At 45.4% G+C, this 61,898-nt stretch overlaps 1 protein-coding gene and 2 long non-coding RNA genes across 9 annotated transcripts; 1 reads left to right on the top strand and 2 right to left on the bottom strand.

The window, feature by feature from the left end:
- Nucleotides 1-1,659: 1,659 nt before the first annotated feature.
- SERPINE2 (serpin family E member 2) lies at nucleotides 1,660-25,409 on the bottom strand. Of its 7 annotated transcripts, none has more exons than XM_083848570.1 (11): nucleotides 25,254-25,409; nucleotides 11,837-12,112; nucleotides 11,100-11,120; nucleotides 10,518-10,634; nucleotides 9,110-9,337; nucleotides 7,816-8,010; nucleotides 5,148-5,346; nucleotides 4,902-5,002; nucleotides 3,842-3,928; nucleotides 3,209-3,292; nucleotides 1,660-2,342 (listed from the first exon to the last, which is right to left on the bottom strand). In XM_083848570.1, exons 2-11 carry the CDS (start codon nucleotides 12,090-12,092, stop codon nucleotides 2,305-2,307), a joined length of 1,326 nt encoding a protein of 441 aa, XP_083704696.1. In that variant the 5' UTR covers nucleotides 12,093-12,112; nucleotides 25,254-25,409; the 3' UTR covers nucleotides 1,660-2,304. The 7 variants fall into 7 exon arrangements, with proteins under 7 accessions (XP_083704696.1, XP_083704695.1, XP_083704697.1 ...); XM_083848569.1 differs by lacking the exon at nucleotides 11,100-11,120 and adding an exon at nucleotides 24,092-24,189 and having other exon boundaries at nucleotides 25,254-25,319; XM_083848571.1 differs by lacking the exon at nucleotides 25,254-25,409 and adding an exon at nucleotides 24,803-24,975.
- On the top strand, nucleotides 24,196-26,613 carry LOC310904198. The gene is made up of 2 exons (XR_014588116.1): nucleotides 24,196-24,471; nucleotides 26,176-26,613. It is a non-coding gene; the product is annotated as an uncharacterized lncRNA (long non-coding RNA).
- Nucleotides 26,614-44,375: 17,762 nt separating this feature from the next.
- LOC310904197 lies at nucleotides 44,376-60,697 on the bottom strand. Its single transcript, XR_014588115.1, has 8 exons — nucleotides 60,338-60,697; nucleotides 59,786-60,081; nucleotides 57,582-58,483; nucleotides 56,215-56,346; nucleotides 54,638-55,230; nucleotides 48,485-50,980; nucleotides 46,471-48,321; nucleotides 44,376-46,366 (listed from the first exon to the last, which is right to left on the bottom strand). It is a non-coding gene; the product is annotated as an uncharacterized lncRNA (long non-coding RNA).
- Nucleotides 60,698-61,898: the final 1,201 nt, after the last annotated feature.

Below are 61,898 nucleotides of genomic sequence, written 5' to 3'. Positions count from 1 at the left end.
AGTTGCTTACAGGCAACCTGTGTTAAGGCAAGTCTGAAAACTTAAGTCATTGTATTTTCTTCTTGCCCAAATCTATATCCCAAGCCTGCTTGCTGCACGGAACACACACACACTGCTTATGTGTGTAAGCACTATGGGAGTTCAGTTTGAGTGCCAACCCCTTAGTAGTTGAATTCTTACCAGAAATATCAAATAGAAGTGACTGGAAAATTCTCTCAGAATTTTACTTCAATACCAGAACAACAGTTCTGCTATTCTGAAGTACAATCCCACTGCTCCACAATGCTAAAAAGGAGCATTGCACACCAGTTGCCTTTTCTCACTCTGGGAAGACATACATCATGTGTTTTGAATCCCAGGTCTTAGCTATGTAGTTCAAGGCAATTTTTCTCAATTTTTGCAGGAGAAACCACACCTGAGCTAGGCATAAAACAAACCAATGAGAATGCCACTATTATGCAGTACTAGTTTTGTTATTACTTCTGCTCCTTACCTCTATGGGACTATAAGGAATTGAAAGCAAGCTAGTTGGGAGAATTTTCCTACTCAGCATCACAATCTTCAGCATGGTTCACTTTCTCTTCAACAAGATGGGAAGACAACTGGATCATACTAGCTTTTCCTTTCACCTCTTTGGAGCTGAATGCAGGAGACAGTTGTGGGCATGCATTGCCACCACAAGAAAGCATGCAACAGGAACACTTTTCTCCTATCTTATGGGGATTGTCTGATAGTCACCTAATACATCCCATAAAAAAACAGCTAGCAAGTAAGATTTTTTATATTTGCCATAATCAAGTAAAAGAAGTTTAGAAGCAGATACTCTCCTTATAGAGCTGCTTTTTCACTCCTTTCTCCCTTGTTCTTAAGTAGGTACCCATGCTTTTCCTATGGCAGTACATTATGAGAATTCATCCTTGCTTTTTGTGTCAGGTTATCCCTGGCCACCAGAACATAGTCAGGTATCTTCTGCTAGAAGATTGTTCATTTAACCTTGTATGTCCTTACCTGTCAAGGTCAATCAACTCATTGGATATCCAGCTTGTGGCAAAATATAGAAGTCATCTACTTAAACCAGTGCTGAGCCTGTGAAACACTGCAGGAATTTCTCCCCACAGACCACCATCAGCCAGCCTCTTTTTACTATGAAAGAGCCCTTAAGAGAAACTGCTATCATCAATAATTTGCCTTCCCATCCAAATCCCTAGGTTGCCACAGCAGCAGTACAACATGCTTTCAAACAAAGAACCATCTGTGACAAGCCACAGTAATTTACTGCTTCTTTTGAAGAGTTTTGCACTCGTGCAAATCTTGCACAGCACTGAAGGCATGCAAGTGTACATAAAACCTACCTCATAGTAAGCAGGAGAAAAGGCCCCAAAAAAGCAGTGAGGTGTCCTCATGTGGCAGTTTTAGTAGTAACTTGGACTTGGTAAATACAAGGAGTTTGCTCTTCAGACACTGAACCCATGGATAATTCAACCACAGAACAATGACTTAGTCAGAAAGAGTAATCAATAGCAGGCCATAAAAAAAATGATACCAAAAAAAAACAAACCCAAAGACGTTATTTCTTTCAGTTCAGAAGGAAGTTTCAAATAAGCGCTTCAGAGGAATCTGGACCCGAATGCCTTTCAGTTCATCCACAATCCACAACACTGACTGTTCATAATGCATTTTTATTTTTTTCCTTTGTACAAAAACAAATATAAAATTTAAATCCAATAGAAAGTGTATACTAGCAATGACAAGTTTACATTACAATAAGACAGGACAATGCGATGTGTATCTAACACCACATTAGTTTTAAAACTCTCAGTGATACATGCACTATATAAAATAAAAACTGCTAGAACTTTTAATCTATTTCTACCAAGAATACCCAGGTATCAAGATAGTCAACAACCAAAAGTAATCTTGATAGGGGTATCTACAAAATTAGACCTTTTCCACACACAAGAAGAAACCAACATTAATAGAAACGCTTATCATTCTTTGTTAAAATCCTCTCACAAAAGCCATACATAAAATTCTTAGTAGATACAGAAAAAGCTCAAAAGTTTATTAGCATAGGTAACCATTCAGTAGTTTAGAGAATCTTTTAGACATTTTGAAGAAATACTGTAGTTTTCAATCTGTATTTTTCCCCACAAAGCCAGAACTACATCGACTCCTGTTTCAAAACCTAGTCAGTGGTTAAAACTAGTTCTTGAGTGAAGTCAAAGAGTAGTGTACAAAATATTTAACAGAACATGGGTGTGTCATATGAGTCTGTTTACTTCTCGAAGAAAGTCTTTTCCACATTCAAGGTTTGTTTATTTGTCCCATAAACAAGATTGTACCTGAGGGAATGAAACAAAAACTAGGATTTACCACAGTCTGCAAACATAGTTAAACTTCTCCATGAAAGCATAACAGTCCACAGAACATGGTCGAGCCTCATCACAGTCTTGTCTATCCTCCCCCAAGTTTGTTAGCTCTGAGTAGACAGCAGAGAAGCATATGTTTGGATAGGTGGCTGGCTCACATTTCTAGACACACGGTTCTTCTGATGCTCTGCGGAGCCTTGGGCTGGGGACTGCTGCCAGCGCTGGCAGTTGTATCTCGTTGCCCAGTAGCTAGCATATCTATCATCCACATGGCACTGCAAGAAGTTCACATGCTACTGAAAGTAACCAGGTCGGCTCTGCTCTAAGAGTCAACTCACGCTGCAAAAACACCACGACCACTTATATTTGGACATTCACATCTGTTGATGGCAGGCCAGGCCAACATCCCAGGTCCCTGAAGTCCCTGTTTCTGTCCTTGGTCCTTGCGCTAATTTTACAGTCCATCAGAAAACTGGGCCAATTCACTAATTCACTATCAGTAATAGAGCTATTTTCTCTCCACACCAGGGAACTAGGACCGTTAAAGATGGTGTTCTTTTGTACCCATGAACTTGCCATGTCAGTTTGTTCGCTTGGTAGCCAATACTTTTCCCTGTGCTGAGCTGTATTCTAAAGATAATCTATTGTTAAAGGCAAGAATATACTTGTAGTAGTTATACTTCCAATAGTTCTTTTTTTATTACCACTCAACCCCCACAACCCCACCCCCAAGCAACAGCTATTGAGTAGCTCCAGACTTTTCCCAGCTGGGAATTCTTTTGTCTGTTGCATAGCTCATATTTAACTTCCAAGGAAAAATACATACAAATACTGCTTACCTGTAGGATTGTGCCGGATGAAGAATACAAATGGCCTGTCTACTATGAACCAAGGGGGAGATGACCTGGCTATTAAAATTGCAGCTTGCAAAGAGAGATAAGATTTGAAGTTAGACAAAGCATGTAACATAAAACAGCATATATTTGATTAAAGTGCAGTTTCCTGATGTATACTAGGAGTTTATACAGGCAGAGATAAACAGCTAAAATCTACCAGCTTAGACAAGAAGCGTAAGTCACATTTTATTCCTATAGGAAGCATAGAAAAAAACAACACACACAAGGCCCACAAAAGGCTGGAAGGAAGTCTTGGGTTATCATACACAAAGGATATAGCAGCTTACTCTTTGCCACCTGGATAGCCAGGAACTTTATACCAGTGACCAAAGTGTTAGCTATTAGAAAGAAGTTTTCCAGAAAAAGGTAAACCTGTTTATACTTCCTAGAGGACACCAATGCTCTGATCAATATCAGCAAGTTGATATTCCAAAGAAATTACATAATACAAAATCAAATCAGTTGATATTTAAGTAAGTCTACTTGGAGACCATTGCAGGAAGTGCTCTCTTTGCTTAGTGGCATAGCCTTTTAAAGCAGTTTTCCAGTCTGCTAGATATCAGTAGAGATGCTTACTTGTTGCTGCAGAAGCTTTGGTTCCATCTTCACTAACTTCAATTTTTGTTTTCTGCAGAACATGAGATACATGAAGACCTTCTGTTCCTGAAAAAAACAAGAACAGTATTTCCAATAAAACTAGCAGTAAAATCCTGAAGTATCTTGTAGCTAGCAGCTACGCTAGCATAGCTAATAACAAGAGGTGCTATAATCCTGCTGAAATCTTGATGCTGTTAAGAACACTACTGAATACAGTCACTAAGTCTACAATTACAAAATAATAGAGAATAAGCTATCTTACTCCTCACTCCTCCCCATTTACTAGCCTTTATTGTTTTATGGTCTGTTAGAAAGTGTTTTTTTCCCCCTAGTCATTTCTTTATCTGAATTTAAGTTACATTCACACTTATCTCAGTGTTGAGAGGCAGAAAGGACTTCGCAAGACAGCTTGCTTTCGTTAAAACAGGAATTTGTTTTTCCAGTTAAGGTAAGCAAGCACAAGGCAAACTTTTGTTACATCTCTGTAGAAGCTTAGAAGTTTGATGGAAGCAGAAAACAGAGATAAGATGACATTTTAAAGCCATGAGCTTGAAAATGTCTACACACCGTTTTCAGATACTGGTATTTGGAGCTCTCATTTGGTCCAGTTGTTTAAGCTAGACATTTAGTCCATTCCTTTCCTACAGTTTATGAAAAATTAAGTTTTAAATTAATATTAAATACATACTTCAGGGAAATTTAAATACTAATGCAGTTGCATCTTCAATTATGGTCTAAAGTATTGTTGTCTTTCCATGATTTTAGGCAATGCTTAAGAGACTTGATTTGCAAGATCAAATCTTAACTTGAAAAGCTCACCAACATGATTTACTGCTGCGATGCAAGGCAAAAGAAAAGACATGCAGTATTCAATAGAAGCAAGAAGCCATGCTCGGCTGGGTACAAGACAGAACTTTGCTTCAGTGTCATGGTAACACTTACCCAAGACAAAACAGACAACTGCATTGGTAAGACAGCACTTCATTCAGTGCCAGAAACTATGAATAAAGACCACAATGGATTCAGAAAAATAACTTACTTGTTATTTTTGCAAAATTTGCCTTTGACTCGTCAAACATATCTGTAATACCAAGTGCTTTCAGAGGGTCCTTTAAGTCTGTTTCTGCTACTGCTGTAAATCTAATTGGAATAATCAAAAAAGAATATATCAGAATTATGCAGGAAAGTTACCGTAAGTACTATGTTTCTCCTGTATCGGAGGAGTAATACATATATTTCCTCCCAAACACTCCTTGAAGGAGAAATGTGTGATACGAGTACTTACTTGGGTAAAATAACTTGCACTCTTTTTGCTACCATGGTTGTCATCCAGCTTCCTATTGTCTTCGTGCTGATGTGGGGAATGATAGCAGAGAGTGGTGTTGTGCTTTCCGTAGGCAGAGCAATTAACATGCTTATCATTTCTCCATGGTATGGCAGTTCAATTATATTATACCACAGCTCATTTGGAGTACTTGTAGTGCCTAAAAAAGAGCACAGATAATGAGACAATTCCTACAGCCTTAAATCTTTATTTTATCTTCAGATACCTACTGCTATAAGAGTCTGCTAGGAAAGCTTTTCTCCACACCTTAAAACTGATTCTAGAGTCACAGACTGTCTAGCTCCGAGCTAGACATCTCTTCAAGGAAGTGGCATGGCATCTCTACAGATGCTAGCTTGACAAAAAGCACAATTGGGATGATACTGTGAAGCATATGATACCTATTCAGGCTTTATATTTTTTCCCCAGACAAGCCTCATCAGCCCAGACTGGAAAACCAGCTATGCTAGAAGTCACCAGGTCCATGAATCAGCTCAGATTTACTGCAACTGAGATCAAGCAGTTTTGACTGAGCACTGAGAAGCAAAAAGCAAAAAAAGCAGCACATTATCTTTCTAAACTGATGAGATCTTGTAGACAAGCTCTTTTTCCTCCGAGAATGATTAAAATAGCTCCTGTTTGAAATAGTCAGTTGCATTTACTCGATTTACTTGCTTAACAAGACTACTTCATAACGAGATCCTTCAAGGTAGTGGAGAACAGCCACTTTGGGGTAACAGAGAAGGCCAAGTGGATGAGAAGGAATGAGATAGCAACATCTCTGAGTTAGAGCAAGTGCTGGGAAGACTGTTTAAGCAATCCTCTTTTCCAAGTTCCCTTTGGTTGCTGTGAGATTTTTGGCATGTGGCTTTCCACAGGAGTTTCAAGTGAAAACTTGAACTACAGACAGGGTTTCTGGGAAAGTTTTTGGATAGCAATAGGATTTTATCTTTCCCCTTTCTTCATGTGAGTCTACACTTGTCAGCTCAAACTGAAAATTGAAGTCTTCATTAGAAATTGAATCTTGTTGCCAGGACCATGCTTTGGCTGAATTTGTATTGCTAGAAAACTAGTAGCATTGCACTTATTAGGCAAGAATTGTGTCAAGTTTTGTAGTTTATTTCCTTTTATTATGGTACTCAGACTGTGACCTCCAGATCAAAATAATGGTTGCAGAAGTCACTACAAGGAAGTTACAAATGGTAACCTCTCCAACAGTGAAATACCAGTTTCCTGGTCTGCTGTATACTGCAATCCTTACCACTGAGACATATGAAACAGGAGATTTTATCTTTGTAACCAAGTGATGGGATTTAACGATGCTTAAGTTGTTTATGAAATTTGAAAATGGATCTTTAAACTCTTAAAGATCAAAAGGATAGAAGCCCTTTGTTAGGATATCCAAAGATGGCCAACCTAAAACAAGTTTTAACTAAGGAGTACTTCTGCTCTTTTCTAACCTAGTGACATTTCTAATCTGAATTGATACCAATGTAATGAAGCTTTTTTTTTTAAACCAGCATCAAGAGAATAATGAAAAACTTTGAAGATAGGCTTGCTAAAGCCTGTCTTTAGTTATGAACTTCCTCCAAAGTCCACAGTTAGAGCATACACCACAGTAGGCTTCCCCATTTCCCCCAAATCACGCTTGAAGCAGCTATCTTAAGTTAGACATTCTCTAATACATGCGTTGTTTTAAGATGAAGTTACAGCTCTTTACTTTAACACAAATCAGCTAATATTAGCTGAACACTACTGACAGTAAAATTAGGTATTTAAAAGCATATCAGTGGGTCCTTTTTGTCTGCTCTTTTGGATTTATCGGCAGTTACATTTCCAGGCCTATTCCTCATACTATCAGTAGCACATAAGGAAGCAAGTTCCAGACAGCACTGCACTCTTCTGAGAAGGACACAATGGAAGATATTCTTTCATCACAGCCTTAATTTCTGACCAACAAAAATCCCCACACATTTAGAAAGCTGAAACTATGAAGTACACTGTTAGCTGTATCAAGCTGCATATGTCAGCTCTGAGCATCTCAGAAGTCAGGCCAAACCTGCTGGGCTACTTCTCTCTTGTGACTCAATTTGAATTTGAAAAGCAGCTTCACACCTTCAGCAATACAGTCAACACACTAATCCTGTACTCTGCTGGCTCCCCCAGAACCGTTGACTGTACAAGCCCCATTTCTTTATTACACAGTGAAATATAGACTAATTCTACCCTAATCTTTTACATACAGCTCATCACCAGATAAACCTCAAGTTTCTGTTGGCATGTCTCCTTCATTCTCATCCCTTAAAAAAAATTCTTCCTACTGCAAGGTTTAGACAATATGTAAAGTTCTCAACTTCAGTACTTCTCGTTTTTCTTTTTGAAGACAAGAGGATAAGACAAGTACTCTGTTAGAGTTTGACCTTAAGCAACTGTTAAATATCTTTAACAGCAACTTCCCTCTATACCTCACCAGTACAAGATGCTTTCATAACTCAAAGCCTCCAGTATCAGCCACAACAAACAATACTATTAAACACCACATATACAGCAAACTCTGGTTTGAAGGAAAGAAGCAAAGTTTTACAACCCTTCTTGGGTATTTCGTGGTAGTGAGGGTTACTGAGCTTACCACAGCGGAAGATAGATAATTGGGACAGCATGGGAACTTGGTAGGTCTTCCCATCAGCTCCATAAAATGGACGTTTCTTTGTATTTTCAGGTCGAAATCGTGATTTCCATAAGCCCTTGAAATACACGGCATTTACTAGAACCAGTCTGGTTAAACCATCAACATCATCTGGAGCTACAACTTGATCGATCATACCTAAAGAAATAAAGAAAGACTGAGTACTCGCTGTGTTAACACTAGCCAGTTGTTCACAAAGAAACTGAAGCACATATTCCTTTAAGCCTTTTGATCTGTGAACGCACCAACTATTCATTGTGTAATACATTTGAGATTCATGCAACCAATGGCTGCATTCTTTTCTTCGTCAAAAAGCAAGGGATATTTAGAAAGCAAACATATGTAGCTGGTCGATAGACTGATGTTATAACTAACAGGGCATTATGCTTTTCAGCATGTGATCAGATCTAAGATTTAAACTAAGCAGGTAAGCTTAGTAACAGTTTCAGCTAAAGCACTTCCCCCATTCACACACTGCTTGTAACACCGCTACACAAAGCTGACGGCATGGTAGAGAAAATTTGACAGCCTTGCTCCACAAATGTCACATCCAACATCATTAGCAACACTCCTCACATCCAGGAGGCAATGGATTTAACTCCGAGATACCAAACATGGTTCTAGTTCTGTAGTTCTAGACTATGTTGCAAAATATGACATCTAAGCATATCTAAGTTTGACAACTACATGGCAACAAGCTTGAACCATGCGTAGTTCTATCAAGGCAGTGTTAATTAAAAGCCTTCTGCTAAATATGACTCTACTAAACAACACTGACACATATCTTGCAAAGATTTAGGGTACTAACTGCAAAGGCTGAACTGCTCTAAAGCCTTTTAGAAGTCTGATTTACTGAGTCACCTGCTTCTGAGTTGCTTTGCAAGCACGTCTGACAACACCTAGCTCCAGAAGAACACTGTTTGGATCTCTTGCAGGTTGAATGAAGGCAGAGAGCAGTAGAAGCTCCCTGAATGCACAGACAGATGGGCTCACGTACACACATGCACACAGACACCCACCCCTGTTGAGGCCACCAGGCAGACACATCTGCTAGAGTAGTGGGACTGCAGATGACCAGCCCACAGGCTCAAAGCATTACACACGACAGCTTAAGGACAGTATTCAACTGCAAGGCAGAGCTTTCTCTCCCTCCCTTATCTTTCTCCAGTATTTCCAGCCACAACTGAGAGGTCTCAGACGCCATGCTCATGCACAGAAAACACTCGCTAATACTCACCCCTTGTTTCATTTTTCACCCACTGGTTGATGGAATCACACGCTGCATTTGGGTCCTCGAAGTCCACGCTCTTGACACTGCACTGAAACACCTCTTTGTTCCTTGTAACAAAAGGCACTTCCATTTTAAAGCCACTCTTTGCAAATACTGCATTAGCAATTGTAACAATGTCTTTATTCTTTTTTGAGACTATGAGCCTGTTTATCTTCTTTAACGCTTTACCAACTCCTAGTTGGAAAGAACAGCAAGTTTAATTTAGAATAAAATGACAAACAAAACAGTTACCTTATATGCAACTATTAATGACACGAAAGCTCAGACTAAGTGCTGGTGTAGAGAAAGACCAAAGCAGACATTCTGAGGGGGCTTCCAAGATACCCATATCTGATCTCTTATCTGGAAGAGACTACCATTTTCCAGCAAATACATTATTTTCACTGTGATGTCTGCTCCCCACCTAGTGGTCTGCACAGAACGCTATTGACAATGCTGAGGATAAATATCAGGATTCAAGTCTTAGCGTGGAATTACTAACCACTCTTCCACAGAAGAGACTATTCTAAAATGTAAGTCACAGTATATAAACCCATATAACCTGTCAGCTACGTGACAGTGACAGAAAAAGTTGACAACTCAGCCTGATCACTTAGAGCCAACATGATTACAGAATTATACAGGTAGTCTTAAACCTCAGAGCAAAAAGCATAAGTTATTTTCTCACCATTCACCCCCTCCATTTACTAGAGAATAAAGGAAGATGACAATTTCTATACAAGGTTCAAGTAAAGCCTTAAGTCAAGCCTTAGGCCAAGACATAGTCTTTAAGGAAACTAAATTTGCTACAAGCGTTAATCCCTCAACACATGAGCTTGCCTTTAAAGAAAAAAGAAAAGCAGTGTAGGTTCCAGTGTTTACAGCCAAGACCTTTAGGATCTTAAAGCAGCTCATACTGAGTGCTTGCTAGCTCCATCACTGCATGTGAGAGGATGCATATGGCAGCACGGAAGAACTGTCATGTTCATCATACCCAGTTCTCCCTGATGTTATAGCTTATGAGTAAGCGCTTGTCTACACAGGGAAGCTATTGCCAGTCAAGAAACATAACGATCAACCTTTATATTGGATAGGATGCTCGGGTGGCTGTTTTTATAGCAGTTATTAAAGGGCTCCTTGTGTTTCCCAATACAATTTAGGCAGGAACAATTCCAGACTACTTCCCTATGTAGACAAACTTAAGAGAAGAGCTATGAAGGGAACGAATTAGTCGGGTTATTCTCTTAGCTGCATATAAGAAAAAGCCTCAGATGGCTTTGCTGTTTATATCATGAATGCTTTAGCAGTACCGTTTGTATGAAGTTGTATATGTTCACTCTCCAATATTATGGGCAAATTCTTTTGGAGAACATACCATAACAGAGGTTCTCAAACTGTATTCTGTGGACCACTGGTGGTCCACGGAGCACTTGGTGGTGGTCCGGGGAGAGCTGGCTGGTCTCATGATGCTGGCTCTCCTCCTTGCTTCCAGCTGCTAAATTGCATTAAAAGACAGCTAAAGATAAATTAAATACTTTCCAACTATTACCTTTCCAAAGCAGTTGCCATATTTGCCAAAGGATTGTAAGACTGCAAGGCAATCTTGAACAAGAGCAGAGGAAGTCTGTGCAAAGAGACAGGTAGCATCCCACAACAAGTCTCTATAGCAAGGTACTGGCTACCTTCGGAGAAGTTTGAGAACCTCTGTCTCAGAGAGAATTAGGAGGTGTGCAAGCCAAATAAAACCAGTTGATATAATGCTTCAAAATTTTTGCAAGTACTCATGATTTGAGCATTCAAGTGTTCCTAAAGTTGGTTATCCCATGGTTGGAACTCTAAAACATTTAGATCTTAAGCTGACAAATCAATTTGCTGTACTTTAAACCAAAACAGCAAAGCAAATGAAGACAAGACATGTTATACAACAATGCTGCTCAAGATTTAAAAATGCACTTACCTTTTGGAGTACTTCCTATGCCTGGAAGGAAGGCAGAATGCCGGCACTAAGATGTTAAGTCTTGCTGGCAAATATTCACAAAAATACTCAGCATGCAAAGTAAAGCAGCAAGAACCTTCAGCCTACACCCCCTAGAGGGGCAGAGATTGGCAGAGGAATATAAACACACATGCATGCAGTGTCAGGAACAGGCAAGCAGAAACATCTGTTTCAAGAAGGCACTACAAGAACTACAGACTTAGGGATCCTGACAGCAGAAACATGAGTGAACAAAGCTGAAGAATAAAGTCAAAGTATCAATTGCATGGTTAGAATTTGCACTGGTTTTAACATGACAATGAGAAGTCATCTATTGCCCTGTTGTCTCAGAAGTCATACACTCAGGGTTGTTCAGTACAGCCTAAAAGGGGTAGTGCAGCCTTCCTGCACAGGGCTGGCACTGGACCTCCACTCACAGTGTTCTGGGAGACCACTTTGCAAAGATGAGGGCAGGTCTGGCCAGGGCCATGAAATCATGAACAAAGCTGCTAATAAGCCAGTTCAAGAATATGTAGATGCCCATACGTGAGTTGCCAATTAACTTCAAACATGTCCATTTCTTGCTTCAGTAACCAAGTTAATATGTTTATGATGCAATCTCCCAGACTTTTAAAATTATCTCAAAACAGCATGATTCTGACACACACAAGAAACACCACAACACAAACCACACCCGAAGAACCTTAGGAATCACTGACCATTTACACTGTATCTCATCATAGTTGTCAGCTGCTTCTTTGTCTTGCCATCAGCACCCAGCTGCAACACCCCCAGAACAGATGCAATCCCATGAGGAGAAACTACTACATTGTCCTGAGGCTTAGCTTTCACTATCTGATTGAAGACCTGGATTCCAACATCGGAGCTAAGTTCCTCCAGAGGATAAAAGCTGAACTGGGAACACACAGATGTTAAAGTCCCGAGAAGAAAGAGAAGTGGGAAATGCCAGTTCATGATTTCTGGTTTGAAATAACCTGTAAGAAAACAAGAGGGGAAAAGTTAAGTCATCTTTCATGAGTACATCATTTTTCATCATTTCAGCTTTTTATTTACCCTGCATGTGCTCCATGCACCACTCAGCCCTCTCACAGCAGGACTCACACCTGCGTTTTACTGCCAGCAGTACTTAGGTCTAGGGACTTCCAGAAGCAGAGACAACCACGAACAGCTAGCTATCAGTGACTAGGCAGCAGGACAAAACCCACCAGGCACCAGGTTGGGAGACACCCACTGCCGCCCCCCTACCAAGCTCTGTCAGTTTTATGTTGCAGATAAACTGAGCTGGAGGATAAGTTAGTGCTGAGAAGTGTGGTATGGTCCTCACCCGTCAAGATACAACAAACTAGAATATTTCATAGATCATTTTCTGCAGTTAACAGAAGCAGCACGTGTACATATGCAAACAGGCCTTCTGTTGTGGGAATTTACACCTGCCTAGAATAACAAAAGTTAGCTGCATAATTAGCATTTTTCATGATGGGTAACAGGAGGAAGATGCAGATTGTAAAACGCAAGGTTCAGTTTGGATTTTAGCCTTTACTTATCTGCGTAAGGAAATTAAGCAGCTCATGGGGGCAGAAGGAAGTTTGTATTCGAAGTGGGGCCATTCTTCACCTGCAGATCCCAAGGCTTTCCAGAAGTCAGCACTGTTACCCCCACGACACCATAGAAACTGGGGCACAAGCAGCAGCAACAATTTGTTCAGGACCTCTCAGCATCTGATTAGAGAACCAAGCCCAAATCCTGAACACTGTGTAATATTTACCTACTAGGCTCTATTTCCTCCTCATGGACGTGTATTCAATCCCCTTTTTGTTAGGGCAAACAAGTACTTAAAGGAATAGCCATGCAATAACCTTTTCCATGAAATCAGGCCCTCTCACTCATCCTTCAGAAGTTCAGCTACATTTCAAAGACTTTAAAGTTTCACCGTTCAAGAGTATGGGCTTCCATTTTCAGACCAAGAAGGGAGCCGGTTCCTCAGCTGAGCACTTTGGTGTTAGTCTTCCAGACACACCGATGAGTCAACAAGCAGCCCAGCTCACACAGGGCTAAACAGGCTGCAGAAAGCATACAGCTGATTAAAAAGCCATTTGCATACCACATGTAAAACCTAAAAATAGGCCTCTCCTCCACCTGAGCCTTCTGATCATCAGTACGCACTCACTCTTCTGGCTTAAACTACCCCGGAGCTGGAGGCCAGTGTAGACTCGTTATTCAGCAGAGAGCATCTCAGCTGACACCGTTTCAGCAGCCCGCCTCCCACTCGCAAGAAAGGGCACGAGGCACCGAGGAGCTGCCATCACACAGCCTACCTACGCTGCAAGTTCAGACCACGCTGGAGCACTTGGTTACCAGAAAGCCAGCTGGTGTTTCTATAGATTCGTTTAATCATCTTTTAATAGCATGTACTTTGACTGTGCTAAGACTTGAAAGCAAACGCAGCATTTCCATTTTCTTTGCCATTTCAGGAGGCGCAACGAGCCTCCTCCAGCTTGCTGTTGCAGCACAGAAGAACCAAATGCTGACCATGAAGGAGCAGAGACACAACATCTCTCCCCCAGCCCAGCTGCTGATAAATGGGATGTATCATCGTTAGCAAGGCACCTGTCAACTGATCCAGGTTATGTCAGAAGTGAAAAGGCTGTCCTATAAAGGCTAACAGCCTGCCTGCTATTAAACAGCCTTCCCTAGCAGACTTAATCCTCCTCTATCCCCCGAGCACTTTTGGAGGCCCTGAAGAGCAGTTCCTTCCAAAGGAACCCCATACCAGCACCACCTGGCAACACACAAACCTACTCCAAAAACTAAACTGGACTTGACCCTATTCCAACAACTAAACTGAACTTGACCGATCAGACGTGCAGGAAGAAAGCCCAGGTGCAGCCCGAGCCCACCAAAGCCACTTGCATGGGTCACCTCCCAGGTGTGTCCCGGGCCTCACTGCTGGCTACAGTAGGAACCCATCATGGGCAGCACTGGCAACTTGACAAGGAAAATGACTCTGTACTTTTCTTTTTAATGTTAAAAGACATTCTTCATAGAGTTCTTGGATACAAATATATACAAACCACGTGAAATCTCCAGTTTCGTTCTTAGAGAGAAGGCTGCCTCCCTCTCCCAGACAGCAGCTGCACAGGCAGAGCTGCCTCGCGGGAAGCATCATCTCTGAGCTTGCCACTCAGAGAAGATAGAAAAGAGATGGCCAGCAAGCCACCAAAACCTACCAGGAAGCCCAATTGATAATTACAAAAAATTCTTGATTCCAGTATAATCAGACTTTTACCTTTATGTAGGACCTTGGCAAAAGCAAACGAGACAAAAATACTAGAGCTTCTTAGTAGGTGTACTCATGATCAAGCAAACAGTTAATGCTGGTGCAATGCCGCCTGTCCCATGCAGTGATGGAGCCCCCGCATTGCCGCAGAGCACACGACCCTTGCAAGCTTTTGAGCTTGCCTTTGATAGCGGCAGCCCCACCTGATCCAGCTGGCAAACCAGGAGGGAGCTGGCCCTTTGGAGCATACCTACCCGTGACACCTGACATTGCCCAGAGCGTATTACGAGGGCAAAGACCAGGGTGACACGTCTATGAAACTAAGAAAGCTATGATTTATTGTCACTTATGTGCTGCATCTGCACAAGCCTAATTGAAGCCAGATATTTTTCCTTTCCCTTTAAGCTACCACAATGTATTGAGTCCCACATTTATTTTTTTATTTCTCTGGTGACAGCTCCCAGCAGCCGTGCATTTCCCCACGACACGTGGGAAGCCTTGTCAGAGTAACATGACTCTGCTCTCAAGGCCACTGCTGCAGATTTTTATTTTTATCTTTCCAAGTGAAAAAACGATGGCCTCCTGCGCCTGGTTTCCCCAGAAACCACCACGCTTGCCCAACCTCTCCCTCCTGCTATGCCATTAGGAAGGGCTGGTCGCTATTTCAGAGCACAATCTCTAGCAGATACCTACTAAATAAATGGAAACAAGGTCTGCAGTATTCTGAGCACAGGAAAAAACTAAAACCACTTTTCAGAGATAGTTACTGAGCAGTCAATGCTCGGCCCTGCCATGCCCACTGTGTAACCTAAAGAGCTAGCTGAGGAGCTAATTTCATCTTTGAGCAGAAGCAGCATTCATGTATTAATGCTCCTAGCATTTCAGTATACTCAACTTTTATGCAGTTCAGTAACACGAAGTGCATTTGCATATCCTGAAAGAAACAGCTTAATCACAGTGCAAGGAGGAAAAAAATAATCTAAAAAGGATGTAGGATGTGTAGGATGGAAAACAGTTGACCTGCTACACAGAATACCAACAAGCTTTCAACAAACTTTCATAACTGAAGCTAAAAACTTAGCAATAGTTAGATTTGAACCTAAGGCTTCAGAAAGACAAACAGAAATATAAGGTAGTCATTTCTTTGTCTGTGACCCTTATAAATGTATATTTTATTTTTAAACAAAACTAACAGGCTAAGAGTAAAGCATACAGACATTCATTGACTTGAATGTGAGCTTCTGAAGGATGCTGGACTACAAGAAAAATCCCTCTCCAAGGCAGTCCACCCAATTTTTAGATCGAGCACTTCGAGGAAGGAAAGCATCCCACTGGTTACACTTCTAAATGGAAGACCACAGAAATATTGACATTGACCCAACAAAATGTATCCTGGAGAATAATAAATTTCATTCCTCATTCAGACCCAGTTCTTAACCCTGATGCTCAGGTTTCTAAACAAAGCAGATGACTATGGCATGCACTGAGCTGTATGAGAGATCCTTCATCTGTGGCAAGCTCACCAAGAACTTCATCACGCCCTCTGCCTTAGCGAGCAGCACCATCCTGATTCCTACTCACCACGCTGAATTGGGAATTGCTGCCTCTATCTGACTGCAAAGCCTGGTTGAAGATGCTGCATAGTTTTAGCTGAATGGTCCAGTCAGGTAGACAGCTCTCAGGAAGGAAGAGGAACACCACGACGTGTCTCACCTGCACTGGTAGTTCCGTATTATTTCATGACAGATGAAATGTCTTCAGGCTACCAACCTCCGAATGACCTCAGCCTCTAGCCGGTGTTACAAACACTAACCCTCACACATACTAGGCAGCGCACTCAGCTCTCACTATGCTCAACTATTTAGATCACCCACATAATATATAGCTTATGCTTTTGGCTGAAGTTATTATGGAAGCATTTACGTCAAAGAGGACACCGTGCTTCCAGCCTGCACCTGCAGAACGCTTGGTACAAAAGCAGAGGCACATTAATACTGGCTGTTTGATCTGCGTACAGAAAAACATCTGATGGAGCTGGGAGGAGCTGTCGTCAGCCCCAGGCGTGAAAGGCTACTGAGCACAGAGATTCTCCCACAGGAAAGAAATTAGGTTATGAAGGACTTCACCTTCAGAGCTAGACTGGGCTGTTGCACTCTTTCCCAATAAGAACAGGAGAGGTTAGTTTGGTTCAAGGTTAGAGGGGAAAAAATAAGTTTTGAATCTGGAATTTTTTAGCTCAAGTCCTGAGCTGGAGAAGACCTGCCCCAAAGAGCCTGAAGAACACTTTAAGTGAATTAAGTAAGAAATAATGAACTTTTAGATTTCCACATATCTATACCTACTGCACTAAGTACAACAGCATGTTAGCATTCTGTGAGACATCTCAAAGCATTTATTTTGAACCATCTCTTCAGCAGCAATAAGGTACAACCCACAAGGATCCCTTTTCTAGCTACAAGATGGATTCTGCAGTTTCTTTAAAGACTCATCAGGCATAAGGAAGTTTAGACACTGGACTTCAGCAGCAAGTGCAGCTAAAGGTAAAGTAAACCCAAAAAGCAGAGTCTTGCAACATTGCAGGTCTCACTTATTAAGTCCCAAATAGCTCAGAGCGAGCCCCTAGGTGCCCAGAGAAATTCTGCCTGGGCCAAATATTTGGGGGCATCTCAGTCTGAGATGTTGTCTCTTTGTCAGTGCCATCTGTACTACTAATTTAAAAAGTCTTATTTCAGCTGACATGTAAGCTCAAAGAAAGTGCTTCACTTGAGGCATTTAACCAACTCTCTACAGCAGGACTGAATAAATACTTAACCAAACTTGTTAACAGCCTTTTAAAGAGCTGGCTGAGCACACAGCAATTGTTTCTCTAAAGCAATGAGACCTCTCTGGTTGCAGTGAGAAGGTCACATGCTGGATCTTGTTTTTTCAGAAGATGCACTCTTGGCAACATGTTAAGAAACTCAAGCCTGCTGGTGAGCTTTTCCTCTCCCCCTCACAGAGGTTTGCAACTCCTCCTCTGCCTAAGCCTCTTACATTCCAAAGCCTTCAGCTACTTCTCAACATGCTTTTGGACTCAGAGCAACAGGACCCACGTCCTGAATGTGGGCAAGTCCAGGTTCAGGAGCAGTGGTGTGTCTTCCACAGTGCACAATAGACAAGACAAGCCAGAGCTCTGAAATGTTGACTTTCTCCAGGTTTTCTGATATTCCTCAATGCTGGCTCTCTCCTTCTGTCTGAACTCTTTCCAGTGCTACCTAATATATGAAAACACACAGTGTATCAGCATGTCAGGTCACATGGAGGAGTAACACAACAAAACAGATTTCTGTTACTCAATACCCGAAAGGTTTAATACGTACAGAGCACTATACAGAAAGGATGATTAAGTTTTAAACATTTTTAAACAGTTCAGTACTTGCATTGCTCTGAAGAGGAGTAAATTAATGCCAAAACCATGATAAACATGCTTTGTACACCAAGATAAGCTGGAAGGACTTCTATTTCAGCAGACATTTTGCATGTTAAGATACTGGTCTGACTTCCGGCACTGCAGTCAGCTTTGCACAAAGGCATGGAGTACAGTACTGGATCTGAGGCTCTCTTCTTCCAAGCTTAATCCTTTCTCTGCAATTTCTAATTCTCCCAGTCCATTCATCTGCTTGTGTTTGTTTCAAGATGGACTGTCTCCATCTGGAATGGCTCCCTCCCAGCTTTATCCAACCAGCCTCCCCTGCCAAGGGGGAATTTCCCAGTGGAGCTCCAACTTGTAAAACTGGCTGGCCCCAGATAGGAACCATCTCTTTGGCCAAGCAGAGTTCCCACATGAACGGAAAGATTTTAACGGCTCTTTACGAAGAGCCCTGACCACCACTTGTTGGGAGTTTCAGTTCAGCACGAAGGACAGACAGTCAAGCTTTACTTCAGGCTTTCTGCAGCCTCACAGCTAATGTCTCCAGCAGTCCATAAGCCAGGCTCATTTTCTGACAGCATTTACATCACAGAGGCTTACAAAGCCCACGTTTCACGTGGCACAGTACAACTGAACAGAGATAGCTTTAGATTTCACCGTTCAGCTGGAACCAGCCTACAGCTACACTGCACGACTTCGAGAACATAAATAGGCATTTATGTAGCATTTGCTTTTACTTCCATCCCATGCACAATTGAAAAAGCCAACTTACACTCCGCTTCACGAAGCAAACACTTCGCTTGTGCCATCCGGCAGGCGGCTTACAGAGGTGATTTGGGGAACTTGCAGTGCTACCACCAGTGTCAGACTTCACCTGCACTCTCATTATGGGAGACTCAGCAACCCTTTTTAGGGTTTGTGTGTTACTCCTGTGCTTAAAGAAGAATCTCCATGACCTCTAAGGTCCATCGTCATGTCTTACAGTATCAGTAGAATTAAGGAGAATTATGTTTTTAATTTACTGGCATCCCTTTATTAAAGAAGTTATTTTGTTGATCTTCAGTTCTTTATGCAACACGGTTATTTTACCATAATGAAGAAACAGAATGGGACAGCCAGCCCATCATGACTAATGCTGCAGAACCCGTTTTCCAAAAAAGATGCAACACACTACTGTTTCACAACACGGCAGTGAGACTATACCATACTGCTCTGGATTTATCCCTGTAGAGGGCCTGATGGCTCAGTGATTAAGTATTTCCCTAAAACTTAGCAATGGGTTCAAAACCCAGGTTCCCATTTGAGTTTCTGTAGAAGAAAAAGCTTTGTGGAACCACAGCTCCTACTTTCACTGTGCATTAATAACGCTTGCTATGCGAGCACAGGCTCATTAAGAACCAAAGACAAGCCTACGGGAGTGTAAGTTCCCATTAATGAGGCACAGGATATTAACTCTTTGATAATGGACTATGTAAGTACAGATTTGTGAAATAACTCCTCAAGGTGTGGGATTAACAATGGCTGGTGTCTTACCAACCCTGTTTCCCCACCACCACCTTTATGTTAACGCCTGCCTCTGCTAGAGTATTTGACCTTCTTTTCCTCCTCGAAGAGCACGAAAAGGAAACAAGTACCCTTACTCTTTTCCACTTGCTACAGGGCTCCTCTGACATCAGGACTCTCACACCTCCACACACCTGCAGAGCAAAAGGAAAGTTGTTCCTTCTCCCCCAGGGAGAATTTTCTTCTGCTGGCCAGTGACAAGCACTCTGCTGCACTAAAATTTCACTAGAGCTTTGACATGGCTCGAGAGTTGTTATATACCAGAATAAACAAGAAGTTGCCTTCAGATTCTACATGTTTTAGGTTTAGTTTACAGAAGAAATATTTTTCCAATTAAAAAAGCATGCTACCAAGCCCAGTTCCTATCATTCTACAACCTACAGTTCAGTCTAGCTTTATAACACAACTTATTAAGAAAATAAATTAAAAATTAATAGATATGGCAGGATCTATCAGCCACGTGACATCTAGCTGAAGCATGTGCACAACAGAGATGCCCAAATGGTGAAAAGACAGGCTTTCAATCTTCCAAATGGTCTTTAAAAGAAAAAGAACACATTTATTAATATTAAAGTTTCTACCTATTTTTTTCCTCCTACAAGAGGTAGAAGAAAGGCAATAACTCTTAGCAGTTTTATGAACTTACACATTTGTATTTGATAGACTTATTTCACCATAAAAGTAAATTGGAACAACTCCAGTGTTCACTATTCATCATGAGAACTTTTAAAAGATCTTGTACTTATACAGGCCGATATCCAAGACCTTAAACATGAGGCATTTGTGTCTAGGGAATACTGCCATGAGACTTCCAACAAAATACTTTGAGAGACCAGGAACACTGTTCTAACCATTTACAGTGCTTGTTGTTGTAACACTGGAGTGATAGGAGACTAGCCGTTTATTTATTAATCATATTGTACAATGTTTGTGATCAAGAACTTCCTATTTGCAAGTTAATTTAGATACCCTGTTCCAAACTGAAATATTAGATAAGTACAATTCTAAAGATGTAATTTAACCAAGGATAAAAGCTCTTAAAATTCAAGATTAAAACCAGCTCGACTTCTTAAATCTAGGACAGCTTCGCTGACTCAGACTTAAGCTCATGGAAACATCAGATACTAGTTTCTATTTGCCATTTCTCAGACATTTCAAAGCTAGCTTAAAGTTATCATAGTCTTAGTTACATTAGGGATATTTACATTTTTTTTGCAGCACATAGGTTTACTCATATTCATCTTCCCCTTCAATCCCCCCCCCCCCCCCCCAGCTTTAGAAGCAGAACCAGCCAACTACAAATGCCAGAAACCACTGGTGCTGTAGGGCTGCAGGAGTCACATCTAGTAAGGAGGCAGGAATGAGCCATTGTGCTGGAGCCCCAGCTGTGCCCTCCGCAGTCATCTGCGAGAAGACTGACATTAACCAGTTAATAAGAGAATCAAAAGCTATTCAGAAGACTTATGTTTGAGAAAACATGCTCTTTTCATTAATCTGACCTCATTCCTGATTAATCCCACTGGCTTACCACAGGTTTCTGGAAAGGCAAGACCTGAATTTCCATAGGAAAAAAAAGAACTGAATATGAACTATGTACAAGAGTCTTGCAAGAAGAGATCATGACCTAGTGTATTAAACCATCTGATTCAGTTCAGATTGGAGTTCGTAGGCTGGGCTGTGAGCTGCGCTAGCTGAGAAGCCTCCACGCAGCCCATCGCTATTTCTGTAACGCAGATGACAAACCTCAGCAGAGGAAGTAGGCAATTAGCTAGGACAAGCAGCCTCTTAAGCTGAGCTGCCAGAGCAGCTGGAGGCCTCGAGCTTGCTTCACTGCTGAGAAAGCTATGCGAACTACTTCTCCAGCATGAAGGTCTATTGCGAGACTGAGACGTAGCTAAAAGACAAAGCCACCAACTTGTACATATGAAGTCTTAGATAGCTCCTTACTTCGCATCCTTAAGAAAACTGAATGGAAGATATAAAGCTAAAGTTAGTTCTACTCTTGGTTTTGTACCTTTAACATGTCAGAGCCCATAAAAAAACTCCCTCCTATTAAAAAAAAAAAAATACAAAAAATACAAAAACACAACCTTTGGCCAGCTGAAGCTTGCAGTTCATATCAGATGACACAGCTGTCTCAGGACCAGTGAGAACCATCAATAAATAGCACAATGTGCCATTCTGCAGGAATAGGTGTTAAAAGTTCAAGCTGTTAAATAAGAAAAGCATTTAAGAAGAAAAAGCTTGGTCAAAGCTACATAGCTGATGAACATAAATTCTTATTATCTGTACATCAGTCTACCTAAGAGGTTAAGATGTAGCAACAAATCCCAGTAATGCTTCTGGAGACTCCTGTATAACTCACAACTCCAGCTGACAGTCTGCCACTGACAGGTATCTCCCAGACAGACAGCTTGTACCTGCACGCTGCGGCCACTGCACACGCACAGCCTTGCGCTGGGGTCTTCAGTTCAGAACTTGCTGGTGATGAATCTTGATGGCCTCCATAGATGCTCTCACGATCACAAGATAGTAAAAAAGTTAAACCTTAGGCTGCTGTTTCTAAAGCCCAGGAAGAAGAGAACAGGAAGCCGCCTGCAGCACATGGTTTACATCACACTGTGGAGTACGGTCAGCGAGACTGAGATCTCCACCTTCAGGAAATCACCTCACAAGATGAGTATCTTTTTGTATTTAAACCACTATGTGGCATAGTTACCAGACACCAGCATGAGTTACCTCCCAGTTTCATTCTGAAACTATAAGCAAAAGCATCTTTCTGGCTATTAAAGGTGAACACTGGACCATGGACAATTACAGTAAAACAGGTACCAAGACTTGCGTTTCTGCAGACACTGCTCACAAAGAGGTGCTAAAGGATAAAGTATTTCACATAGCATCTAAGTATCTTAAGGCCATAGTAACTCAAGAAACTGTGGTTCAAACTAGAATTATCACTAGATTTGTCCCATCCTCTTCCTGTCCACGGTCACTGGCTCCTACTTCAGCAGCACCTCCCCTGTGTGCTGGCACAAGTACCCATGCAGTTGAGCTGTGAACCACATTGGTACTAAAACATGAAGGAACAGGGCACAGGACAGCTTCTTTCCATAGCACACCAGCCTAAACATCTGTGTAGCTGTAGGATGTGATCACCTTTATTTTTATCTTTGTCTCCTCCCACCCCATCGTTTTAGCCGTCACAGAGGGGACTCACCTGAACACATACCTGGTTGAACACATTCAGCTTTCTCCTGTTTTCATGCCTACCAGCCATTCACTTTAAGGTAACTTTGTATTTTCATAATTCTCTAAATTAGAGTGTTAACCTTAAAGTTCATTGAAGGAGACAGGCTATTCTATGCTACCTGTTCTCCAAAACTAAAAAGAAAGGGCAATTCTTAAATCACTCCACTTATTCACAAGCTGCTTATGGTTAATAGAGGTACTCTGAATGACACTGTACTTCCAGGCTGGCAAACCTTTGCTGTAAAACATGATTTGTAAGAATGCCACGGGTGACAGGGAGGATGCCCAGAGACACACAAGGATGACTGTATCCAGTAACAGTTTACAGATTAGTGATGATTAATCCGTCTTTTTCCTGTCTTCCCATGTATAAAATCTTTGGCACTAAAGAGTAACAGAATCTGGTTAACAGGCCAGCTAACTGGAAGTCTTTGTCGATTAGGCTGGATTTCCCCCTAACTAATGGTATAAAGGCATGCTGCTTGCGATTAAGCAATTCAAGCTGTCCAGGCAACCCTGACCTGAGGTTCCAGGGAAGAGCTTCCAGCAAGCCTCAGCTTCTTCAATCACGAGCACTGCAGTTGCCTAGCAAGGATCAAAAGCCGTGACCGGCTGCACAAGCTGAGCAGACACTGCACGCACCACCTCTGAAGCAACAGAAACACAGCTTCAGCTCCCTCCAGACTGTTCCCTTACTGCAGAGGTATGCAATTTACATACATCTCCATTTTAATTCCTGGCAATAAGGAGAGGCAGGTATTTTGATGCATCTATATGCATACACTCTAATACAGTCTAAAAGTGCCTAGTGCAACATACTGGCTTTGTTATTTGACATTTTTTCTGCCTAACAGCATACTTGCTGAGGAGCTTTAGGACTGGAACTGACAACGGAGCGACTCACACTGAAAGTCTCTGCATGCCTCAAAGACGTGCTAGTTTCCCTGTTGTCATTGACAACACCAAACAGAAGCTTCAGCACTTCTGTGTGCACCTTTAGATGAAATCCACCGCAGATTCCTGTTTTTTGGTACTGACAAGAGTTTATACCATCTCCTACACAAGGTACCTAGAGCTACACACAGACTGCTCTGTAATGATGGTCACATCACCACCCTCTGAAGGACAGTTTTTGTAACACCCAGACACAGGTAGCACAAGCAAGAGCAACTTCCAGAGAAGCAGCTTTTCAGCATCTTAACCGCTCAGGCAAAATGTGCTGACAGATCGCCCAACATACAGCGTGCCCACAGTTTTAAAGGCCCAGTGGACCAGCAGTCATTACACAAAGTTTACTCCTGTGCCAGACAGCTGCTGCTCTCACAGGTTTAGTCACACGCCACAAAACGCCAGAACTCCAAGCTAGCACATCTTACACATATTTGAACTCCTCTGCTTATTCATCCTGCCTCTTTACTTGCATCGGTGCTCACCTCACACATTTTAGGGACTCACCCGATTGCTTGGCAGGCATGCGGCTGCTTTTCGCATCGCTCGAGCGTCTCTGCAGCTTCTCCGCTGCTCCAAACCACACAGCAGTGCAGCTGCTACACCTACATACGGTTTATGAACAGTCACTGTGAAAATTGGTTCCTAATGAATTCCTGGGAAGACCAGGGGGTGAGACGTAACTAAATGCTCGCACAAGAGAAAGTCAAGGCAGAGGAGGAAGTCATTTTTCAGTGCAGCGTAAAAGAGTCAGCCTACCAGGTTTCTCTTTCAGGAAGTTGCCCAAGAATGCAATTAAAACCATGAAAACCAAGCCACGTTTCAGAACGACATGCAGGCATGGGAAAGGGGAAAAGAAATCATTGTCTGAGGCCCCTATTCCACAGGTAGGTGCTCCCGAGTTTTAAAAGAGAAACCTGGCACTTTCTTTTAACATTACTGGCTAGCGCACTGGTGTCGCCAGAGGTTTTATTTCTACGGGAGGACATCGAGCCAAGGCACCGAACACCATTTTAAACGAGACACAAAAGTCTCTCTGCTCAGCGTGCTGACCGCTCCCGCGTCCCCCCAGAAGCGAGGGCCCGCAGCGCGCTCCCTCGCCACCCGGAGCAGAGCCGAGCCAGCCCCGGCTAAGCTCCCGCCTGCTTCGGCGCACGTCTGGTGCCACCAGCGCTGGCTAAAGCCTGCTTTAACGAAAGGACTTACACCCCTCCTCACCCCCAAACCGCAACGGCCGCAAATCCTCGTCCCGCGTTCCTCTGTCGGGTTTCGGGCGCTCTGATTCCCGTTCCTCGGTCGGAGGACAGCAAGCCCCCTCCGGGAGGAGGAGGAGGAGGATGGAGCAGGGATGCAGCCGCCGCCGGAGGAGCTCGGAGCGGCTCCCGGCGCCCCAAGCCGGGCTCAGCTCACTTCTTGCACGCCCAGCGGGAAAAAAGCACAAAAACTCTTCGCTCTCAGAGAAATTAAAATAATAACAATTCCCCCCCACCGCGCAGCTGGCGCTAGGAAACTTATGGAAGCGGGTACCAGGAAAAACAGCACCCAGCCCCTGGGCAGCCCGCACAACGCCCGGCTTGGCGCGGGGAACCCCGCTCTCCCCCTGCACAGCCCCCTCCTTCCTCCTCCTCGCCCTCCGGGGCAGCGCCGCCGGCCTCCCCCCGCCGCTCACCTCCCCTCGGAGCACCCAGCCCGGTCCCGCCGCGGCCGCCCCCTCACAGCACCGCTCGGCCGGAGCGGCGGCGGCGGCGCCCGGCGTTTATAGGGCCCGCGGCCCGCCCCGCCCGGCCGCCCGCCCCTCGGCCGCCCGCGGGGCAGAGCCGCCCGCGGAGCCCAGCGCGGGGAGGCGCCGCCCGGCCCCCGGCCCCGCTCCGCCCCGCCGGGCTGTGAGGGGAGCGGCGCGGCCTGCCCGCGGGCCGCAGCGCCTGTGGCGGCGGCGGGGGTCCCCCCCCTCAGCCCCGGCCGCCGTGGGGAGAAGGGGAAGGGGCTGGGGCCGGGGAGGCGGCCGTTGTGGTGCTCAGCGCCGCTGTACGTGGGTTAGCGAGGGGAAGGGGCTCCCAAAGGTGGTCCCGTGGCACCGCCGTGCCCCTTCTTGGCAGCCACGCTGAGGGGGTTTGGTGTTTTTAGACCCCTGGCCTTCCCTCACACGCTGCTGTTCGCATTCACTGTGCCCAAGCCCCCCATCAGCAAGCAAACGTGTGCTGAGGGCTTGGGATGTTGGCCCCGCACGTATCACTGGGGTTTTGCTCTTCAGAGGAAGAGTGTGCTGCCTTTTTGCAGCGTAACAGCACAGGCATGACAGCATGACAAGACAGAAGTCTTGTCCTGGAAAAACACACTTGAATCTTAATACTGACTGACAGCCCCAGGCTCCTCAGCCGACGCAGCATAAGAGGGAATTTCCACTACTAATACCCGAACTGTGCTACCGTCAATCCCAAAGAAACAGGCAATCCATTGGTCTGGCAGAGTACAACACTTACTTGTTAAGTCATCCTTTCTGAGCCTGTTTTCCAAAAAATTTTTCATGCACAGCACAGTCCAGCCTTGAAGAAACAGGACAAGTATGTAATAAACCACATTTCTTCCCTCAGGAGTTTGGACTCTTCAGGATGAAAAAAACATCTCCTGGCATAAGCTGGAGCAGCGGCGGCAGCAGCCTCCTGAGCACTGGTGTGCAGTTGTTGGTGTTTAAGGTGGAGTTTCCTGGGGCCTGGTGTCCATCAGGACGGCTGTGGAGAGCCTCGGCTCCTGTGCAAAATGCCAGCGGGCAGATGAGGAAGGTGGCGAGGAGCTTGGCCTCAGCCACAGCGAGGGGAACTTGACTGAGACAACGTCCTGGCACCCGCAGGCGAGGCTGTCTAGGAACGTTTTCTTCACAGGCAGTGCTAGCTGAGACGGACGTTTCTTAGGCTCTTAGTACAACAGTTGCTGCCATTTACAAACTAGCTCATTTTTGCTATTTTCATTTTAAAATGTCCTCTTTTTCTCTTTCCAAAATACTTAATTTCTGCAAATGTGGGTCCATTTCTGAGCTGAGTAGTGACGAATTTAAAAAACAACAACAACATTTGCGTGATGATTATATTCTTAGCAGGGATGACCTTTGAGTATCCATTTTCTCTCATGGATGAACAGAGAAAGCTACATACTGTGTCAGAGCTCTTGTCCAACTGCTTAACGTCATGAAAACCATACGGAAAAATGTTATTGAGTGGCTTGAAGAGCCTTTTGGTACAATCTGGCTTATAGAAAGGAAACAGAAGAGCCAAACCATGTCTAGCCAGCTGCACCCAGATCTTGCGGCAAGAATCCTGTCTATAATCTGAAAAGCTGGAGACCTAAACCAACATTCAAGCCCCCAAATATCCTCAGCTTGGGTCTGAACCCCGAATTTCCAGATGCAAAGTTTATAGTCCGTCTTCAGTAGAACCAGGACATTGTAAAGGGAAGTTTCATTCCACACAAATTGCCATGAAATAGGTTCAGGTTTCCTTACACCCACTTCTGACAGCATGGTTCTGACCCAGTGAAACTGGAACTAAAGAGTTACAGCCAGAAGGCAATGCTATCCCTCCCCTTTCTTGTTGCCACAGTAGCCCACACCTGGAAACCAAAGTAGCCATGGGCAACCACCTCTCACCCAAGCAAGAAATCACTGTTTCTCCTCATTAACGGATGCTTTAAGTGATCAAAGCCAAGCCCAGAAAACAGAGGCATCACACACATTATTTACGTAGCATCAGCAAAGGACTTGGTTGTGGAATTTCAAGCATCAGGCAAAAACAGCTGAATTCAAGAGGAGTTTTGGGTGAAGCCACATGAGTCCACCCTATCTAACAGCTGCCAAAAAGGGAGCACGACTGACCTCTCCTTCCTGGGGGGCTCAGAGCACCACCTGGGTCTCTTGCTCCGTTGCTTGCCAAACACTTCTGTGACCCACCTTATTCTGTCAGGAAAAAAACAAAAAAAAAAAACACAACACTGACCTTTTTTTTCTAACTTCATCCTCTGAAGGAGCCTTCTGAGGGGCTTGATGAATGCTGGAGCCACCGGAATTAGGAAGTGTCCAGGCCCACAGCAGCCAGGAGTGAGGCTGGCTTAAACTGCTGTAGGAACTTAGCTGCAGGAGGCACTGCAAGATCTGGCTCAGATTCCTTTGTGTGTGTGCACGTGGGATACAGTTGGTTGCTACTAGAATTCATTTCATACATAAGTACCTATGCACGGAGATTAAAGATGCATACATGAAAGCCAAATTCACTGACAAGTTGCATGCGCTGCGAGGCTATAGTTGAAAGCACAGAGGTTCTTCTGATGGTATCTCACCTTAGGAAGGGCAGATTTCAAACTATACGCCAAGTCGCTAATGAGGATACAGGAAATCTCATCCATTTTTTCCACTTGAAGCAAAACATCTCTCCCCACAGAGGGAAATGTTAATGTTGCCTTGTATGATTTAAACTTAGAGAGGAAGCTGACAGACAGAAAGTCATGGTGAAATAGAAAGACTGACTCCAACACAAACAAGCCTAAGCTTGACAAAATAGGCTGTAGTTTTAACGAGCAGTTTAGGAAAAGACTAAGGCGGAGGCCCTTAATGAAAACTGCCTTCTTTTGGGGCCAAAACTTTTAGAGCGCCATTTCTCAAGCAGTTCAGATTGGAAATCCTAAATTAAAAGTTTAAAAAAAAAATCACAGCTCCCATACATGTTTTATAAACCTAAGAGTAAAAAACTATGGTAAAAGTGATAAGCCTGTAGAATTTATTGTTTCATGTGCAGCTTTGACAGGTTGCCAACAGAACGGTGCTGCTATATGGAGAGTGGAAGAAATGACATTTTCTTTGCTTTAGATTGTTATAAAATTTTCAGTGCTTTACAAGCCCCCAGATGGTTTTTATAACCCCTTCAGGGGTTGCAGCATATTGACTGAGAATACTGATTTATATAGCAAACTCCACTCTCTTCTCATTGCTGGCAAAAATTACTGCTTTGTATATATGTATACATACAGTGGCTGAATATAAATAAAAGCCCAACAAATAATGAGATCTGAGGCAAAATTCACCACCTGGTGGTACATTAACATGGATGAAATTTCCCTAAATTTACACTGGTGTAAATAAAAGGAATATTTGGCCCTAAATCTTTTAGGTGAGCTCTGGATTGAGGATTAAAAAGTTTGTACTCTGTTTCACCCTGCAAACACAGTAGATTGCTGGCTACTTTTATTGGTGGCAACAACAGGGAAACACTTCCAGTCAACAATTCCCTTTATTTATTGGATTTCGTTGAGTTCATCTGAAGTAACTTAACTGGAAAGCAGCAGCAACTTGGGTCATACCATGAAAATACCCCAGCAGGTGATCCTAGCAACTCAGGAGGAACAGCTCTGAAATGCTTTTTGTGTAATCAAGAATAAACAGCATGTCCAGCCTTTATTTTATCTCAGGCAGACCACTAGATTCATTTGTATTCGTGTAGTCAGTGGGGTAATTGTCGGTAAGACAATTCCTATGGAACGGTGACTTCCTGAAGTGTACCAAAGTCCAGTGGTGGACGATGAAGAGCTCGTTACCTGGGGCTGTGCACTGACCACAGCCAGGGAGGAGGCACCACGGTGTTAGGAGGTCACTCAGAGCATGGGGAGCCTGATTTTAGCTCCCCCAAAGGCAAGAGAGGCGCCTGTGTTCCCAGCAGAGCTCTTCAGCCACTGCAGCTGAGGCTTTTCTGGAACAAGGGAGAGCTCCTAAGCTCTCATGTTGATGCTTTCCTACTTTGCATTAAAGAATTAAAAATGCATTTGATCAGACAGAGGAAAGGAAGAGCACGGCACTGGAGCTTCACATTTAAGTCGTTCCTTTGGGAGGGTGGAGTTCCACTCCTCGCTCGCAAGGGCAGATTGCTTTTGTATTTTACATTAGTCAGCCAGTGGATAAAATGCATGAACAATTCTTAAGCTGGGCAGAAAATTTAACTAAGGGCCTGGTCCTCAGAATCCTGTCTGCTCCTTTGCACTGCAAAACCTCATCTCTTCTTGGAGATACACCTCAGCCCGTGTCCCTTGGCTCTGCGCTGGTGAAAGCAGAACCGCTGCACTCAGCTTTCATGCTGTTTGAAACAGGCATCTTATAAATCTTCAGACTGCAAACTTTCTCTGACAAGGCACACACGCAGCTCCCAGCTCCTTCAGCCCCCAGCTCTGCTGCAGCCTTCTGACACCGTGCTACTAAGAAAGGGCAGTGAGCTGCTTCCAGATTACCTTGGATTTGTGTGGATATTGGGCTAAGCCTCATCAGCAAAGCTCCTGCTTACGCTTTTGCACGCTGTGTTTCAGTTGTAGGACCCAAGTGACCGGAGCTGGCAAACTTGTATTGTTGGTCCAACTGTTTCTGCTCACTTGGACTGCTGTAAAGAGAGCAGGCAGCAGAACAGCTCCAGACCTGAAAGCAGGCAGGGAAGCAGGCTTGGCAGAGGGAAAAATGCAGGGGCAAGCCAGGCGGCTCGGGGGAGGCGAGTCAGTGGAAGGAGCCCGAAGTACAAACAAAGCAAATGGCAGCCTTGAGGCTGTCCGCAGCCGAGGCATGGCCTGCTTCCCAAGGCTGGGAGAGGCTTAGCGCGATAGTGGGGTCGGCAGAGGGGGGACGCTGTGAATGAACGCCGCTGTTTTTGGGGCAGAAATCTGCCTGTCACTCAAAGCTGGGAATGCTACAGTTTGCTATTGTAAATATCCTATTCTGAAATACGGGCTCTCTCGGCACTCAGCCAAGGGATGAAAGATCTCATCTGAAACTCTTCAGCTCTGTGAAGGCCCGGTATGCCATGTCAAGTCCAAATTACCTCCTCTTGGTGTGGGCAGGATGCAGTGCTTAAACGCTTGTGACACGTATTTCCTAGAGGTGAATTGCAGCTCACCCTGTGGCCCATCATTTACTATCTACATAAAAGCAGCAGGAGATGATTAGAGCAGGGAACTGCCGTGCTCTTGCTATATATAGTGCCCTGCCTGCTCAGCCTGTAACATTTTGCTGTTCAGTTGTAAATAATAGTCTAAGAAGCGGAATAAAATGAAAATTGATCTCAGAAAAGTTGGTATAAAAAAGGCAGACAAAAAAAGAAAGAAAAGAAACACAGGTCCAGAGCACATGGCACTAAGCCTTCTACCTGGGCTTAAGAGCAGAAGGTGGCATTTATGGAGCATGTCCCACCACCCGCCCTGCTGCTTGCAGCAACGCGATGTGGGGCTGCAGCCTTTGGGACCTGCTGGTAGAAACCACATCCTTCGTTCTTCTGGCGTGCTCCTTCTGCTCAGCACCTGCCAGTGCGAGCTGAAGTGAAGGCTTCCAGGGCTTCCAGTGCTCCACCTGAAGGAATTCTCACATTTAGATTTCAAAGAGTGCTGGGAGGCCGCACATATTTCTTTTACATGTATATATTTAAATCTATTCAAATTTGTTCCTCTTATGAAATCATCACATCATTGTGAATCATCATTGGGACTTATTAGCTTAAACTCTACACAGAACACGCTTGTAATGAAAAATACAACATACATAGGCCTTGAATATTCCATGGGTACCTGGGTGCCTTGCAGCAATAAATAGATTTTCTAGCAGTAGCCTTAGGAGGAAAAGTCAATTTATTCCCATTTTACAGAATAGTAGCGGAGGTAAAGTGGTCAGTCCGTGGTTGTTCAGGAAGTCTGGGGAAACTACCCCAGATCTCAAGCATTTCGACATAATTACTAACCCACAGGGCCAGTCTCTTCTCAAACCAGATGGAAAAGCAACACATAAAGGAAAAAGAACAAAGAAAGGGGTGTCTTGTTTTGCTTTGTTGCCAGTGAGGAGTAAGAGAACAAAGCCATTAACAAAGCGCTTTCCCATGTGATTCAAATTAGAGCAGCCATAATAGTCGAAGACCATTAGGCTTTCATTCTCTTCAGTGATATTTTCAAATTTGGGAAAGTTTTTGTTGTTGTTTTGCCATTCAACATAAATAAGGCAAGTCTGGTGCCACCACCAGAATGACTCACTGCCCTAAAGAAATTCAGAATGTCCCCAGTAGAGGAAATGTATCACTAAATGGTACATTTCAGCCACATCAGTACAGATTTTTCTATGCTGGGAAACAACCTCTCTACGGTTTGGAGGAAGTGCTCTCTAACAAATGAAAAATGAATTGCAAAACCCATTAAGTTCACTTTTTTTTTTTTTTTTCTCTCTTTTCATGAGTAAGGAATGAGTAAAAACAAGCAAACAAGTCATCTTGGCTATGAACCAAAAAGAGGCATAAAACATTAGCTGGGCTTTTAGCCATAACCTACTGAGAGATCTATGGTCTCAATGAATTTTTGGTCATGCTCTTCAGGAAATACACAATACAGAGTTTACTCAAGATAACTTAATGATAACAGCTCGAGGCATTTTGGTTACTAGCTGTAGGTTTCTTTCTTACTGACGCATTCCCCTGGAAACCTGGCCTTGGCTCTGCATTCTGCCTCAGTCAGTTTTTTTAGACGTTGATTTCTTCAGTTCTTTCAAACCGAAAATAAATAAAAAGGTTGGAGGGAATATCAAAACCAAACAAGAACAACAACAAAAACCCACAGAACCCACACACGAGAATTTCAAATCTGAAGTTTCTATTCACTGTTTTAAGGCTTCTTTTGGGGGGTTGAAAATTCAAAAAAATCAATTTTTAAAATGAATATCTGTAAAACAAGCATTTGCAAAATGTGCTTTCCTGCCAGCTCTAATGAATACTTTCTGATTAGCCATTTTTCTGAGACTAGGTGGATATTTTCATACTCCCAGCTCTTAGCACAATACGGTGCATTGCCTTCTCCGACAGCAGTTAGCTCATGGTCTGAATTAGCTTTGCTTTGAAGGTGCCTTGCATTGGGTTGAACAGAGTATTCATCTGTCCTGCTCAGTATACCGAATCCTGAGATGGTTTTGCCTTGTATGTGCAGTAGTAAACCAAGCCACCCAGAAGGGATTTTTATTGTGATAAATAATGGGAAGTTGTAGAGGCGGGGCAGCTTGGACTACTTCCTGGATTTTACTGATAGGGAAACAATACAAAACTAATATTCTCCCAAGATTTACAAATTAAGATTCCAGACTTTTATCTTTTTGTCTTTTTCTTCCTCCCATTTAAGTGAACTTTGGGGCTAACAAGTACTCTGAAGATAAGGTCTAAAGAGAAATTTTACATTCAGCCCCAGAACATTAAATCAGTTAAAATGACTATTCTCTTTCAGAGGCCCGCAGAGAAAAACAAGGTTCAGGGGTTTGATTCCCACCCACTCGGATGCAACAGGCTGCCATTAATGCGTTCTGAGAGAGAATGGCCCACTCAGCCAACAGCAAATAAAGCAGAAAGTTAGGCATTCAGGAGAGAAATGCCATGGCATTGATGCTCCAAAGGCTCAAAGCACACCTGGGATAGCTGGCAGCTGCAGCCTGGACTCACTGGCTGTTCGGGCCGGGACGAGGCCCAGCAGTGGGCAGCAGCAGCTGACTGAAGCTTAAGCGTGCTGCCTCTGGGCAGGTGGGCTCCCACAAGGGACAGCGCAGGGAGGGGACAGACAGGATGCCCACAGCTTCCCAGCCAGCAGCAGGGCCGTCCCCATGGGACGAGGGCATCGCTGACGGCCGCAGCCCGTGCTGCTGCCCTGTGGTCAGCCCCCACCACAACTTCCCTTCCCTGGCTTGTTCAGCGATGGCGCAAGGTCAAGGCCTGGCTTTGTCAGATGGGTCTGTCTGCCAGCCTGAGCACCATTAGGAGAAGTAGGGATGATGTTCAGGCTGTCCCCAGCCAGGAACCTTTCACGAGTGCCAGAAGTTAGGAGGGTAGATCATGAGACCTCCCAACAGTGCCCACAGGAGCACGCTTACTTCCTACGTCAGGCGTGAGCACCACGCCTGCCCCTCCTGGACCAGAGGCTGCTGCCGCAGCGGTCCACATTGTGCAGACAGTGACTGCCGTTTCCACAGCTATCATAACAGTGCTTCGGGTATTTGTCTATCTCCAGGCTGTGTCCACTGTCTGCATTTTGCAACCACATGTAAGCTGGCAGGCTTATGGGCTAGCCTAAGAAAACCTCAGCTCTGCACCAAAGTCTTAGGGTCTTCCTTGGGTCAGCACCTTTTTGGCTTAAACACATATAGCCCAACAGACCAGAAAGAAAAGTGACCCCTTAACCGAGACAGGACACAGGGAACCAGAGGCTGTCTCATGTCACTTCATCCCAGAGGGAAAACAAAAAAATATGGCTTTTGCTTTTCTTGTGTTGGGCAGACAGCTCTGCCTCCCAGTGTCACATCAGCCCCTACAAAAGGGGACATCACTTCCCAAGCCTGATCTGTGCTCAGGGCTGCACAAATTTCCCCATGCCACATTAAAGGTTTTGTTTGTTTGTTTTTAACTGGGTTGAGATGGTCCATTTTATATTTCCAGCTTTTGTTTTGTTCTAGTCCTGGCATTCCTCTGCCCATGTCTGTCTCAGTGAGGGTTTGGCTGTTTGCTCCCCAGCCACGCCATGTGAGCCCAATGGATAAGCTTTCAAGTTAGAAATCCAGCATGCCAGCAGCAGTGCACCCTGGCCCTGGCTTGCTCTGCCTGATGGGCTGGACAAGGCTTCAAAAACACTTGATGCTGCAGCCCCATGCCTGCCTTTCCTGCAGCACTCAGGAATTCTGTCCATGCTCAAGGAGAATGGACCACCACAGAAACACTGTCTGGTTTCAGCAGATCTCTGGAGTTAGCTGCCTCAAGATCATAAATACACGGATTAGGGTTCCTAACTACAAGTTCTTGGACAGTTGCCAATAAAAGCTGGATTTCTATAGCAAAATGTGAATGTATCTCCCTCTAGCCACAATGCCAGGACACCATGTCAATCCATATAATTAATTTGGTGCATTGTGCAGCTCAGAAGTCACAGAAGACCATGTAAAATGTCCACCCAGCTTAAAAAAGACTGCAGTTAAGTGCCCTCACCGAGAATTCTTCTAATTATGCACCGTGATGGAAGGGGCAAAAGGCACATGAAGCAACACGAGGCTTATGCATTCATACTGGCTTTATGTTATCAGGTCTCATGCCCTACAGTATCAGGAGGAGTTTTTTTTTGGCAGTCTGCCTGTTATCAGGAAGGCAATCCTGATAGTATTGAGCTGCATAAAGCAACTTCAGCTACTCTTAAGAACTTCCCACTTGATTCATACACTAGTCCAAAGGTGGTGACCTCGCCCGGCGCCGTAACGCCTGCTCCCTGGGGTTGGTATTCGGCCAGACTGTGCAATCATTTGTGTTGAATAAATGGCATATATCAAAACATTGTTTTTAGTAACTTGTAAGAAAAAGCCAGGATTTAGGCTCAAAGTAGCTTTGAGACAGCTCAAAGCACCAGCCTCTCATATCCATCCGTTTCTTCTAAGAGCATTTCCAACTCCCCGAGCTTCCAGAGAAGCCATTTCTTACAATCACTGCTGGCCAGCACAGCCCTCAGAGGTGTCTTGGGCTCTGCTTTCTGAGGATGGTTATTTCTCTCCCAGGCCGAGCTCCTGGTAGCTTGCCACAGCTTATCACAATAAATCTTCACGTACCCAATTTTTATAAGCGTTTTTCATGTCAAGTGTTGAGCAATCTAATATTACATCATTTACTACGTGTTCACTGTCATCAAGAGCAGAGAACTTTCTACTGAATAAGATTTCATTTCAGAGTCAAAGCAAAGACATACGAAGCCTGAGTCTTTCAAGCACTGCAAGTCTGGCCTCGGTCTCTAGCACTTGTGGAGGATCAGTGTCAGGCCGCCAGCAACAACAGATCTCCCCCACCTTTCAGAAGTCCCTCACACCAACACAATGATGCAGAAGGACTGAATTCCACTTCAGCAGCAGTTAGAGCCCAGCTTTCACAGGAATAAATAGTTACCTGAGGATCAAAGCAGAGAATCAGAGTTTAGTGTTCATGCTCTGCCTTCACAACGAACGGGATGCGGGGCTCTTTTTGTGATCACTAGGACTGACTCATTCTGAAAGGCTACTATTAAACAGATTCAAGGTGAATTACATCTCTGGTAATAACTATAACCATTTCAGGACTAGATTTTCAAGTTATCTCTTTGCATATGTGCCTGAACAAATTGTGCACACCATGTTGCTTGGCACTAACACTGCAACTGCATGCACCGAGCTGGCATCTGTGCATGCCCATAGCCAGCGAGACCCCAGACTGGGTTTGGACTGGCTGCCCAGTTTGGCACACTGATCTCTCAGAACAGCTGGCTCCCACTTTTATTAAGTTGTTGTCAAAACAGCGCAGATAATAGAGCAGCAGAGGCTAAAAGCCGCTTCCAAGTAACATAGACAAAACTGAGCTCACATGTCACGCAAGCAGTTATGGCAGCTCCTTCAATTTTGCATTCGTCTTTCCTAAACACTCTGTGTTTGGTAATCCACACCTCGGGTTAACGCACCTCAAGTGTGATCATACCTCTGGTTAAAGCCTTCTTGTATGCAGCTCTCTTGCCAAGTATCCTTTCACACATCGTTACCAATGCCTACTCCTGGGTTAAGTTACCTCCTGGTGTGACTGGCTACCTCCTGGCTGCCCCTGCAACCAGCCCTGGTGAAGTGGGGGAAACAAAGGCATCAGATGTTCGTCCTTCAGCCCCTGGCACTATGCTACGGGACAACACTCAGCACTCCTTCCACCTCTCCCCAGCCCCTGCTTCTGGGATGGAGCTGGGGAGAGGGAGAACTGCCACTGATGGCAAGTGGGACGACCATGATAAAACACCATTATCCTCTTAGCTCTGTAATAATCACAGTCAGAACTTTCCCAACAAAACAAAACAAATCCCATTGTCCTCAGGCTCTTTGCCCATTTGGTATCCATTTAATGTGGCATTTTAACACATTTTGCTAAGTCTAACTTAAATCTTTAAGTAGTCATTCCAATACTGGGCACTGTAAGATACATCATGACAGCAACATCTCTATTCACACTTCTCCAACACGCTCTTGATAAATCATCTACTATATTTTCAGCTCCTTTTCTGGATTGGCATTCAGACCTTCACTTGGTATTTCTGGAGTGTTAACAGCTGTCTCCCTATTCCTGGTGAATACTTAGCAAAGGTTCTTGAAAATAATCTCAAACACCTCCTGCTCTGCTCCTGGAGCTGTTCAAGCTTTCCATAGAGGCACTCGTGCAGACTATTAGGAGCACTTCTACTGCGGTCACCACTTGTGACACGGGTATCTCAGTTTGCTAAATGCTGCGTAAGATTAGAGATACCCTTGCAAAAGACAATGCAGAGGTGGGATGAAAGATAAGCTGCAACATAAAATGAGCAGATGAAGAAGTGAGGCACATTTGGCTTTCAACCAAATATGCAGCGCATTTTCCATATGAACACATGAGAGAACAAGGAGGTGGCATATTACAGTCCTTAAATCTGTCAAAGATGAAAAAAAAATCTTCTGGTTTATTAACAATGACAATTCAACAAGAGGAAAAAAAATCCCATAACTAAAGTTTTAGTTAGCTATTTGAGGAGTTGGGTTCAGTCCCTGACCTGCCAATAGCCTCTCGGAGATCACTTTTTTGCTTTGCTCTACCTCTCAAATTTGTTTTCCTTTACTTCTCTGTCTGTAAAATGGGTATATTGGCATTTCTGTACTGCAGCACCAGACAGCAGAAGTTTGGGGTAGGGAGGTGCTCAGATACAACAGAGCCTTAAAAGAGTTGTTCCTTAAAAGTTGACTATTTCCCATCTTGCTGAGGATTTTTGATGTGCATGTAACAGAAGGTACCTAGCAAAATGAAGTAATTAGTTCTGTGACATTTTCAGCTGCCTAACGAGTTTCACTCCTGCTTGTCACACAAGTATATCAGAATTGGAGCTTGTGTTACTAGTTCTCAATATTTTACGCTTTTTCAGGCTGCAATTCAACAGCTGCCTCAATATTGCAGTTGGAGCCAACATATTCCATATAGATTTCCCTCAATATGTTGCCATTTCTTAAAAGCCTTTGCTGTGCTGCTTTGCTATTCGTGGCTTGATCATGGCTATTTTAATTATAAATCTGGCACTTGAGTCCTTCTCCTACAAATCTGTGAGCTGAGGTTCTTTTAATGTTAGTGAGCATGATTTCCCTGAAAGCTCAGGTTTCTGTCCCAGCACTTCCCCCCCTCTTCCAGGACACACATCATGTGCTTGCTAGTCAGTTCCGCACACAAAATACCACAAATCTCATGCAGAATACTACACTTTCCAGCCATTCACTGTTGTGCTCTACTCTGCTTTCTAGGTACAAGAAGTTATTATATTCGTCATCCATGTTATTGCAGGGCTTTCTGTGGCCCAAGTGCTGGGCCACAAAAATCTGCCCTTATAATGAGAGCTGTATGTGCTTTCATTGTTAGTTTTATTTCCCCCAAAATACCTTCCTGCATTCAGGATAATTTTTTATTTTTTTAACTGCTCCTGAACCAGTAAAAAGCCTTCTGTCCTTCTGGTGGAAAGCTACATGGAGAAACCCTGGCCCTCTTCTTCCATCCTTTAGCATGGTTGGAGCTGTATTAATTTCCCACTTCTGTTCTCTGTGCTGGCTACATAACAAGCCCTAGTGCTAAAGTACACAAGAGTCTTGCTTCAATTAAAAATTATGACAATTGCCTGTATTGGTTTTAAGATTAAACCGACAGTATCTTTGTCCCTCCTATACACAGATGGATATTCTTTGCAACTGTGCATTCCTGCTGCTTTGCACATCCCACAGGCAGGAATCTCTGTGGCAGGTTCTGTCAATGCATGGAGGTGGGACACTCCTATCTACCAGTGCTTGCACCCCAATAGTTTCAGTCATATTCTTTGGACAATGCTTTTTCACCACCCAGATCACAAACTTTTAGAGAATGTTGAATTTAAGAAGGAAAATACAGCTTTGTATTTGATATTATATTCAATATTATGATAGTACTTAAAAGTATTTCTGAAATTGGACCTTATGTTTTGTTTATTATTAAGCGGTATATTCTCTTTCTATCCACTAAGCTTTTCATGCAATCTGCAAGTACATAGAGAACATTGGGTACCTTGGGACACCAGTAGTCCTCCAATTCAGTTATGCTGTCTTATTCTTTTGCCTTCTGAAAATGCTTTGTGCAACTTGTCAAAATCTGCAAGTTCAGAACTATTTGTGAATTTCAGAACTATTTTTAGATCAATCATACACAGCTCACTGAGTATCATGTTTGTTTTAGTAATTCAGGAAACCTTCTTTCTTAACTCTCCATATATTACGAAAATCTATGAGCAGTCCCTTGCCTTCTCTCCCAGGTATTGTACCCATAAAAGCTGTAACTATTTTGCATGCATTAAAATTCTGTGTCCTATGAAAAATAATTTCTTCAAGCTCTTCTCTGAGTGGCTCCCTAGTTCCTAGTGCTGCTCAGCCAAAATCATCTTCTCCATCCCTCACTCTCTTGAGTTCAGTTTGCCCCTTCCTGGGCTACCGTTTGGGATGGACTCTCCCTGTCCCTCTGGCTCCTCACTCAGCAGCTAGTGTGGGGGGACCAAAGCAAAGCCGTGGGGTGATGGCACTGCCAGCAGCAGACCCGTGTGAGGCAGAGGAGGGAATTAGGGCCACATCCCCATGCTGTGGGCGAATATTGCAACCTTTACACTAGTGGCGAGGAGAGCAACAGCAATAACCACCTTGTGCTCTGAGCACTTTTTCTCCACTTCTAAGTAGCTAAGTGACAGGTTTCATTTCAACTTATTTCTGGTTTTGCTGTGGTGAGGAAAATGGAAAAAAGTGCATCTTGACTGAGTCAAGAAAGCAATTCATCTCACCTTCCTTCATTGGTGGTGTCACAGGGCCCAACACTGGGTGAGCTGAAGATAAGGACAAATTCTGTCTCTCCTGTCATGTCAGATGAGACACAACTATCCTGAAGAACAAACTCTGTACAACACCTCTAAACGTCCAGCCTCTGTCACCCTAGCCCATCCCAACTCATCCTGCTCAGTATGGTGACCCCTGGCTGCAGATCCTTACACCCAGCTGAGATACCTCTGGAGGTGCCACCCACGCCTCTTGACTAGAGGAGTCCAGAGGAGCCAGGTTTTAAAACAGCGGTTATTTGGAGAGCTGGATCCTCTCCAAAGGAGGGGGATCCTGTGCAGGAGGTCCTACACATTATTGTCAAGAAATTTACCTGGGTGGGGACATCAGTCAAGGACACCAAGTTCACCTGTATCTCTTCATAGAGAGCAGCAGCACTGGTTACTTAGAGTCAACAGGACGTGCTCTCACCTACCTATCCTTCCTGCCTCCTGTCACTGCTATAAAATATTCTTTTCTAGTCTCAGCTTCATCCTTTTTCCTCTACACTGGGGGTCTGGTTTTGTTCCAGTTCTGCCTGTTGCCCTGCTTGTGCATGCCGTAAAACCACCGCTGGCATATCCTCCCCTGCCCTCTGCTCTTGGCAGACACTGGATCAACTCTGCCAAGGGTCACCACCTTTATTTCTGTTTCACAAAGCTAAACTGAGCCACGAAGAGGTAAAATGATTTGCTGGGGGCCATCGAGCATTACCAGTGGCAGCTCTGGGACAAGGAGCCAGGTCCAACAAGACCTTGATTGTTGCCCTGCCCGGCTGGAAGCGCTGCTCTTCCTTCCAACACACCCGCGTGCTAGCACCGCGCCTACTGTGTCAGGAGGAAACAGCACTGCTCCTTCAGGTTGAAAAACCTTCACAGCCATTGTCAAATCCTGGCAATTCTGTGGCCAGGACTGCGCCTGGGTTGGAGCAATAGAGCTCAGCAAATTAATGCCAAACACAAACGTGGTGCACACAGCAGGGAACAATCCACCCTGGTGTCCATCACACAGATGGGGCCAGCAAGCTGCGTGTGGGCTCAGGGCATGACAGGGACCCCACAGCCTTGTCACCTGGGCCTCGGTGTTAGCAGAGCCCTCCTGGAGGACGTGTGATTCAGCTACCAGCCCTGGGCTTTCCCCCAGCTTCTGCTGTCCGCCCGTCATAGCCTGGCCCACACGCGGCCCTGCCAGGCCAGCTCCTGCAGCCTCCTGGGGCTGGGCCGCGAGGCACTGCCGGCCAAGACAGCCCGCGCCTCACGGTACGGCCCGGCAGAGCAACGGGTTAAAAACCGGTGAGGGATTTCTCCGCAAGCCATGGGAAGGGCTAAGAAAACGGAAACAAGCCTGAATTTAAACTGAAAGGCTCCATTCTTCTGCCAAGCCACTCGGCTGCCTAATCAACTGGGGCCTTGTTCCACCGCCCGTCCTCAGAGGCTTCGGAAAGGAGCTCAGGCGAGGCTGGGGGGAGAGCCGCGAAGGACACCTCCTCACGGCACCACCCCGGGTGCGAGGGGCTGGGCAGGGGGCTGCCCTCGGCACAACACACCGCAGTGCTGCAGGACTGCCCTGCTGGGCCCCCGCGTGTCCAGGGATCCAAGTATGTAAGGCAAATCCTATAGGGAAGGGGGCAATGAGCCTTCCTCCTCCTCCCCAAAATAAAACCTTTGGCAAGGTCAGCAGCAGGTTTCCAAAGCACCACGGGCTGCTGCGAGTCAAACTGCTCTTTCTCGTTAGTCCCGCAGTCCTGCGGCTGGCTGCACGTCTGGCTTCTGGGCAAATGCTTAATTCCCCTCTTTGTAGCCTAATATAGTAATGGTTTCAATGATTTCTAAGTAACTACACTTTTATTACTGATTATAATGGAGTCAGGAAGAAAAAAAAAAAAAAAGAGCACACATACCAGAAACCTGATTATTCTGGGAAACTTTGAAGTTCCCTTCTGTAGCGATATTCTTTGATGGTGCTATTAAATAAATAATGATTTTACATCTAAGGCTTATCTCGTGGTGCAAAATACACCATTATCTTCAGCATAAAAAATCTCATTGTTAGCCACGATAAACATTGGCGGAAGCTGTGATTTAGGAGTGCTTGAGGCTGACCTGCCCAGGCACAGGGTAACGCTGTTTTTGTAGCATTAACTGCTTGTGAAGCAGGGAATGGCACTGCAGACATGTACTGCAAGGGGGGGAGGAGAGGAGGAGGCTGGATGAAAATAGAAAGGGCACGCAGGCTAGAAGAAACTAGCAGACACACAAAAGAAAGAGAGTATGTGTCTTTTCATAAGATCATTCGATCACGGCCTTGGGCATTTTTTATGACAGTGGGAAGTAGGATGACATTTCTAGCACTGTGCTGAATTAAAAATACTAATGAAAAAGATCAGAATTTACAGTAGGAGGAACTCATTAAAGACTTCAGCAACAGTACATGCAGAGTGTTGCTGTGTAAAGCAGGCCACCTAAAATGATTTACTTTCACATATTTACTTTACGTGATAAGGGCTTTGATTGCAGAGTTGGCAGAGTCTGGACTCCAGAGGTGCTCAGTACCTGTGCAAATCTGCCAGGGCTCGTGTTGGGCACCCATCGCTCGCCTTCTCACCATCCCTCTCTGAGGCAGCTGGGTGCTACAGCCTCTCCCTGGGACGGGGCAGGGCAGGCTGACCTGGCTGCACAGCACAGGAGGCTAGGCAGGATGCTCCTCCTGGAATTGCAAGGGGCTCCGTGACCACTGCACGGTGGACACCCATCCCAGCAAAGCCTTCACTTGTGCACGTCAGAAAGCAGCCCCGCCAGCACCCACTAGGTGATCCACGTGAGGAGGGCAGGCAGGATTCACAGAGGTGCTGCAGGTGAGCGTATAAAGCAGTAACACACCAACACTGGGCACAGAGAGAATGGAAAGAATGGGACAGAGACACAGGAGCTGTGAAAAGATCTTCCATATTTTTCCTGCCTTTATCCTCAGTTTTATGTCCTGATTTCTCTGAGACTTTTTTGCATTACAGATAAAACCTAAAAGTCTTCTCCATCCTTCCCACAGCTGCCAAATGTTCTTCACACTCCAAGAACAGCATCCTCTCCACTTCCCTCCATATCCCTCACTTTCATCTCCCACCTGCTCCTCCCCAAACCTCCCTGAGCCACCCCTCCTCTCAGCAGTCTTATAACACCTTTTGTTAGAGCTCTGCAAACACAGCGTTTGACAAGACTGGAAGGAGATACCACCAGAGCACCTTCCTTGGCTCCAGATCATCGACCTGTATAAATGTATCAGCTATCCCCATCAAACCACCTTTGCCTGGCTGTAGTTCCTCCAAGTACTGTTTCCAAAGAAAGGCTCCTCTGCTTGCGGTCCTGCTCACCAGAGCTCGGTACAAGCCCCAAATTTTTTGTGGTTCCTGTCTGAGGTAGCTATGAGGAGTTTACAACAGTTTTCTGTTTTTCAGCCTCCTGAGCTGCTGAAACCAGTTCAGCCCTCAACGTTATTCAAAGCCTTGTCTTCCCTGTAGTCCAGTTTCCTTTTACTTGACCCGGTCTAACTGAAGGCTACCAAAAAAGAATTAGCATTTCCTTCCCACCACCAGCCAGGCGCTCTTAGGGCAGATTGCCACATACATAGTTATGGCCTGATACAAACCTAACCTACTATGCACAGAACATGTTGCTTTGTACTGGATCAGACTGATCCAACTCAGTGTTTGGCTCAATGGGACCCCGAGACGACAGAAGGGCAGAAACAGGTAGGTGAGATGTGGAGAGACCACTTGTGTTGGAAGCAGCTTGCTTTTAGATAAGCCTTTCACGAAACCACACCCTTGGTTACACTGGGGTTAGCTTCCAGGCCACTCTTAGTCATCAGGGCTTGCAACGTCCCTCCCAGAAGCCACCCCACACACTGTGCACCACAACACACGATAATCTCCAGCACTTCTGCTCTCTCAGCATGGCCCATAGACTGGATGGAGGGCTCTCTGCATGTCAGCCCCACTAGCTCCCAGCCAGCCGGGGGGCCCGGAGCTTCTCCTACCATGAAGGACCCTTCCAATGCTCCGTCCATGCACTCAGGCATGCAGTAGGCAAGGAAGGCTATCGGATTGGGGCTGTCCCTGTACAGCACAGCAGCTGCATCTGGCCATGGAGAGGTGAAAAGTGATCTCCTGTACTCAGTGAGTTCAAACATGATAGCAGACAAAATACGAGTCTTCAGAAAAAAAGGCTAACTCCGGTGAATGCAACTTCTGCTGCCTAGTAAGATGAGCTAATAAGTTACACAAGAGGAAGGGGGTGACAGTTTTCAACTTTCACCTTTGGAGAACTTCTGCAATTTTGCCAGGGAGGATGTCGGCCCCTTTGAGAAGCGTCACCTCCCGTAGATTTGCACAGCAACTCCTGAAGTGCTTACGGGAACTTTTAGGAAGTAACCATGAACCACATAAGTGGTTCCCAGCCCAAAGCTGGCTGAATGGCCTTGCTTCTCCTTAATCATTAAGTCTGTGGCAAGGCCGCTGCACAGGGCATGGCACCACTGTCCCAGGTCAGTAAAACTCATGTGTCCATAGATTTATCCAGGCTGCTTAGGCTGCTTGGAGCTCTGGAGTCCAGCCTGGCAGAAAACTGAATTCCACAAGAAAAATGAATATTTTTTTTGCTCGTTTAAGCTACCACAAAACCACACCCATAAAACTGTAACTGATCTGAAGCCTCCATAAGACAATTTTAAAATGCAAGTTACTGGAAGCTTAGGCATTTATCATACTGCAAGATGTCATATATGTTTCAGAACCATGGACACAATTAAATTTTCAAAAACACGAGTAACTAAAGACATTCACCTCCAGAAGGCCTTTCCTTCCTGACACTGGGGGAGGGAGGGGGGGGGAGGAGGAGGGGAAGAGAACAACAAAATAAAATACAAAAAAAAAAGAAAAAAAAAACCTCTAACAGTCTCTTCTTTAAAACATTTCCAGAAAAAAAAAAAGCTTGAAAGATTATGCAGGAAAAAAAAAAAAGGAGAAGAAAGAGAAGAAAAAGAAATAATTTTAGTTGAAGAGCAAAAATCTTGAATAATTTCTCAAGAGTCTTTTAGTGGAATCCAATAAACACATTACCAAATTACACTGTATATTTTGCTAGGCTAAGTTATCTTTGCGTGTATTACAGACACAGCATGAAAAAATAAAACAATAAAAAATATTAACCTTCTTCGTTTAACTCAGTGGAGTTATAAAACATCTAATTGGATAAACTACATTTGACATGAACAAATGGTGATGTTTCCATGTTAAGTTGTCTTTTTTGGCATCCTGACAAAGAAAAGCTTAAAGAACCGTGATTTTTGTTTCCTAAGGGCAAGTTCTTTTATTTTTATAAACTCAGAAATCAATACTAAAGTATGAGCATAAACACTTTTAATTTATGAACTGTATACTTTGAGCAAGTTTAATAGTTTAATCTTATGCATGTTGTTATAAGATTGTTTATTTTTGATGTACTCATAGGACCGCTTAATGGAAAGTACTGCATTAACACATAAAGCAGCTGAAGCAGCCATGTATGTAGAAAAAACAAAAGAGGAATAGTTAATATACAGCAAAATAAATACTGTACAGATTTTTTGTAAGCAGAAGAGTACCATTAACTTGAGGGAAGGCATAACCCCAAATAGGGAACCTGCACTGGTATCACCCCTGGGCAGAAGACCAGCAGATGTGAAGATCCTTTCTCTGACTAGCACTTGGATGTTTCATTGCTGGCAAGCACTTGATACTCTTCTTTTTCCCTTAAATAGTAGGGCTCAGGAGTCCTAAGTTTAGATACATGGTTTATGTGCAGTTTTGTACCCAACTCTGAAGATGCGTCTGGTCCAGCACGTCCCCTTTAACACCCTGCTCCAGCGCCTACCTTTGAGCTGCCTCGTAGATCTGCCAGGCTGGGTGAAGCTGGGAGCACGCCGGGAGGGGTTACACGTGTTGATATAAGCTGACCCAGAAAGGGCTTACCAACAACAGCGCTTGTCTATAAAATTATCACTCCTGTTCGTCTTACAGAATAAGGAGTGGACTTTTATGAGACTAACTGCAGGGTGAATCACTGCTGTCCATTATTCACAGCTGAAATGTGATGGGACCTGCTGCTGCTTTTAGGGAAAGAGTGGCTTTTCCCACCATGCCCAAGATCAGATCTGATGAGGATTTTCACAATGCATATTTACCAAGCAAAGCTCCTTCACTCTGTAGCATTGCCATTAGGTGCAGATGGGCTGCTGGTTGCCATGCAGATGATAACATTCCAGGGAATTTCAGTTAATATTAAATGGAAAGTAGCTCAGTTTGCACATCTTTCTAGAAATGGCACAAGAATTATTTTGAGCATCAATATTGATAATAATCTGAATGTGAGGCAAAAAATAAACAGACATGGCAACAAGGAGCACATGTTGCGTGGTGAGTCCAATAGCCGTGAAAAGACTGCAGCATCACAAAAGAGGAAAAGCAGGACATTTAGAAAAAAAGCAAAAATCAAATTCTGCCTACCCAACCTTGCCAAAAATAACACCAGAGCCAACTCTTGGTAGCTACATTCTAATCAAGACCATGCATGGATGACCAGATTGCAGAACGTCGCTATACAGCCACAAATATTATTTGCCAAGTCCACGTACCTACGCAGGCGAGCACCACCAGCGTGAAGAGCGCAGGGCAGAGCGGGCAGACCCAGGGCTTCTGAGCTGTGGGTTGGGTGCTAGGAGTAGCCAGGGGCCGGGAAGGGGTCTCTCAGCACCCACTGGCTATGGAGCGCGGGGCCGAGGCGAGCCCACGCTTGCACTGTTGGGTGTGGGGATTTTTCCGCTGGTGCTTGATCCAATTTGGCCTATGGAAATGTAATGAGGCAAAGCAGCAGGTGAAGAGGCTTGTTTTATAATGCTAACTCAGAACCCACATCACACACAGAAGAGAAAAGTGATGTTCACTCACCCAGCTGCTTCAGGCGAGGATGAAGTGCTCGTGTTGGATCAAACAGCTTGCATGACTCTCACCTTTCTCAAAAGAGTCTAACTTCTCCAACTGATTATGCAGTCAATAGTTAATGGAAAATCATATAATCTGAAAAATGATTTCTATGCCAGCCAAACCAACCTCCCTGATAACCTGCTGTGTTCTCTGAGTGCTGGCTTTCTTACTCCTATTTATCAGGAGAAAATTAAATTTTCAGGAAAGCACATGCACTGTATTTTTCTTTGCTCATTTTATGCTAGCAGTAGCCTGACTTCTGTTAGGCATTCCCTTAAAATAGAGTCAATCAACGCATTACAAAAGACTATCATTCAAACCAAGGCATGGCATTAAAGACTAGGTGGGTGTGGTGTCCTACACATCCTCGGTAGGATGGCCTCACGTAGGCAGGCTGCTCATTTATTTAATTCAACAGGCATGTGCGTGTACACCTGAAAACAAAAAAACCTCGACTATGTTCTAAAAAGGCTTAAAGCAAACAGAACTCACAGCAGATAGAATTAGGAAGCATGATCTATGGCCGTTCAGGAGTTTGAACCAAGGGAAGATGTTTCTTCCTTAGCCCCCCACTGATTGCACTCGGCATTCATCCCAGTGGAGCCCATGTTACGTCCTGAACTTGTCAGTGAAGAGATATGACATGTTCAAAACTAGTGAGTAATTGAAGGAGCTGGGACAAATTCTGATCCCTGAGAGCTGGTGGCAAGCCCTCGCCTTCCCCCTGGGCCCAGCCTGCGGCCTGGCAGCCCGCTGACCCGCTGCGCTGCGGGGAGCGCCCTCGCTCCGTGCGCACACAGAAGGGACGGACGTCAGAAGCCAGCCTGGAGCGTACAAACAGTTCGTACATCACTTAGCAGAGGGAAGGAAAACAGTCTGTGAGTAATGGAAGTCCTCGAGGAAGGGAAAACAGAGAAGGGCGCTGGCAGAGAAAAAGTGAAGCACCGATGAGAGCGTTTGTGCTGGCCACGGCCTCGGCTCCCTGTAGGTCTGTCCCGCTGTGGGAGGCGAGAGGAGAAACGGCCGCGTGCTCAGCTCGCTGCCTTCTGACTCAATGCCCAAGAAACCCACATCAGCTTTAATTTTGTTTGCTTGCTATTTCAGCTAGGGGCATTCGTTTTGCTTCGCTGACATCAATGCAGCTTGGTGTCTGTGGATGCGTCTTTGAAGATCTGGACCCAGACCGTTGTTTCTAAAATGATTCTCACAGATAAACCTCTTCTAATAGCAGTGAAGTGATTATATGATTATTACAACAACACAGTCGTTGCCACAGAAATAAACTGCAGGTCATAACCACAAAACTAAACAGCCCACTGCAAAGGAAGCTGTGACAGGCGCTGCTTTGAAGAACTGCTTTTTTGGCTACGGGCAGCGAACCAGTTCCTCCAGACCCACTGAGCTACAGGGCATCATACAGCAGCCCCGGTTTGCATTTCTACAGACACGTGCATATCTCAAATCACTTTAGAAACAGAGAGGGTCTCATACTTGAGACATACTTGGCTTGAGGTCAAATGGTAGTTTTGTCATATCAGGAACCCAAGGGGGACTTTCTGAAGAGCTCTTGCTCTTTACAGCCTCTTCCACTGATGCTGAAATATAAGCCCAGGAGCCCACAGTTGCTGAGAAATCTCTTCTGTAGTAACAATATGCCTGCATGAGCACGACTAAGATACCTTATAGCAAACCTCATCCTTTCAGAAGATTCCCTTAGGCAGGAGGATTTTTTCAATGACCATAGCCCTGGAGCCTGTAGCCATGTGGCACCATAGAAAGCTATACAATGGCCAAAGTCTTAAGTGATCTAGGGACCTATTTTAAATGGAGAAAACAGAAATAAAATGAAAAAAAAAAAAAAAGAAAAGAAAAAAAAAGAAAGAAAAATCAGTGTGACTTAGTTCTTCTTGCATGGCAGAACAAATCAAAAACCCCAAAACACATGGCCAAAACAAAGAAACAAACAAACAACACTTACAATCAATTAAATGCAGAGAAAAGCCATCTCCCAATCTCGCTCAGCAGGCCCAACGCACTGTCAGCACTGAGCCGGGCTCCTTACCAGAGATGCTGCAGCACGGAGCGTCAGGGAGCACAAGCTGGAGCTTTCTGCTCTGGCTGCTCGGGGCAGAGACCTCTTTGGCACCCGGTTGAAAGACACAGCTGCTGTGCAATTTAGAAACGAGCTGCAGAGAGGCCCTCACACCCATGCATGCAGTTTTGCATCTGGTAAAGCCCGAGCATCTGGTGAGAAGCAGCGGGTGCAGTAGGTTTGCACGGTGAGAAAGAGGGCCTCTTCCCAGAGGGCCCCTTCCAAAGGGCAGACGGACACGTCCCCCGAGCTGACTGCCTCAGGCAAACAGCAAGCCACACTGGTGGCCACTCAGCATCCAAAAGCTCACATCCAGGGGACGCAGCAGAAAGTGCCCGCTGCTTCTTCCCACCCTCCAGCTGCTCTGCGGGGACAGCCCGAGCCCTGCCGTGCGGCCCTCGGGTGACACGTGTCACCAGCACTCAGCTAGGGCTTTAAAAGTTAAATAAACAGAGCAGGAGACTGGGGCTGATTAACTGAAGTACAGGGAACACGAGAAGCTGGTTTGCTAGGGAGAAAAGCTCTTGTGCTGGGATCTCCAGTAATTAGCAGCAACAAGACCTACAGAAATTTATGAGGGAGAGAGAAATATCAAACCCTTCCTGTTTAAATCTTCTCTTTTCATGTGTTTTGCTTGGAAGGCCAGACTGGGCCTTAAATACAGAATAGATTCCCGCCCTGTGGAAGTCATGCTCTCATTCCAAATCAGATGGCCGTGGATCAATGCTAGCCTCTCCCCACAGACGTGGGGTTAGCTAAGGACTGTGACAGCTCAGTGCTCCCCGCCGCACACCTGAAAGGCAGGCAGGCTGCTGCCGGCAGAGCCTCCAGGTCCTGCTTGCAGTGCTAAGCTTCCAGGCAAAAAACCCAAGATTTCTTTCCTGTTTACTGAACAGCACGACTCAGTCGTTATTTAGCAATTTCAGCGCAGCGCTGGCTCACGTTGCCCGGTTATGGGTCCGCAAAGGAGCTGCTGAGCACTGTGCTGAGCCCGCCGGGTTTCGCTCCGCGCCGGGCACCAGGAGCAGCGCCGACGTTCCCTCCTTCACCTAACAAGATCCCCAGGCAGAGCTGAAGCCGTGACCCAGATTTTGATGGCTCTCCAAGCTGTGTTTATGTCTCTTCAGCATGGCTGTGATTACTCTTTTAAATTGCAGATAAACTACAAATTAAAGAGAACCCTGGGCATTTTTTTTTTTTTTTTTTTGGTTTAAGTGCCTTCAACTCTGCTTCACTGACCTGCTTTTGTCTTTGCTGGCTTTGTTGGATGTTTCAGAAACAAATTTCAACCAAAATTAAGACTTGCTCAAATTGATGGCAAGCCCTGTCACATACTTGCAGAAGTGATGCCAGCAGACCCGCATTAATTTCATCTGGAAGGAGTGTGCACGCCTCATCCTGACTGAGCACACAGAAGAAAAGCCCCAAAGCCTGACCGCCCTCCACTGCAGAATTGATATTTCTCCCTGTGCAGATGCTTGCCCCCGACACTGTTGTGGGGAGCAGGCAAGGGCTCTCTGGAGCCTGCTGAAGCCTTCTTCACATTAAAAGAGCAAATAAATGGGTAACCATTAAAGTGTTGTTTTTTTGTTTTTGGTTTTCTTAAATAGCTCTCCCAGCACCTCGCTCCATGCATTTCAGCACAGCTCTGAACTGCTATTTATTTACACTTACTGGAAAAGAGACAGAATTGTAATGCTTTAATTTTTTAAATAAATATTTTGTATTTTACACCTCACGTTGCAGACTTCTTTCGTGGCCTCACCCAGAGGCTGCAGTGCAGGTTGAAGGTATTTGCAAGAATACATTTTTGTAACAACACATTTTCCAGACCAATTTTAGAAATACCTGTTGGCACTGGCAATCTGCAGACCCCCCTCTCATCTGGCCACCAACTGCCATCACCACATGTTCCAGAACAGCCCGGTGGGGGCCTGGCAGCCTCAGCAGGTCCCTCAGGTGTGGTGTGAAGCCACCTCCTTGTGGGCATGGGGAGCTATCCCCGAGCGGGGTGCACCTCTCGAACTCACAGCCAGACAGAAGAAGAGCAGCAAAGCTTTGTCCAGGGGGGGATGTGAGTTTTTCAGCTCTTCACTGAGAAGTTTGGGAACTGGTGCTGGTAACGAGGTGGGTATTACATTTCTCTTGTTTTGCAGAGGCTTGTGAAAGCCGGGCACTTCTTGGTGCAGCGGTGCCGGCAGCGCTGGTTTCAGCATGCTCACGATGCTGCCTCTTGTTAAAGCCAGTGCTGCCCTGCTTGTGCAGCCTGAACACGGCCACGCTGCTTTCAGCTGGGCTCTGGTCACTGCTCTGCAGAATAAAATGCCTGCTCCTCTCAGCCACTTGCATCAGCAGCTACTTCTGTCCATCTCCAAAATACATCTGTAAAACGACACGGTTGATTAAATGATAAAATCTAGCTTTTTTCCCAGTCACCCTGGTGGCACTATCAGACTGTTGTGATGGATGTGACCACGGTGCCCTTTAAGTCCCCCTCCACTGCAGCTCATCCCCACCAGTGCGTGTAGCCCCAGCGCTGCTCCCCACCCCGCCCAGCTCCAGGCTGCTCCTCTCCTCCAGATGGCACAGACCAGGGCTGTGATGCCGAGCAGATGATCTTTAAAATGTATCTCGTTCGATTTGCATCCTCAAAGGTCTGTGAGAAATGTAAATCTGTGTTTTGGAGAAAAATGAAAAGGTCACTTCTGAAGCAGCTCCTGTCTAAGCACATGTGACAAAAGGCAGGGAAATGGAGGGCCGGGTTCCCCATTGAGGTGTGGAAACGCATTTTCCCAAACTTTGGCAAGAAGGTCTGGCAGCACAAACCAGCACGAGCCGGCAGAGCCGCAGCGGTATGGTGAGCACAGACCCCAAAAGGCCCCACTGTTTTGGCTGTGACCCCGAGTGCTGTTGCCTCCTTGGCCAGGGAGGGAGAGGAGCGAAGGAGCTGCCAGCTGAAATGCCTGGGGATGATGGAGCGTTTAATTAAAACCGCAGCACGTGCACATCAGCTCACGCCGTGGGCTCTGAAGGGGACAACGGGGGTAACTCGGCCTTCAGATCAGAGATGCCCAAGAGAAGTGATACTAGCAAGCCAACTACCAACCGGCAACACTTGCAGATGCCCTAGAGGCGATACAGGATCCTGTACGTTCTTCTAAGTTAGTTTCACAGAAATCCCCTCGGTGATGCCAATACAGCAGACCGAGTAGCACTAGATCATCCTTCATGGGCGCATAAATACGCGTTTCGTTCGCTGTCACATTTAGTGTCGGCAATGATTTCACGTACAGATGTAGATCAGCTCCCTTTTAATCACATCCTGCCACCTTCTTCTAGCCATTCAAATTTATAGCAACATTAATAGCTCAAAAATAATAGTGTTTACTGAATACGAGATTTCAGTAAATTAGGAGGAAGCAACAGTTCCTAACAAAGAGTCAAAAAATCAGCAAAGCTTGAATGAATGTAAGCTTTTTCACCCTGATTAACACATCCTTGACTATTGGCAGAAAGTTTCCAATGCAGCTGTAAAAAAACAATTCCATGGATTATGTCATATCGATTCAAAGCAAAACTCAAATCCAGAAAGAAAGCAGAAAAGCATTCCCTATGTTCTTACAGAAAATATCACTGCTTCAATTAGGTGCTACAGAAAATATCATTGCTTCAATTAGGTGCTACAGATGCTTGGAGTAAACATATTTTCCACTGGTTTTCTTAGAACCATACCCACTTAAATCTCCAATATTCTTCTGCATGTTCATTTTTCATCCCAGCTTAATACCACGCCTCTGGGTGTTAGTGGTTAAGTGGATACCGCCAAGCAATTCAAGCCAAGAAAAGCTGGGATAAGAAGGGAAAATATGGTCTTTACATAGTAAATAAACTTTTCAGCCTTAATGTTATGGCTGCTGTCAGCATAACTCGGAGGGGAAAAAAAAAATAATCCAATGCTAGTTCATTTCTTGGACTATGCAAATGTCCAGTTCTTCAGTTTTCAATCTGCTCTCAAGCCAATGGAAATAACGCACATAGAACTGGGCATCCAGGCCTCCAATAAATCTCATCTCTGTGTGAATCACTGAGATTCAGACTGAAAACAAAACCAGATAAGACATTTCAATATTTCAGTAAATACTTTTTTTTTTTTTCCCAGTAAAAACTTGAGTTCTAGGGAATCTAAATGTACTGCTGAAGTAGCAAGCATGTAGCAGTAACGTAGGGATCAATACCTCCAGCATCTCTACTGGCATCTCATGGCTGAGCCATGCTCCCCACGAGCACTGTCAGCAGTTGCTGCCATGTCTGCCATTATCTGTCAAAAGCACGGGCAGTGGGAAAGGAGGGGAAGAAATCAGTGGGTTTGTAGATGCTACAAATGCAGCTTGCTTTAGAGCTGAAAAATGCTGGCATATGGTACGCAACATCTGGGAGAACGTTAACAGCCAGATATAAAATTGGTTCTCTTTATTTCTCTTTATTGGGAAATATTTGGTTACAGTGTGCTGTAATAAGATCTATTTCCTAGGCTTGTCTCATAAATTTAAACCTCAGAGCAACATTTATAAACATTACAACCTATCAGTTGTTACTACAGTGCAGGGCTGAATGCAGATCAGTCACTATGCATAAATATGTCATGCACAAGTGTGTCTGCAACACTTTCCCAAAGAAACCTCTAAGAATTTTTTTAAGGAGGCTAGCTGAGAAAGAAGAGATTACATGAGCATACCCCATGCAAACAAATGGTTTGACCTTGTAGCAGTAAACATAGGAACAGCTCCATTAATCACTTTAAAAATAATAATTATAAAGGTTCCCTGTATGGGGAAAGGAACCGAATCTTTGTGTTGCTGTTTGGCAGCATGAGGCACGTCGGGGAACATGAGCCGTGGCCAGCACCACGTAGCTCTGCACCCCTGCAGCTGCAGGCAGGAGGTGCCAGCGGGGCCGTGCAGGATGAGACCCCGTCGGGTCTCGCCCAGGCTACCCCAGGTGGCTGCTCAGAAGCTGTCAGTGCTCAGCTGGGGAGCAGGGCTGAGGGCAGCACCGGGCTCATTCCTACAAAGCCATGCTCGCAGCAGTGCAGCACGCTTCCCGCCCACACCTTGCCCTTTCCTGTAGTTAACACTGGTTTTGGAGTAGGTGGGGAAATCCAGGCTTCCCTTCGTGACGGCTCTGACAACTGCCACAGCTGTCCCCAGCCCCACAGGGATGCTGTGCCATGCACATTTTGCTTTCCAGCAGCTAGGCAGGAAAAGCACAGATCCTCTCTGTTTAGGACAGCGGGACGGGTCTGCTCATGTATTGCAGGAGAAAACAGCAATCACGAAAGAAAAGCTGCTCAGCCTCGCAGTGGGATCCTTCCATGCAGCTTTCCAGAGCCTAAGAAAAATGAGCAACCCCACACAACTCACTATGCCAACAGCTAGGGTAGCAAGGATGAGCTACCAAGAGTACTGCTGTACCCCTGACAAGCCTGGCAAATATTCCCATCAGAGGCATGGGAGTACGGGACCTGGAGAGGTCCTTTTGGAGGCCGGATCCCTCCTTAACACCTCCCTTCTCCTCTGCCATTAATCCAGGCGAGGAGCTGAGGGCTGGAAAGCACAGCCTGCCTCACCCCATCTCTGCTGGCAGCCTGGAGCTGGGTGCCAGGGGCTGGGTGCATGCAGGAAGGCCAGAATCGGGGCTGACATTTATTGCAAAGCACGTGGAAATCAAGTCACTGCTCTGTATGTCTAATTTCATGCGCCTGAGTTTGAAAGGGTTAATTCACCATGTTATTATTTCCTTATTTGACTGCTGATTCACCAGTTCACTAAACGGGATATTAAAAAAATAATAATAATAATAATGCCAAAAGCAAGGGCAATGATTCATCTTGCACAAGAGGCCAACGCGTTCGCTGGGGTGCGGACTCTGCCCGTGGAGCCCAGCTCCGTTACCAGCGCCTCGTGGATGACGGGTGTGGGATGTCTCGAGGCCGGGCGCTGGCAGCCCCGCAGCCTCCAGCACCCAGCTGTCCCCACCCACCTCATGCCGCGGTGTCCTGAGGGTGGCTTCACAGAGAGCAGCACGGACGGGACGCTCTCCCAGGAACTGGTGGCACCTTGGATCAGGGGCATCTTTCAATGAGCCCTTGTGCGAAGACGTCACAAATTCGTCAGCCAAGCACAAATTCCATGGAAGGGGATGTCTTCTACAAGTGCTCTATGAAGTAATACTGGAAAAAGGAGGAAAGAGCCACTCTCGGTCCCACCCTTATTTTGGTTCATAATGAGAAGTATATTTTTGCCTGCGCGTTACTGGCCGTGGCTTGAGGCCTCGTTCCTGTCGCCTCGTAACAGAGCGGCTCCCTCTGCAGCTCGCTCTCCTGCTCCCTGCCAGCGCGGGGACTTGGCTGCTGAGTCCCAGCAGCAGCTCCGAGCGATGCCAGCAGCCAGCACTGGCGGTGCCACCTGCAGCCCCCCAGCCCTGCGTGGGGGCCCCCCCGGGGTGCTCCCGCTCCAGAGGGTGCCGTGATCCACAAGAGGCTGAGCGAGATTTTACCTCCCAGCCCCAGGACAGGACACGTCTTTCTGCTGAGGTCTGGTGTTCTCCAGAAGCTTTCTATAACCTTCGGCCAGCTAAACAGTTGCACGTGAGGAGAACAGAGAAAAGAGCCCAAATTTACTTTTGCTAACATTAGCAGGGTCTGCAAGAAATGCAGAGGCTGATGGGATAAAAGAAGAGTTATTTTAACAGCAAAAACGTGTTTTCTTTGGCCTACATGCAGCCGAGAGCTTTCCAGGTGCTCAGGCTTAAACGAGCCTATAGATCTAGAAAGGCATCAATTATTTAACAGGCACAAAAGGAGGCCCGAGGAAATGATTCCTCCTTCCTCCTATTCAGCGTGTAAGCATGGCCTTCCCTGCCTGCTGCACCTCAGTAGGATTTTTCATCTGCTCTGAAAGACTTATTTTCCCCTTCGCTTCCTTCCTGCTGAAGCCCTCGGTGTCGCACAAAGCCTTGTTGGTGCTCCCTCCGCAGGAGCGCAGCGCTGGGCGAGCCCCCTCGGGAACCGGCTGCTCTCGCCTCCAGGACGGGGACAGATGCTCGGGGACAGATGTACCGAGCACCTCGCCATGCTGCAGCACCCGTCCGCAACGGCAGGCTCGTCTCTGTCCCTGCTACGGCACCCAGACCCCAGGCTCCACCACGCTGCCAGCCCTGGGGCCACCGCCTGGGCACCCCCCGGCGCCGCTGCATCCCCCGATTAGAAACACGAGCAATTCATCTCCTGCCTAAACATACAGCAAATGCTTCCTCTTAGGGCAGATGAACTGCTTGGAGGGATTGCCCTGGGAAATTAAGAGCTGTAACTATTTCCAGAAGCCGACACAGGCTGCTCCCGGGGCAGCTGACTCAGTGCAGTCATTCTGTAAGCGGTTTTTCTCAGCTGCGGACACCAGGGTCCCCAAAAGCACCTTTCACCGCACAGCATCTGGGGTTTCCTGCTGGTGGGGATGAATGCAGCCGGGAAGGAGCGGGGGAGCTAATGCTTACAGCAGAGCAAGAAGCCAAAAAGCAATCCCTGCATCACCACAAAGAAACACGATTAACAGCCTTACCCCGGGTGGCAGATGAAGTTAACGAGCCCATGCCTGGCATGCCAGGTGGCTGTGCCAAAGGTCCCTCGCCGATGAGGAAGCCAGTAATGGACCTGGTAGAGGGGGCTTTCTGCAAACACGAGCTTTCTGCACCTGGAAGAAACAGGGGCAGGTGGACGATGTCCTTCATGTCCAGACAGCGTGTGCCTTGCTTGCCCTCGTGCCCCGTGGTGTCTCTGCCAGAGCTGGGGACGGCGCTTGCTCGTATGGCTCGCAGTGAGCATGGCTCTGGGATGAGCTTCATGCTTCTCAGCTTAACACACCTGAGAGTTTCCAGAGCTCAGGCTTGCTTGTAGCCCAGGCAGAGGTCAGGTAAGGCTGCGGAGCAGCCTGAAGCCAGCAGGAAATCCTCACATCACTTTCTGCAGAGGGCAGAGCCGTCGTTTGACACTGGGAAAGGAACAGAAAGTGCGTGGCCAGCTGCATGCACGTCTGCCAGCTGTGCGTTTGACAATTAATGCAGGCTGGGAAGGGGTGCTGCCCAATTGCCATGGCCTCTGAAGGAGGCTGGTCTCACCACCTCTCTCAGCCTCTTCACCTCCCAAGCTTCTCCCTGTCCTTTGCTTTTTCCCCAACCCCCAAGCGAATCCTAGCCCTAACCTGGTATTTCTGCTTCCACACGCCACGTGTTTCACTCTGCCAAGCATGTCCCTGCCCTGTCTGCTGTCTCTCTGCAGCATGGAGCTGCTCCACCTTCACGTGATACCTCCCATAACAGAGCCCATCCCAGCCGAGCTTCGTGCTCTCCCCCCACAAACAGCAAAACTAAGTCGGTGTGGGCATCTGCCCGGCTTTTGCCATCACCACCGGCAGCCTCATAGTGTGCATTTTCCAGCTATCACATTTAATGCTGGCTGCTTTTTTTCACAGCTGATTGTACAAGTTGGCATTACTTCAACCCAGTTAATTAACAAAGAAAAAAGGAAAAGGCAATTTATCACAAATGATCCAGATGAGTCTTTTCTTATGCTCACTTTTTAAGGTCATGTTGAGCAATATTTTCTCCACACTTAACTAGGGTGGAAACAATGTAGATTTGAGAAGGATCCCTTACATCAGGCTAAGACTTACTGCAAAAGGCAGGCTTTGTGAAAGAAAGGAGCTAAAGTAGGGCAAAATGAAACAGGCAAAAGGGACATATGTTCCTCATCTACCACATAATTTTATAAGATGTTCTGAGTAAAATGAGCTTTAAGAGCTGGCTGCGACTACTCTTCCTAAGGAAGTTTCAAAAGAAACCAGTAGGGCTTCAGCTTTGTGTTAATCCTCTGTACAGAAACTTCTTTTATTTGCCATAACGATGGGTATTTGAACTCAGCACTTGGTACCTATTCAAGCCTCCAAGTGGGGCTGGAGTGGGGCGATGCTTGGAGCCTTCTGTGTGCCCACTGGACCAAGTCTGCTTTATCTGTTATGACCCAGGTGTGTGATTCCTGCTAAGGCAAAATAATCCAACTTTATCCTGTTATACAGCTCCGCTGAGCCACGGGGAACATCCTCCACAGTCAGTTTGGAATACCTCAGCACTGCATGCCGAGAGAATCCTCGCAACACCCCCAGCCAGCAGAAACACAGCCAAGAAGAAGGAAAGGAAAGCGATGACGTGTCAGCTTGCACTCCCAGCATTGGACAGAAAAGCTCAGTCTTTACCTACCACCCAGCAGCAGACCTGTGACATGGAGAACGAGGTGGGACGCCTTCCAAGCAAGTCAGCAAAGTTGCGTATCCCACACTTCCAGCATGAGGTTTTCCACCTGCCTCTCACGTCCCACGTGCCCCTTTCTCCTGACCACGCAGCACCACGATGATGCTTCCAGCCTCGGGGCTGCAGCCAGCAGAGACCGTTTTCGTGGGGTGCACGGAGGTGCTGGTTAAATACAGCTTGTTGCTGTTGTACTCTGCAAGGTGGAAACACACTGCACAGGGCGAAGCTGGAGCTGTTGCTGTGGTCCTCAGCCAATGCACTGACCTGCTATATCCTTCAAAGGCACTTACTCTTCATTTAAAACAGCAGTACTTTCTTTAAGGCAGAGCTGATGACAGAGGAACAATCTGCCCCAGCCATTTCTATCACAGTCCTCACAGAATATTTTGGCTCAACCTTTGAATGTCTCTAGGGTCCCCGTGCATCTATTTGATCAAGCTGGCCTTACCAGACCTTAAGGTGGGCCACGGGTGACAGTTCAGGAATCACTCTTTTGTCCCATTCGAAGCTCCATCTGGCTTTGTTCTAAACCGGAACACAAAAGGTCATGTTATCACAACATTTCTTGAAGCATGAGAGTTCAGAGTATTCCTGGCTCAAATATTTCTCCTGGGGAATCACTGACAGGAACCCACTCAGATGGGCCCTTGTGAAACCAAGCTCGGCGGCCTCCTGCCTCTCACTGCATGTGTGACAAGCCCCTAAGCCCAGTACCTACCCCGCAGCAGGCTGTAATCACACGATAACGCTGAGCTACTGCGGTTTAGCCAGAGCACTGGCACCAGGCCACTGTTGTAACAGCAGACAAGTATCAGCATTTCATCGACATTTCCCAGAGGAAACGCCTCGTTCTGATTTCCTTGATGGAGAATTGAATTTCCTTTCTCCTCCAAGTCAAGATTTTTTCTTTTTAAAGAAATACTATTTTTTGCTGAAATCACATCTTTGTCTGAGGAAATAGTGAGGGTGAACTCCCAACAAGCTCTACTTAGGCAACTTTTCTGTGCAGCTTCTGCCACCAAGAAATACCAACCTTCCCAGCCTGATAAACTGTACCGTGTTGCCTTACTGCTCAGGCTTGACTAAAGTCAAGCTTTAACTGAGAAAAAGCAGGGAAATGTTATACAAGCACATGGGTACTTTGCTGTAACCAAGGAAGGTTCATGACCACATCTGGGACATGAAACATACACATTTTCAGAATTTGTGCTAGAATTTGTTAGCAAAAGATACTGACTTCTGTATATTCGGATCAGCCACGTGATACTGGGTGCTTTCAGGCTACAAAACAGAGAGTTCAGTGTCAGCTATTACCCTGAAATGAAAGCAAAAGTGCTATAAAAGATCTCATTTCTCTAGGTTAAGTGGTGACTTAAGCAGAAACACCTACCACATTTGCAAGCAGATCTTTCAGAAGGATGGAAAGCAAAGGGAAGGATGGAAGAAATAAGCATGGTGCTTATTCAGGTAGTACAGATGGCCCTTTTAATATACTATCATCTTTGTAAGAAAGACCTGGTTAAGAGGCTGCTTAAACAACAGCAGTTTAGGAAACTTGTGAGCTGGAAACAAACCTCAGCATTTGAGAATTATGTAGACGGCTTCCAGAGATCAAGGATGGATGCTGAGTCCTGGATATTTTGGCCACAAAAGGGTTCTCCCCAGTAACTTCTCAGGAAAGCCAGGACCTGTGGACACCTATCAATCTATTTTGTTCCACTACCAGCCCTGCCCCACCAAGTGCGTGGACAGTCACCCAGAACACAATGTGTATTTTCAAAGAAAGGTGATTTCAGACAAAGTTAAATGAAACAACGTAATAAGTACCTCCTTTGGAGCATGCTGCAGCAACACCACGAAGACTGGAAGTTCAGCTTTACATCAGGAGCAAGATCTTTGAAGTCTCAAAGGGTAGCATGGCAGAAAGCACGAGCTGCTGGCTATATACGGTGAGAGCCGCACTGGGGCAGCCAGGGCAGCGCACTGAGCCCGCTCCGCCACACGCTCCGGCACTCTGCCTCTACCTTCCCTGAGAAGTGGAGGTACAGAATGCTGCTTTTGCAATATGTTTTTTATTAAAAAGTCTTCCACAGCATGTACAGCTTATCATCTTCTTTCGTGGCCTAAAAAACATTTCAAATGACGGTTTCCTCAAAAAATCAAACAAAAATTTGTATCGAGCTAGAGCTGGAAAATGATGACAGAGTTCAGTGGGATTAAGCAATTTCTCCCAGCATTTTTGTGGGCTTAACTAAACCCAGAGATTACAAGGAGAAAGGAAAGAACCACCCCCAGATTTTCCACTTAAAAAAATATATATACGAAGAAACATTCTGAAAGTAGTACAGAAGGTAAACAGACTAGTTAAACATGACGTACCTTAGCCCTGACCTCCCGGTCAGCAACTTTCTGTTACTCCCATTCAAATCAGTTCCTGATATGGCTTTCTTCTCACCCAGCAGCTCCAGCTGTTTCTGCAAGTTTCTACTTTCAGAGCTTGTGAAAGAAAGCACACAGAAAGCAAAGTACAGCTATGGGCTGGCTCCATGGCCACCATGAGACCGACCGAAACAGCAAAACATCTCCAGTGCTGTGCTCACAGCAGCTCTTTATTGCTGAGCATGGCACAGCGCGGTCCCTGGGGAGCTCACCGCCCCTCACCAGGCTCAGAGATCTGCCCGTCAGTCACCCTGCCAGGGGAAAGAGGGGGCAGCAAGTGTCACCCGTAAGCAGGCTGCTTCTCCAACGCACTTCGGGGAAGCTGCAGTCAGTGAGTCAGCCGTAGTCAGGGGAGAAAAATGCAGGCATAGGTCTGAAGATGTCAGACGGACCGATTGCAGCAGCTCCCTAACGGGAACCTCAGATTACAGCACCTCACCTGCTGCTCCAGGAGCTCTGTACAGGCCCGCAGACAGCGGAGGCGGTTATTTTGAATGCACAACGTGTACGACCACTAAGAGAATAAACCTGAATGATGCTGGATGATTTTGTTAGGTTAGGAGAAAAACGTTGTTGTCTGACACAGAAAACCATGTAAAATAAGACATGAAGTCTGCCAGGATGGATTTAGCTGTATTTACGGAGTGCCCGTCAGTGATGTAGGTACTGTCCAAAAGAGTTAAACAATACATTTGATCACTAGAGGGAGGACCAGAGATCAGCTAAAGTTCACAAGGCAGCTTGTGCATTTTCACACAGAGGACTAGGGCTATGGTTTTAACGGTACGTATGTCTTGTATGCACATAGGGATTTATAAATGATTTTTACAATATAAATTACTATTGTGTGCACATGTGCATAAAAATGATGTGCTAAGTTCAGGCCTTGAAATTCACATGAGTGCTTTAGTTCTGACATAGAAGGGAAGGGCTGGCACTGCACATACCTCCCTATCCCATGTCCCACCACCACCATTGCCATCACCTAGTTTGTTGCCAGAGGTTAGCAGGAGAGACGTTAGGGCCACTGTTCAGCTTTTCAGCCACTCTTCCTTGGGTGCACAAGGTGGTCGACTTACACATTGCAGGCAGGAGATGCCACCAGCTGAGATAAATCTCACTATAAATGATACACAACACCTGATTCAACAGGTTCATTCAGCAAGTCTCGCTGGAAGCATGTCTGTGAAACAGTGTCTGGCTATAACAGCTTGCGAGGACCCGAACATCGGTAAACTTCCAATGACTCAGATAGTAAGTTAATAAATTCTAGGATATTAAACCAGAAATAGACTTTTAAAGAGGGAAGTAAGTAGCAAAGTTTCTTACACAGACAAGAAAAGAAGTCTACAAAAATTTTCTAACCAAGACTGGGAAGTCAGATCTACCTTCCCTCTTAAGCAGCAGGGAAAGAGGAAATAAATGTCCTTTTAAACAGAAACAAGGGATTGGAGTTATTAGTTGCTTGTGGCGTGATCACCAAAGAGTTAAGTACCAAAGG

Source organism: Anser anser (genome assembly GCF_964211835.1).
Source record: "Anser anser genome assembly, chromosome: 9".
NCBI classification, from domain to species: domain Eukaryota; kingdom Metazoa; phylum Chordata; class Aves; order Anseriformes; family Anatidae; genus Anser; species Anser anser.
This window is presented reverse-complemented; position numbering and strand designations above follow the sequence as displayed.

Bases quoted from the DNA above. Each gene is read 5' to 3' on its own strand.
- SERPINE2 (XM_083848568.1), bottom strand. The intron at 5,003-5,147 runs GTAAGTACTCGT...TATTCCAATTAG, and splicing joins GTGCAAGTTATTTTACCCAA to ATTTACAGCAGTAGCAGAAA. The intron at 3,293-3,841 runs GTAAGCATCTCT...TCTCTTTGCAAG, and splicing joins CAAAGCTTCTGCAGCAACAA to CTGCAATTTTAATAGCCAGG.